The sequence below is a fragment of the Oculina patagonica genome, chromosome 12 (assembly GCF_052425735.1).
Source record: "Oculina patagonica isolate OP01 chromosome 12, crgOcupat, whole genome shotgun sequence".
Taxonomy (NCBI): Eukaryota; Metazoa; Cnidaria; class Anthozoa; order Scleractinia; family Oculinidae; genus Oculina; species Oculina patagonica.
Window position 1 is genome coordinate 875,495 of NC_135769.1, and position 60,948 is coordinate 936,442.

At 37.4% G+C, this 60,948-nt stretch overlaps 3 protein-coding genes and 1 pseudogene across 10 annotated transcripts in view; 1 reads left to right on the top strand and 3 right to left on the bottom strand.

Annotated features, from left to right (window-relative positions):
- LOC144632670 (uncharacterized) overlaps nucleotides 1-79 on the bottom strand; it is an 11,777-nt gene extending 11,698 nt beyond the window's left edge. Inside the window, exon 1 of one of the 2 annotated variants that reach the window (XM_078491355.1) lies at nucleotides 8-79. The gene's annotated coding sequence lies outside the window, so the exon portion shown is untranslated. The remainder of the gene's footprint in view (nucleotides 1-7) is intronic. The other variant, XM_078491356.1, reaches the window with a different exon arrangement.
- Nucleotides 80-2,354: 2,275 nt separating this feature from the next.
- LOC144632672 (uncharacterized) lies at nucleotides 2,355-12,133 on the bottom strand (annotated as a pseudogene). Its single transcript, XR_013566930.1, has 8 exons — nucleotides 11,983-12,133; nucleotides 9,751-9,807; nucleotides 8,737-8,979; nucleotides 6,716-6,840; nucleotides 6,013-6,186; nucleotides 5,482-5,529; nucleotides 4,089-5,243; nucleotides 2,355-4,054 (listed from the first exon to the last, which is right to left on the bottom strand). The product of XR_013566930.1 is annotated as an uncharacterized LOC144632672 (transcript).
- Nucleotides 12,134-19,022: 6,889 nt separating this feature from the next.
- Nucleotides 19,023-34,266, top strand: LOC144633093 (uncharacterized). Of its 3 annotated transcripts, none has more exons than XM_078491876.1 (7): nucleotides 19,023-19,112; nucleotides 25,454-25,494; nucleotides 28,207-28,238; nucleotides 28,596-28,994; nucleotides 29,507-29,607; nucleotides 30,047-30,214; nucleotides 30,453-34,266. In XM_078491876.1, the coding sequence occupies exons 2-7, from the start codon at nucleotides 25,463-25,465 to the stop codon at nucleotides 33,435-33,437; spliced, it is 3,717 nt and encodes a 1,238-aa protein (XP_078348002.1). In that variant the 5' UTR covers nucleotides 19,023-19,112; nucleotides 25,454-25,462; the 3' UTR covers nucleotides 33,438-34,266. The 3 variants fall into 3 exon arrangements, with proteins under 3 accessions (XP_078348002.1, XP_078348003.1, XP_078348001.1); XM_078491877.1 differs by lacking the exon at nucleotides 19,023-19,112 and adding an exon at nucleotides 21,973-22,002; XM_078491875.1 differs by lacking the exon at nucleotides 19,023-19,112 and adding an exon at nucleotides 23,162-23,341.
- Nucleotides 34,267-35,321: 1,055 nt separating this feature from the next.
- LOC144633095 (uncharacterized) lies at nucleotides 35,322-54,875 on the bottom strand. 4 transcript variants are annotated; one of them, XM_078491879.1, is made up of 10 exons: nucleotides 54,688-54,875; nucleotides 53,328-53,379; nucleotides 46,087-46,133; nucleotides 45,345-45,373; nucleotides 44,776-45,021; nucleotides 43,495-43,610; nucleotides 40,731-40,895; nucleotides 40,398-40,445; nucleotides 40,019-40,069; nucleotides 35,322-39,730 (listed from the first exon to the last, which is right to left on the bottom strand). In XM_078491879.1, exons 3-10 carry the CDS (start codon nucleotides 46,116-46,118, stop codon nucleotides 37,286-37,288), a joined length of 3,132 nt encoding a protein of 1,043 aa, XP_078348005.1. In that variant the 5' UTR covers nucleotides 46,119-46,133; nucleotides 53,328-53,379; nucleotides 54,688-54,875; the 3' UTR covers nucleotides 35,322-37,285. The 4 variants fall into 4 exon arrangements, with proteins under 4 accessions (XP_078348005.1, XP_078348008.1, XP_078348006.1 ...); XM_078491882.1 differs by lacking the exon at nucleotides 53,328-53,379; XM_078491880.1 differs by lacking the exons at nucleotides 53,328-53,379; nucleotides 54,688-54,875 and adding an exon at nucleotides 50,980-51,092.
- Between the last annotated feature and the right edge of the window lie 6,073 nt (nucleotides 54,876-60,948).

Genomic DNA, 60,948 nt, shown 5'->3' on the forward strand with positions numbered 1-60,948 from the left:
CACCAACCTTTCTGTCCTTCGCTGTTTTCGTTACTAACTTCAGAAGTTAATTTACTGCACAAAGGTTTTCAAGCTCTTTTCATTTACTTTGTTCATAGACTAAATATTTCACACGCTAGCCGGTGGAACTATTATCTCGCGCGCATAAATTACAGGTTGGTTTTCTAGTTCACTGGACCGCGTGGGAATGGGCGGGAGCTTTACTGAAACATCGTCAACGGGTTTACTATTGTTTCATGTTTTCTGGTTCTGTCTCCTTTTTACACAACATTATTCGATTTAGACAGATTTTAAGACTGCTGCTTAGACAGTTAACCTCAGCACTGTGTAATAAGTTAAGTTTTGTTTATAATTGTTGCGGGGGAATCATTATGAAACGATTAACTGGTAATTAATCAAGGATATACAACCAAGCAAAAGTTCAGTCACACATGTGTAATTAAATTTCAGTGAAGTTATGGAGTTTCACGGTCCTCGCCGTTTAAAGAATTACTTTATAAAATGCTTAATTTTCGAACAAATGGATATCGCTTTTTTAAACTGGATTAGTGACAGAATCGTGTTAAGTACCGGTACTGTTGATCGAAGATTCGGTAGCTGTGAAATAACAACATTTCACTAAAAACCCACAACAAATGTAGTTTTGTCCTGTAGCTTTCCATAAATTCTCTCTTTGCTCTCGGGAGTGGTGGGAATTTGTTATAAAGCATTTTGATCGACGGGGTTTATTACAGAAGAGGCCAGAGTTTATTTAAATGGAAGGAAAATTTTTCAGCCGAGGTAAAGGCAAGATGAGAACGAAACGTTTCGTTGGTCAATATTACCTGCTTACAACTTGTCTCACACGAATAGTGGACTTATGACGTTTGATATTCACTTGGATGCTAACTTGAAGTTTATTTTTAACATGGAAGAAAAACTTACTGAATTCTAAGTGGTTGAGAATCAGAGGGATGTAGAATACCATTTTCTAATCTGTCTGTTCAAATAAAGATCCAATTTATATTTAAGGCTTTAAAAACTTTCCCTCGCTATCTTTGTTACCAAAAGAACCCATAAGTTATTAAGTGTTGTCGTTCCTGAATATCCTTTCGTGATATATGATAACACCGTGTCATTTAGTTCTACATTGCTCAAGGAGAAATGATAGGTGTTAATCTTGGCAGAAATATATCAAAGGGGTTAATTAATCAACAGAGGAACTCGTGTTAGAGATTGATTAATATATGCTCATATTTCTACCAAAAAAATAACAATTTCTTTCCTCGCGTGCTAACACATCGCTAAAACTAATCCTAGCAGTATGAGGAAAGTTTATAATTACTGACCATCCTTAAATCCTATTGTTTTCTCTCTGCAATATGTCGACGATTGCAGCCATGATGAACCAATACATCAGTGTGCTAGCGACTGAAATCGTCGATGTAATGCAGAAAGAGAAAAATAGGGTTTCAGGAAGGTCAATAATTATAATAGATAATTACTGAGGTTCACAGCATTATTGGGTATAAATAGTGAACCTGGTTTTATGGCGCAACTCCCACGAGTCTTCTGTAGCTCACTTAGTGGTAGCGTTTTGAGAACTTGGAGTTTTGTCCGAATGGCTTGTGCCACTGATTGTTTAACAATATATTTTTCGCTATTATGCATTTCAGTTGATGAGTCTCAGAACATATGTTGATACGACCATGGTTACTATGCACCAATCAAAGAGAAATACGAGATAAGCGAGTATTTTTGTTTTGTTATATGTCAACATGCTCGCAACAGTTGACGTTTTTACCATGGTTACGGTACGTCATCAGTCGAGGGGGAAATACTTAAGGAGACCTTCGTAACCAAGCACTCGCGTTCCAGGGTCGGAATCGATTGTTCAAAGGATGCATAACGCCATCCTTCGGATTAATCACTATTCAATGAAAAAGTATTGACAAGCAAACTACGCTATCCATTGGATACCCTGTGGATAGCGTTATCCATCCTTTAAACATCTGAGGCCAGAAGAACGCGTTTTTTTTTTTTTTTTTTGTTGTTGTTTTTTTTTTTTGGGGGGGGGGGGGGGGGGGGTACTTTTACTTTCAGGGGTATTCAAATACTTGGATTATGCATAGAGTATCTTAAATAAGCTTTATTCCCATTCTGACCACGTTATGGTAAAGATAAGTTACATGTGAAAAATTAAATGGTTTCTTTTGCTTAGTAAGATCCAACTGTCACACGGACAATTGATTACATTATAAATAGCATTTGCGCAGAAATCGATATAAATCTACGTCTTGATTTTGTTGCAAATATATATTTTATATCTTTTATTAAAAAAGAACAGTTAAAAAGTAATGAGAAAGAAAAAGGTTAAGCATCGATCTTTATTGTTAAGTGTCAATGGTTAGGATTTTCATCTGCTAAACATAAATATGATTTATAGCTACAATAATTTACATCATTGGATGAGATAAATATAAAAATAGTACAAAATATGCTATAAAACAAGTAAGAAATGATTTTTTCGTGTGAATTAAACTTAATAGAAAGACTCTCAACTCAGAAAGTAAAATTAATAACAAAAATAAACATATGATTTATAAGAAACGTATGGTCATCAGTTCCTTACATATACGATTGCGTAGTGAAATGGTCGTCCCTTAGAAGTTCAATTTTGTCGAAATCATTAATTTCATCTCTTCTCAAATCTCGTAGAAACAAATACCGAGTCATGGGATGGGTTAACTTCAACCTTTTAAATATTTGGTGCTGTCTGGTTAATTTCCGATTTCAAAGTGTCACTCTTAACAGTCTTAACAGCCACCACCACTTTTGTTATATTCAACCCGGTATGATAAAACGATCAATTGTACTAAGTGTGGTGCGTATGCATGTTTTCATTTTTTGACATGAATGACTATAGTTTCCGGTTATAAAGGTGTGATTACTTTATGCAACATCACCATTTACGTCAACGCTGAATCAATGTTACATTTTTCAGCGAGGATTGGCACAAACGTTCCTCTGGATTGGCCCAACGACACAACAATGGGTCAATGATATCCCTAACTCAGAAGACAAAAAAACCTTGCAGATTAATATCACTTAATGAAAGCAAAGCTTTTCAGAAATGGTGTAGATCAGTTTCATCAGAAGAACAATGGGCTTGATACATACTATGAGGTCAGTGAAATTGTACATGGATCACTAAAAGGACCTGCTCGTTCTTGGTCGTCTACCGCACGTACGGCAAAATGATACTTATTGCCAGAAGAGAACTGGGACAGCGTACAAGCCATAGGAAGTGGCAGCGCTTTCACAATACCTATCTTTTTCCACATTATTGGTGGAGTAGTACTCTCTGCACCATCCTGACAAGCAAACAATTCATAATTGTCAATTTTTGCCACTGTCTCGTCAAGTGACATGTTCCAAGAAAGAACAATACCGTCCTGGACCACTACAATAGATGCTATGGGTTTTGGAGGCGTCCTTAACTGCTCTTGAGGCTGGCCGTTTCTTACAGCATAAGTACCCGATTGGTTTGCAGTACCACGCGGACCTTGTCCTGCAGATGGCTCAGGACGACGCCCCAATGGCGAAGCAGTTGAAGAGATCCCAGGAGATTGAACTGGAGGATAGGGTTGACCTCTTGAAATACCAGGAGGCGCTGGAGCAATTTGTTGAAATTGTGTTGTTCTATGAGACGAAGGAACATGCGCCGCCTGGATTGGAACCCTTTGTTGCTGTTGCTGTTGTTGTTGTTGCTGCTGCTGCTGCTGCTGTTGTTGTTGTTGTTGTTGTTGTTGTTGTTGTTGTTGTTGTTGTTGTTGTTGTTGCTGTTGCTGTTGCTGTTGCTGTTGCTGTTGCTGTTGTGATAACTGGAACTCTCGGACGACGTATACCGTACCATTAGGTTCAGCAGGCTGACCATTGGCATGTGCTGGTTGCACTTGATGGCGAAGGTGAGTTGACATGACTCTTGGGCCATATTCAGGTCTGGCTTGTCTTGGTCCAGCTGAAGGGTAAAAGACCCTCTCCACTAATTGTCCTTGCGAGTGTCCTGGTTGTTGTTGGTTGTTGTCGTTGTTGCTGTTGTTGTATATGGACAGGCGCCTTATCGTTTCCATGAAAAGGATGGGGTTGACGATAAACAGCGGGCTGAATGTTTGAAGAGCCTTGACCCAGCTGTGTCCCCTGCACCTGATTGGATGGACTTCCTGTTGGCTGGGCAGCAGATTGCACGTTTGAAGGACCTTGATTAAAACGTTGCCCCATAAGCTGGCCGGATGGAGTTCTGGTCGAATTGAAGACTGGTTGAAGGTTTGAAGAACCTTGATTAAAATGTGGCCGTTGTATCTGGTTGGATGGGTGTCGGGTTGGATTGACAGCAGGTTGAATGTTAGAAGAACCTTGATTTAAGTGTGCCCTTGGTAGCTGGTTAGATGGACTTGTAGTGTACACTGGTTGATTCCCTTTTGAAGGTCCAGATATTGGAACAGGTGCTCTAAGACGTTTCCGTTGGTTGTCAATAGCACTATGGGGCTTCTGTATCTTAAAGTTATGCATAACATAATTGCTGTTACTGGAAACAACATGAAGACTATCAGAAATCGATCGCGACGTGTCAAATCTTTTCCGTTTGTTTGGTGGATAAAATGAGACATTTGGAGGACCACGCCTTACCGAAGGATACGAGTGTGGCGGAACATCGTCAGCTTGAGTAGGTTGTGCCATTTGAATTTCATTATTGGGCTGTTGTTGTGCAGGAAGCCACTGTGGCTGTGGTGACAATTTGTCCTTGGGTTTGGCCTGGTATATTTTGAGAAGAAGCTTGTCCATCTTGACCAGTGGGTCTAAGAGATGGCCGCCTGTGAGTTTGAGGATTAGGAGACTTCTCAGCGCTTACTGGTGGTTGAGAGGTATGCCCCTCCAATGGACGTGGAGCTCCAATAGGAAACTCAGGCGAATGTCTATGAGCTGATTCGCTCCCCCTCACCTGTAGCTCTTGTGTGTCTGAAGTCTTTCCTTGACCTTGGGAAAGTAAATGCATAGGTTGTCTCCATTTCATTTTGCTCCAACGGCGTTCTGGTACCGTGTGCAGTAGCTACTGTAGCCTGCCTTGTTGTGACCTCTTCGAGACCGTTGTAGTGCAGTCTTGGGCCAGTCTGTTGGGGCTGGTTGGAAGAAGCGGGCTTCTCAGGAAATGAAGTTTCCGTCATTTGTTTGTCAATCTGAGAAGGTTGTGGCCTTTCTTGTACCTAAAATAAGGGCAACCAAAAATAAAAAGCTCATTTACTACCACATTAGACGCGGGCCTGACATAATTCACCCGAACCCGAAGATAAAAACATACCTGAAGACCTTTTGTAAGAAAGTGAAATATTACAAGTTAATTTTTGGAGGAAAACAGCATAGGAGGCACTGCCATTAAAATGGAGAATATCAACAATTCGTAAATGCACAACAACAAAAAAATAGAGGTAAGCAAGACTGTACCAAATTAACGTCAACTTGGGTTCCACTTGAAATCATCTGCTCCTTTTGCTGTTGAGAGAAGACGTATTTGAGAACGTTTAGCAAAATCTGACTGTATTTTTTTTAATAAAAAAAAGCGTTTATCTAAGAGCAGCGAAGTCATGTCAAGGGATTTCTTTCATTTTAACGCTACGAAAAAGTCAAACACTGCTGATTCTTTTACAAGAGTTGATCGCTCCGTTTGAACGGAAAATAAAAAAAACGACTATTTGCATTTCTAATTCTTATACACCATTGTTACATGGATTTTTTTCAACTGCATATTTTCTCATGTGTTTTTTTAATCTCGTGTTAAGGCAGAGGGCCACTAGTTTACCAGTCTTTGGCTGTTAAGTGTTTATCCCTCTTTAGAAAAGCTATCATCATCATCGTGATCGTCATCATCATCGTCGTCGTCGTCGTCGTCGTCGTCGTCGTTGTTGTTGTTATTATTATTATTGTTATTATTATAATTATTTATTATCGTACATGTTTTTGTTGTTGATGGCATACCTTTTCATGTTTTGAAGAAATTTCCTTTAAAGTTAGCTGCAGTCGTTTCGCGTCCTTCTGCAATGTTTCCTTTTCCATTTCCAACGTAAGGACCTGTTTTTTCAACGCTTCCACATCTCCCAATAGCCTTTTTTCTATTTCTAACGTTCGCTTAACGATCACCTCTTTGAGCATCTGTTAGAAAACAACAAACATAACGCCACTTTTCTTAATGTGTTTCTATGATTGCGGTTTTCTCTGCACATCGCAAGGGCACATCTAGTGCACAGCAAGCACTTCTTTTATTTTTACCCGGTTACTATCCCTCAGCATCAGCTTTAAATATCTGTATGCATTTATCCATTTTGGAGTAAACGAAATGATAGGTTACCTTTTACATGAAAGATCGTGTGTTTTTATAAGGAGTGGCATGGTAAACGCTAAGCATGCGTACGCAGGAAAGTATCCGATAGCATGCAGCTCAAGTGCAAGAAAAGAAGAGCACGAAAAAAAATAGACAGTCAGCTGGAGCCACAATGTGATTGTAAGAGGAACAAACAAAAAAAGGAAAAATGAAAACGTTTTGGACTGAGAGGAGAGAAAGCGTTGTTTACATAACAAAACAGAATCACAATTTGCTAGATATCAAATTGCTGTTGTTTTAATTAATTCGTTGTGATTCAGTGCAATAAAACATTTCATATGAACATTCGTGAGATTGCACCTGGCGAAATACGTCCATATCCATCTTTATTTCACTCTCTTTTATTACTTCTTTGTTCATTGGCGTCGCCACCTCAATTTCTGTCTCATCAGTTTTGGGCAACACACATGATATCCCATTGGTACCTGGAATGAAGTTTAAACAAAATTTATTTTTAGCACAAAGGTGAGCGTTGGGGTTATCCTACAGAGTGCATGCGCACGTAGCCACAAATTTTGATGATGCCTCTAACCTGTAAACCCTTTAGCAAGGGGTAAAATGTTAACAACAGCAGCCAAGAATTTCTAGGGTCAGGTACTAGGGTTAGGTTTAAAAACATTTAAAGATGCAACCGAAAAAAGAGCAATTCTTCCGTGCTTGCCTTCAAGCTGCTGTATACACCTGATTAAAGAAACGTTGACCCATGAAAACTAAGTGTTTACTGGGACATCGGAAAAAAGTAATCGTCGTCTGTGACAGAATGAGCATAATAATAGGACAGGTTGCATAAATTGTGCTCTTAAAGCTCTCAATGAAAAAAAAAATGATTATAAATAAATTGAATATAGCTAAGGTTACCAATACTATCTTGTCGTTTATTCTTTTCACAGGGTCAACCTTTTTTTTTTTCAATTTGGTGTATACTTGACTAGTTATTAGCACGTTATTAAAATGAAACCTTTCTTACACCAAGAATACGCGGAGTTTGACAAGTGCCGAGGGCAATGTCATTGCGAGTTCCCGACGCTTTGCGACGGTAGTTAGGGGTATCCTTTGACAAGACTAAAATATTCATGATTCTATTTTCTTGATATTTGAAAGTTTCCTTTCTTTAGATAGCCCATTCAACTTTTATATTTGTATTTGTAATTTTCATTGACCATTATTTTAAAAGATATTTTTAAACTGTCTATTTTCACACGTGTATTTTTATCTCGTTTTTGGCAGAGGGCCACTAGTTTTCCCATCTTTAGATAGATAGTTTAATTGATATTTTTACATGACAGTCTAAAACTGAATTGCGTAAAAATTATCTTTAGCTGTAAAATATTTATCGTTCTTTAAATAGAGTTATTAGTTCTATTATTTCTTACGGTGTGATTAAAACTTGGGGAATGAAGAAAAAGATTAAAGACGATCCGCCCGTGGGAACTGATAATGTATCGATTTATAAACTGGACGCTTTATATTTGTTTTGTTCGTACAGATAGGAATTAGACTTTAATTAGTCCATTAATTGAATTCGTGCCAGAAGGCGGACGATGGTATGGTATGGTATGGTATGGTATGGTATGGTATGGTATGGTATGGTATGGTATGGTATGGTATGGTATGGTATGGTATGGTATGGTATGGTATGGTATGGTATGGTATGGTATTTATTTCAAGTCGTAGACGGTGGGAGTGGTTGCCCAACCTCCCAAGCCAGGGGCTCTTGTTAAAAACGCACGACTATTTACAATAAGAGCATAACTACTTACATTACTATAACATTAGTATTATTAAAAACAAACAATGAAAATAAATGCTAATATAAATCTAGAATTAAAATAAAAACTATTCTTAAGTGCAAGTAATCCTAATATTGAAAATTTGAGCTTGTACTAGAAGTATAAAAATAGTATATGTACAAATATAAAAATAACTTCACAAGACAAAGAATCACTTCACAAGACTATTCTTGTTCATTCTTGAGCCTGGGTTGATTTAAAAAAATTGTCATCACAAGGTCTGAAAATTGAAGAAAACGAAGCTTTCGACCATATTTCACATAAAAAGACTGTAAGATACGGTCGAAAGCTTCGTTTACTTAAATTATCAGACCATGTGAAAAAAATTATTATTATCGTTATTTAAAAGCTGTTGTTAAAAAGGTAGCCTGCGAGAGCAAACTCGAGCCGAAAAAAGGATGCTATAAAAAGGGACGAAACAAAATGAATGCATTACAAAGGTAGATAGTTAAAGGTTTAAGCTTTGAATTTTTTTGGAGGTGCTGACCTCATGTGTTCTAATAGTTGTAATGTTATACACATATATATTACCTGTGGAGCTTTCGGTGGCAGAATTCGTCTCGCTTTCCTCATTCTGCTTCACGTTTGTTTCCAATTCTTCCTTGCTTGTCTCTCCGTTCTGTTCAGACGCGCAGTTCGTTTGAGTCACCTTTTTTGTCTTTGCAACAGAGGCCGCAAGTCGCCTCAAACGGCCAATCACTTCTGCAGTCACGTTCATTTTATTCCACAACACCGGACTGATCACGTGATTTTACGAAAGTAAACATACATCATCTGCAATGGTTCAGAACAATAAATTAAAACGAGAAAATGTAAATTTGTATTTGTTAAAAAGTACTGAAACATTTTTCATACAATGTCCTGTCGCTGGCGTGGGATGTCTATTATTATTTTTTTTTGGTTTACTCAGTAAGCAGATAGCGTGCAACATCAGTGGTATAAATGTTTGTTTCTACCCCAAAACTTGAACCCAACTAGCGAACGTTCCTCTGCTCTCTTAAAGTAACCAGAGAAACGGATGAGTCTTTTCCAGGCGAACCTCGGTTGTGAAGCCAGGTGCAAAAAAAACACTTAAACCGAACCAATCACTGTCCTTGCACTGATTTCAGCCCTTTGTCAAACGACGCACGTAATATTTTTACCCGTTTGTAAACCGGTTAAACCAAAACCAACCACTTCGCAAACAAGTTTTTATGACAACAGGCAAACTCTTGTTATCTAAATATGCAAATTACCTGCTCGTAGTATTTTCAAGGCAAACTTAGAAAATGAAAATTTAGTCTTACTCTCAGTCACAATAAGTTTAAATTTTGAAAATATGTTTAATTACAGAAGGGTTATGGTATGTCTTACTGATATTTATTTTCTGTAATGTTTGGTTGTTCGTGTCCGCTCCGAAATAAATATGGCGTCAGAAGCACGAAGTAGGTGATATTAAATGACTGTCCTATTTAACCTGGCTATATTTGGTTCAACAGGCAATCCACCTAGTCGACTTTTTTTACATAATTTTTTAATTAGAAAACCACTATTATTACAAGTTACCTTGCATTAGGCCTTCTAAAGTTGCGCTGGCTTCTGGATGCATCCATCACCAGTGAACTGTGAAAATGAATCTTTTGTTAGTGACAAAGAATGATAACATTCAGCATTATGAGAAATTGTTAACATACTTTTCATTTCAGTCGAAGAGCCAGATCGAACGGCAATCCACTGTATCGACCGAGAATTTCTCAATTAACCTGTAATGTGCCAAAGCTGCCACGTATGCTCTTACGAAAGCGGAAGCCAGACGGAGCAACCAAAACAAATGATTTGAATAAAATTTGCAAATTAATAACCCTACTCATTGTCAGAAGTTTCTGCGGTAAAAAATAGACAGCTGAATCCCAGCTGTCTCATAATAAAATGAAACTCAAAACCGCCGGCAATATATAAAATATAAGGAAGAAATATACAGGCTATACAAGGAAAAAACAAACTATCTGAATTTTCCGGTTGACGATTTTTTTCCTGTACAGAAGATTATTCTTTTCTCCAATTACAGCCATTTTTAGACTAGAAACGTCGGTATGGAACTTTGGCAAGTGATAAAGCCTGCCTTTATTACATCTTGTAGACTTCTGTTCGCATGTATAAGACAACCACAAGGTGGGAACACGAATTGCTTTAGTATGCCTTGAACGATTACATCGACACGCGAATCTGGACTGCACCTCAACTCAGGAACGCATATATAACCAGACACACTGAACATTAGGAAACATTCATTGCTCAAGTTCTTTCAGACGAATTGGGGTATCCAGTACAGAAACAGCCCATTTTACCGTAGCGTGCACTGGACTAATGAATCTTACTCTTACAACAAATTACATTTGTTGCCTTTCATTTATATTACGTCTATGCACGTTATGTAAAAGTTTATAACTATATCTAAAGTAGATACGTTTGTGAAAAGTTATCCTTGTTCAAACTGACAGCAACTTTTTTAAGGGAGCTGTTCATAAATAGCTGAAAACCTCATTTAAATAGGTTACCGGTATTAGTCAATATGAAATATCTACAAATTCACTGAGTTGTGACCAGCATTGACATTCGTGCAGGTTCAAATATTGGAAACCAGTTGAAAACTAAGCACAGAGTCTTTATAAATACACATGTAACAAATCGCGACATACCTTCTGATCAATTTCAAAACCAAAATTAAAAGCTGAGCTTTAAAGAACTTTAGTTGCGCCCACTGAACGACGGTATATTAAGAATGGAATGGAGACAGAGTGGAACGGATAAACGTGTATGTTAATTTGATTAATAAGTTAATTTATTCAAAACTGTCGGTACTTTGTTGACTAATTTGGCTTTTACGCCGACAATACAATATCAACTTACCATAAAACAATAATTCTTTTTTTTCCAGTTCAATGTTGCTTGTTCAAATTAGCATGGCCTTGGGAATTAGAAAAATACCTAATGTATATGACGATTTATCCCATGGTTGATTGAATCTTCGATTTTCTAATCTTTGTTTTCAAATTACAGGGTTATTCAAGTAGTTAAATTTATTACGAAACTGCTGTCGTTGTAACAATACGAAACTGCTGTCGTTGTAACAAATATGGCTGTTGCCGAAATGAACGTTAAGACGTCATTGAGGCTAAAATGAAGAGGCAACGTCTGTATAGAGCTTATTGAAAGCATGGCAACGGACATAGCTAGTACATATGAAATAACACAAAGAACGACTGGATACACAAAGTTTTGTAAGGTTACCAACACATGACACAAATGACAAGTAGGGCAAACGCAGCAAGCAAGATGCAAGGGACTGCAGTTGAGATGATATTTCAAGGAAAAGAGTAGAACATTGAGAAAGCAAAATTTATAAATATACAACATGGACAAGTAAAAGAAAGGCATGAATTTTAAAACGCGATAATTTAAGAAACGCACATCCAAGATTCAAACACAGCAAGCAAGATGCAGTCGATGCAAGGGGCTGTGGATAAGATGATACATCAAGGAAAAGAGAAGAGCCTACAAATACACAACATGGACATGTAAAAGAAAGGCATGAATTTTAGAACTTAATTAAGAAACACGCATCAACGTTCAAGCACAGCAAGCACGAGATGCAGTCGATGCAAGGTGCTGTGGATAAGATTATACATCAAGGAAAAGAGTAGAGCCTTGAGCAAGCAAAATTTACAAATTAAAGAAGGCATATATGAATGTTAAAACATAATCAAGAAACCCACATCAAAGGCTCATTGAAGTTACCTAGGGTCGTCATTCCACTCCGATAAATAGTCACGTACATGCAATTAGAATCGAGTTTGTTGATTCGTAACCGCATTAAAATGTCTGTGTCGATTGTGTGCAGCTTTGCACGGATGATCATGTGACAGACGGCAGAACTGATTGAACCAAATATAGTTCTATCCTAAATATTTGAAACCAACGATGCGTAAAATAAGGGCAGATGAATGATTCACACTGTAATTAAGAACTATGTGAATTCCCAAACAATTTACATAACAATGGCATCTGCCAAAGATAACGATTGCACTAATGTCGGGCGCCAGGTTGGCGCCTGCGAAGAATGTCACTCCCTTGGGACATCCGGTCGCTGTTATCAACAATGCAAAATAGACACACCAAAGGGCGATATTTCTTTGATCATCTATAAAAGGATAAAACTAAAACAAAGACCGAAGAAATGTCAGCAGCTGTCTCTGGCTTGAAAAGGCACGGCAACCGGACAGTTAGATTGTTTGTAACTTGAGTGATTTTAGGATTTTTAGTTATTCTGAACATGTTAAAGGAGCCAATTTATAATTATCTGATGAGATTAAAAGAATTTCGATTTGATATTCAAAAAGGTGCAGCATCCTTCGGCTTCGTGGTAATATAATCAAACTGCCGTAACGCCGCGTGGCGGCAGACCAAGTGTCTGTATACAGTCGGTGAATCTGATATGGATCGTCGTCTCTGTTGGACCAAGTGAACGAGCTGTCTGTAAATAGAGATAAATATGTATTTACAGCCCTCTATTTATCCTATTTGAGATCATATAATATTTCTCCCTCTCGGCCATGCGAACTGTCCGTATACAGAGTCCATCTTTATTAAGGTTTACATAAGAAGAGGCTCCACTCCACACAACCCAGGCAGAGTTCCCTTCGATCTTCCTAGAAAAAGGTCGAAGGGTCCTCTGCTCGCAGGGTACTTCACATAGAATCTTTCCTAAAAAATGTGGATCTTCCATAGTAGTTTGCCGTGTCACTCAGAAATGCACATTGTGTGAGGATGGAGCAATATTTTTAACCAAAGTCACACCCGCATTATGATAAAAACTCTGGAGGACGCCCTGGATTGCTCTACATAGAACACTCTTCCCGAACTGCCTATATACACTAAGGCAAGCTAGAGAACGTGCAATGTAACACGGACAGTTACGCCGGGAAAGGAGAGGGAGGGGGGAGAGAAGAGGAGGGAGAAAAGGCGAGCATGAGGGTGAGTTATCGAGATTCAACTTAAGCAGTAACTATTCTTAGTTTACAGGGCGGTCTCACAGGCGTGACGCTAAGACTGTACTTGATATGTATACGAACCATCTTCTAGGACCTTCTAACTCGTTTTGGAAGTTACTGATTTGCTAAACAAGCTCAGAATAATTAATCAAAACGTTCATCTTTCATTTATCCGCACTACGATTGGATTACCGTTTACGTGCAGCTGGGCAAGAAAAACAAAGTGCTTGTACCAACCTTATACGTAGTCATTATTTTTATTTTCATTATGCACTGAAATCCCGATTTCTCGAACATTTAAGGAGAACGAAAATTGGTTCGAGAAATCGGTGGTAAAGTTGCAGTGTTTGACTGAGGGAAGGGAAATGACTTTTAGTTCGAGTTATCAGGAGACTCGAGAAATTGAGGATTCCGAAAAATTGTGATTCTGCAGTACTGTATAACCTTATGCCCTACAGTTACTGTTCGCTTGGTCAAGCAGAGAGCGAAACCCACACCAGCAAGTACACAAGGGTCGTCTGCATCTTCGGTAACTGTATGTTGTATTGTAGACCTAGGTACTGCGTCTAACATAAACGTCGTACGGCATTACCGCTGCACTACAGCGAATATCTGTCACATCAGGCAATACGTTAGCTAGTTTTAACTGCAGTGGAGCATATCTATTCGGTACAAACCTTTTTCAATTCCCGCTTCGTGTTTGGTGAAACGAAGCCTAGTTTTACGTCACGTCGCTGTTTTCAGGCAAAGGGAATAACCATTCGAATTCAACGATTTGCTGATGCGGACAAGACCGGGGCAACACTTTACACTTGATAACTTAGGTCGGAATTGAGTACAGATATTTCCAGATAAGGTTATAAATTTACTTATCAGATTACAATCAGGTCGCACTTGAAATTAAGCAACCGCAAAATTCCATGACGCATTTCCGGTTATTGTTTTTCAACTTGTCGCAGTTTAGTTTAGAACGAGCACGGGTGAAATAGGGATATTTAAATTTTTAAGCAGTATCAAATATCTAGCGCAGTGTAAACATTTTACGACAAAATCTGCCATTTTAAACAGATAGGTAATATCTCAATTGCTGTTTGGGAAAATGTACTGGGAATCACGCAATCCACGGATAACTTTTCCATATTTTCCCGCGAACCTATGACTCTGGGACAACATTGCATAAAATTCTATCAGCGCATTATATTTTTTAGACATCCACATACCATGGATATCTAAGATATCAAACATTACGGCAATTATTTGCCCGCATCGTTATCCCGTGCACATTGTTTCCCTTTGTTTAGATTGGCAGCCGATCCAGTGTCGGGGTGAAAATATTAGAAAGGTGCTTGATCTCTCTGATGGAAGACTTCAATTCAGGACAAGCAGTCACTGCACTTGGGATCAGTGCACGAGGTCGGCAGGTAGAGGCAGACCCGGCTTGCCTTTTTTTCCGCTTCTATAAAATGCTGACACCGCCCGACGAAGGAAGGAACAGAGCGAGCGAACGAACGAACGAACGAACGAACGAACGAACGAACGAACGAACGAACGAACGAACGAACGAACGAACGTTCGAACGAACGAAGGGAACTGACGAAAGGACGGAAGTTTCCATCGAAAAATGCAACAAATATAAAATAATGATCACCACTAACTATACTTTTGATAATGGCTTGTCGTAAGTTCTTGCTTATATCTCCATTTAAGAGGGTTTTTTTTCAGATGTTGTTATTATTTTATACAGTACTGCTCTCTCAACTTATAACAAAAAAGTCTTTCAAAGCTGTTTGCCAGCTGGATAATTTGCATCAATAGTTTTTGTCATTTTTTGTTAGTTTAGACGTCCAGACAAGCATCAAAAGAAAGTAATTTCGTTTTCCTTGACAGCTGAAATGACGGTTATGAAAAGTGTTTTGTTACATTGAAGATGAATTTTATCAACAATGACACGAGCATGGGAGAAAGAAGAATTCGAGTCCCCGACGGGAATCGAACCCATGGCCTCCCAGATACCGGTTGGGCGCTCTAACCAACTGAGCTACGCGTTACGAAAGACTCGTTGTGAGCTGGGCCATTTACTATTTATGGCCGCGTCCTGCCGGTCTCCGGGCCGGGGGCGCCCGCTGGGGGCCCCGGGTCCTTTATTTTTTTATCTTTATTATTTACTATCTTAAAAGATTTTTTTTTTCAGAGTTGTTATTATTTTATGCAGTACTTTTTTCTTTACTTATAACAAGAAAGTCTTTTGGATTGACAACTGGATAATTTGCATCAATAGTTTTTGACAATTTTATTTTAGTTTAGGCGTCCAGACAAGCATCCAAAGAGGGGAATTTCGTTTTCCTTTGTCACAGTTGAAATGTCAGTTATGAAAAGTGTTCTGTTACGTTCTCGTCATTTAATGGACGTGCAATTATCTTGACAGACCGTATGGCTAACATAACAAGCTCCGTCAACCAATCATTTCACAATTGTTTAAGCCTGATGACGTTATGCCAGTTGTGAGCATAAATTAATTTTGAAACATTCACGAGATGTAGAGTTGAATCCTTACTTCAGTGAACGGAAAAGCAGCTCAGCGCTTACAACCAAGGTGAATATTATTTCTTGTTTAGGTTTTCAATATGAATTTTTTTGCATTAATATTTCTTTAGTTAGTATTTATAAGTGCGTCGCTCTTATACACATGCAAAATAACTACCAAGATTCGCTGATATTTTTACTATAAATTCTCTTTTTATCATACTTGTATTTTTTTACTACTGACAGTACCTCTTTTAAAACGTGAAGAAACACGGGAGTCAATTTGAAGATACGAAATATTTAAATCTATATACTCAATGCGAGATAGAATTCTTTCAAGCTTTCAAATGCCGCCTAGTACTATCAAGTTACATAACAGCGATATATTTCTAACTATTTTTCGCACTCGTATCTACGACCATGCCTCTAAGTTATTTTCCTAGCGTTTTATTCACAGTAGTTCAGATTTCAATTCATCTTTTCATTGACGAATATATTAAAGAGACTCCTTCTGCAAGTCGTATAATTTAACACGTATTCCACAATAAAACTTTACCGTTTCGTTTTTATTACTTTTATTTTCGACAAATCATCCAATTCATAAATACGTGGAAAGAAACCGAAAAATTAGCCAACAATTTTCAAAACAGTTTGCTGGATATCAATTCAAAACGTGCCGGAATCGGCTTAGCTTGTTCGAGTCAATTTTCATAATTTTCACCTGTCCCGTGAAGACGAAAACTAAAGCGACGCTAAAACAGTGAATTAGCATTTACTACTGGGTTAACATTTATGACGCCAATCATTTCGACGCTTTCAAAAACTATTTTGCTACTAAAAAAACATTGCTCTCTCAAAATCGCAAGTCGATAAGGTTGATAACCAGTTGATTCTAAATGCAAAACAAGAACTTCGATGAATTCTAAAATGGTCTCCACCATTCCCAACGACCAAAGAGAAAACCAAAAAAGTTAGTATTTATGACGGGAATACAGATGGCCACATGCTTTCTTTTAACGGATAGAAAAGTCATTCATGTCACTTGGTAAGTAGGTATGGCATTTCAACAAAGCGTCCAGTGTGCAATCATCAAACGTCAACTTTAAAGATGAATTCCAGTCCGTACTGCGCAATCTCGGCTGCAATGTTTATGTGAGCCCACATGAAGGGAATGTTTACAAGCAAAACTAAAAATTCCGCGACAAACTTACCTTTTTCTTCATTATTAACGCCAGATATCCTTGCAGAACAAATAATAACGAGTAGAAGAACCTTGACGCTATTTCAAACCGACGTTTTAGCTCATCGGAACTTCTTGAACGAAACGAACTGTAATGGCGGACTAAAAAACGTCATGTATGCTGTCACCGAAGTGTAACGTTTCAACGAATTCAAAACAAAAACGTAAACAAACCCCGAGTCTGCGCAGTACGGACTGGAAATCATCTTTAAGCTCGGCTAGCATTTTTCAATTCTCGAACAATATCATGCCTAAAAATGTTAACTTCCATACCGAATACAAGGACTGTAACTGTGTAACACGTTTTTCTAACAGTCAAAATTATGCTTTCCGATATAATTTAACCGTTTAGGAAGGTTGAAGACATCAACTAAACGTGACTCTAGCAATTAATTATAAAGGTTTTTAAGCTTGGTAATATTGAAATTTAATGCATGGTAGATCGACTCAAAGTAAATCTAAGGTAAAGTTATAAGAACTTTAGAAAACAATATTTTCATTTTTTATCTTATGCATCTAAGGTGTATCGTGTTATCGCAATCAACGTCTTGACTTCTCCTCAAGTCCGGCTTATGTTGATGTTGTTTGTTTTGTTTTTACTTTCCTTGACATACAAAAGCTGGTTCTGAAAAGGTTTCCTCTAACAGCTGGCTCTTAAATAAAACTTCGAGTGAACAGATAAAGGAGCGGATGACGATTAACAAACCGAACGAACAAAAGAACGAACAAACAAACAAAAGAACAAACGAGCGAACGAACAAACTAAAGAGCGAACGAACGAACGAACGAACGAACAAGCTAATGAACCAACGAGCGAGCGTGCAAAAGAACGAACGAACGAACTAACTAACGAGCCAACAAGCGAACGCACGGATGAACTGGCTGACGGACGAACGAACGAACGAACGAACGAACGAACGAACGAACGAACGAACGAACGAACGAACGAACGAACGAACGAACGAACGAACGAAGAAGCCGGAGCAAATGACCAAACAACAAAAACGCGCAAACAACAAAAGAACGAACAAACGACAAATAGACAAGCGAAAGAATGAAGGGCGTTTAATATTTTCTCTCGATTTGATAAAAAACAATTCCATATATATTTTCTCCTGCTGTCCATTACAAAAATAATAAAGGCAGTAAAACTAGAAACATATTCATTGCAGAACGATTTTCATACGTAATTTGCACTTTAAACTAAGTTTTGTGGATGCATGCAAGGATATAGTTTACCGATATAATGTTCGATTTAAACGGATGGTGAGTACATAAAGAGAAATATTAGTTGTGATATGGTCAGGTTAAAAGAAAGAAAATGGCTGACGTGTTTATAATAATAGGGGATGGCAATGTAAATGGCTTTTTGTAAACAGGAAATAGTTAATAAATATTTTCATGTTTGCTACGTTTAAAAGTCACACAGATCAAAAACAGTTTAAGCCTGAGCAAAGTACATCACGTGTTAATGACGTAAACCTGTCATGTTCTATCACGCACGTGCTAATGACGTAAGCCTGCCATCTTATCACGTGCAAGGAAGCCTTAGTTGAATCCATGATACCGCTTTTTAATTCCCATTGGTCAATGCCTTGACACTAATTAACGTAATTAAAACGTACTCAATGACACCGCCATTCTGTACCGCCATTACCACTGTTACAGGCAACCGACGACAATCGACCTACTTTCACTGTCAGAAACGTCTTATGTAATTCACGAGCAGATCGATTTAGCTCTTGCTTGTCAGAGTAAGCACGTGCTAATGACGTAAGCCTGCCAGGTTATCACGTGAAAGTAAGCCGTAGTTGAATCAAGGTAAGCACGTGCTAATGACGTAAGCGTGCCATCTTATCACGTGCAAGGAAGCCATAGTTGAATCCATGATACCGCTTTTTAATTCCCATTGGTCCATGCCTTGGTGCGTATTTAAGTCACAAATTAACTTATTAACGGCATTCAGTCCTTAAATGCAGTGATTGTGATACCGCCATTTTCTACCGACATTACATTTTTACAGGCAGCCTCCGCCGATCGACCCATCTTCACTGTCAGAAACGCCTTACGTAAATCAGTAGCAGATCAATTTGTTAGCTCTTGCTTTGGTCAAGGTAAGAAGAAATAGTTGCCTTTGAGGTAAATCTTACTGATTCATTTTATTATCAGTTTTTGGCCTTAAGCCAACAAATAGGAAGTTGAGGATTTCTTTATCCAACTGGTCGTATGAAAAAAGGTTGGTGTCTGAACAAGGCACGGCCAAGGGGAATATTCCGATTACTTAAAATCCAAGTGAATATGACCACATTAATTTGGCATTGCAAATACACTCAAGAAATAAGACATGAGTAGTCTTCCATAGAAATATGCACTTAACTTAACGAATGGTACGTAATACAATGAATGCTCCACAGTCATCATATAAGCTCGCCTGACTATGGTCCTAAAAACCATTCTGGTAAAACTGATGTGAATTATTTACTGTTTAAGCCAGTGTGGATAAGTGTGGTTGAAGATTGTTGTAGACGTTACAAAATAAAACAATATTAGATCGTGCGCCCTTTGGAGACATGGTGGCGGTGTTTTGCAACTGATTGAAGTAAAAGCATAAAGCCGATTTATGATTTTACGATTTTTTAACTGTTCCTTTTTCTATGGTCTATCAGGGTCTATGTAAGCAGAAATAGTTGCCTTTAAAGTAACCATTATATTATTTCCTCATTTCGCGGCCTTTTACCAAAATACAGTGTAGGAATTTGAGGATTGCTTTGTCAAACCGCTTGAATGAAAAAGGGGTTTGTCTTTGTATAAGGGACGGCATGGAAAATTTTCGGAATATTTACTACCAAGTAAATAGACCCACAGTGATTTCACATTCCCAATGCACTTATTTTTCTCCTTATTATTTCTAGACAGTGAAAAATGAGTAGTTCTAGGATCGCTGAAGAAGTTATGCAATAAATTAACAAATGTAATGAAATACAAAGAATGCTTTTTCGTCAAATAAGCTCGTCCGACTATGGTCCAAAAAACCATCCTCGAAACACTGTTGTGAATTTACTGTTCGAAATAAAAAGTCTGGATAGGTGTGGTTTGAAATTATTGTTAACGTTAAGAGATAAAAAAATATTACATTTAGCAGCAGTATCAAAGAAAATGCCTATCACTTTCACAAAAGAGAAAGAGCAACAAAAGAAAAATATTTGAGATACGTGAAAATGCATAGAAATGACTAATGTGTCCATGACCTGACAAAGCTTTTCATGTGTTTCTCTGATTAAAGGGATATTTGAAAACCCGTTATGTAACAACAAGTTCCAAAAATTTAAACAACAAAATTTGGGATAACTGTATCTCTATCTCTGCTTTATTTAATTTTAAAAACACGTATAAAGCAATGAAGGTTGAGCAAAAAGCAACACTTACTAATGACGTCATTCAAAACTGTTTTTATGTGTCGGAAAACCTCAACTGAATTGTGGCGCGGTCTTTTTAATTAGCGGCGACGTTCCCATTGGCCCATGTCAACACGTAGCATTTGGCGGCGACTAGCATACTCCCTTCTAATTATTGTGATATTCTAATTGCGCCAATGTCACTAGATGAGGATCCACTTTAAGCGTAAAAAAACTCTGGTCGAATTGGTTGTAGAACTATTGCATTCTGTTCATTTACTAAGGTATGATTGCTTATTCCAGCAAAAAATTGTTACGTTAACATTAGTGAAAAAATAATAGTTCGTTTAGATTCCATATTTGATACATCTTCAGGAGAAACTTAAAGAGGGAGGAAAATCGTTTAGGAAACTAGCTACTAATGACAAATTTCGGGAATAATTCTGCAATGACTAATAGCAGTCCTTGAACATTCATTTGAACAATTTTTTTTGAAGAAGTTTATTGCAACAAAAACTAAGGGAATATTGATTTAAATTTAAAGACCTAGCAAAACGAGGAAACATGTTTCTCTAATTGTTTTCTCGTTTTGCCATGGTTCCGGCCATGCCGCGCAGAAACACGGTGTAGCAGAAGCAATTTTTTTCTTCTTGGAAACAAGAATTGACGCTGGATGCAATGCTTCCCGTGTGGCAAGACTGTAAAACATTGGGGAAACATGCGCGCGCTACGAATGTTTCTGGAAACATGTTTCCTCGTTTTGCCAGGCCCAAAGTGTAAAATGTGTTTTTGAAAGCCAAGATAAATCGGTGTTGAAAAAAAAAGCTTGGCTGCTAATTCGACAAAACACAACGCGAAAACTTTAGGCAGTTGATGCTTAGAAGTCGAAAATAAATATCAAGAACAACTGAAAAAAATATCAAGTCCCCTCTTCTCGAAATAGTCGGAGCAAGTAGGATGAATTGTTTTGAGTTTTATGTGTTTTTTTTTATTTTGCTCGCCAACGAAATGGAATTTTTTGCTCTTGCAGTTGTAATTTATAAAAGGTGGAAATGAAGCGGAATTGTAGTTGAATTGGTTATAATGAATTCGAAGCTAATTTAATGCGAGTTCGAGTTGTAAAACACATTCAGATATATATTCAGAAATAATGTCAACAATTGTCAAAGATAAATTAACCATTTCGTTATTTGCAGAGTGCAATGTATAAATTTTTACTCTTTTCTCCGGCCATCGTAACCTTTCTTTGGTGTGGTGTTTTTTTGCAAAACATTATCTTCACAAATATATAACTAAGGAAAAATCGTCAGCAAGAGGATATTTACTTGATGTGTTCTCGAACTCTCGATTCAAACAAAAATTAAACCAGCTTAAAAAATCAATCGATTCACACAATTCATTAATTTTTGGCTGAAAATTATTTTCATCGGCAAAGGCGGACGTCATCAAAACAGCAAATTATGTCATTCTGCCTGTCAATCAATAGTCGACAGCTGGTCCCGGTAAAAAGCCCTATGACGTCATCACTGTTTGGTATTAGCATTAATTGAAGTGAGCGTCGCAAATGGTTTCAAGTTTTGACGTGGTTCAGGGAAAATGAAAACGTTCGGTAAGTCATGTGCTTTTTGTGTTCGGAGCAGTTTAACTTTTTTCTTAACATCTGACACCAAATGTGAGCAGTTGACTACAATTGACTTGTACCTTAACTGCTGCGACAGATTTGTTTGAATCCACTATGGTTAGGTGTGCGAATTTTCCTGATAGGGCATTTGATGCTACTGCTGTTCGCTTAACGAAAACAGAAATTAACTCCAATCCTGTCGTTCGTAAGTAAATCTTTAATTATGAGTCTGTTCCTTCTTTTACGATCACCTATGACAACTACGTCGTGACGGTTCAATAAAATGGAATTCCCCACATTGTGCATGGCCGTCCAACCCTCGGTTCGTATTACTTATTTTTTCGACTGCAAATCTTCAGAACGTTTGGCTCCTAATGAACAACTCGTTGTGTTATTGGCTTCGTTCTGACGTAAGCGATGGTAGATGCCGGAAATTAGTGTTGAACAGTCAAATTAATTAACTAAGTTTCTCGCTTACCGGGAGATTGACCAGTTATCCTATTCGCCGCTGTGAATCATTGAACCGTTACCAGTTTTGCTGTTTTAACAGTTATTATCAATTTTCACTGGCATAAAGACGGCTTTTGTATTTGTCCTAACACGAGAGAAAATCGAGTTTTCACCTATTTGTTTAATTTTCGCTCTTTTTCGATTGGCGTTGAGTTATGTTCTTTATCGATTTGGGATAAAATATTTTACTTTCTTGCCTTTTTACGAAATCTACTTCACGAATACACAAGTAAAAAAATGCTTAAACTGTTCAAAATGGAATCCCGCATAGAAGTCATAAGTTGCATTGTAAGCCATGGTTTAATTTGTAAGATGAAAATATGGCTTTCAAACAAGAAAAACCGGTTGTTTTTGCTGAGATTGTCAAAACAATCGATGGCAGGTGGTCCTTTATACAACTGACCGAATAAGTTAAACATAGTTCCATTAAAACGTTCGCAAATTTTCATGGGACGTGACATGCCAGCTTGATAGCTACAGAAGGAACAAATTTTGTGTATTTTTATCAAAAATACTAGGTTAAAAAAATATATGTTGAGACGGACTGTTGCGATGAAAAATATGCTGCTTATTATTCGATAGAATTGGCGCCACTGTGTCAATAAGCGATTGAACGTCAAAGCGCAGACTAGATCGAAAAAAGGCGCGAGACACGTTTTGTGATCGTTGCTCAGTTTAGGAGAAGAACTGTGTATCATCATCAAGATTATACTGCCCATTATACGATATGATTGATGGAATTGCTAGTAGCTGGAGCCATGTGCTGGACGTTTCCTTCAGTTTCGCTTTATCTACATTGGAAGTCGGACTGTTGAAGGTAAACCGTTATATCTTTTTCTGAAAATAATAAGTTGCACGCAATTGCAAATCAATACCAAAAATTTAGCAAAATTCAATACCATTTTTTTAATATACAGCTAAAGCGTAGTACTGAATCGGCCGAATTTGTTACTTCATCATACAAATTAACATGTTACAGAAAGGAAATTTGCATGTATTCTGAACTGAAATTAGCAATCTCTTAATTCTTTCTTTTGCTAATAGTTTTAGTATAAACTTCATGTATTCCAGGCCTTTGCTATACAGCAACTTTAAGAGTATATAAGGGAAGTTTGCATTTTACATTGGCAAATGTAAAACTTGTATTCGTCGTCTAATAATTTCGACAACACACAGCAGTCTTTAATTCCTTTTATCACTGAACATCTGCTTGTTGCAATTGACATTATCGGCAAATTCTTTTTGACATGTTTGATATTAGAGATTGCTGTTTTTAAATTGGTCGCTCAATAAAAGCGTCTTTTGACAGCAGCTTACGAAAACAAAATTTTAAAAGAGTAGATGTCGGGTAATAACATGCTGTGTGAATATATAACACTAAAACAGATGCTGTAACTGAGTCACAAGTATTGCGATCGCATTCATTACTATTATTTCTTGATTGGCGTCACACAAATATTTCATTGAAAAAGAAAAAAACCCTATCATCAAAAGCTATTGGTTTTTTTGCATTTCTTGTTCTTGTTTGTTGTTGTTTTTAACCGAGAAGCGCTCTCTAATGGCAAACGCTCGGCACTGCTCTGAAGGTGCGTCACCTAGTCGGTAGTTCATGGGAAAAAATAAAAACGCCAAAAATGTTTGTAATCCAGCTTTCCCTTTTGAAGAATGGTAAATACTAAAATACACAGCCCAACAGTTTTTCATCTCTTTTTTTCCTCGTCCAATAGGCACATGAAGCCGGCGTCTACATGGTTATTATTAAAATTGAAAAATGTTTCCCTTTGTGATGCCGTGTGTTTGTAATCTCATGATCAGTCCTACTTAAACACACATTAACTGACATGAGCGAGGGCGGACAGGCTCTTGTCTGAGCCAGCCGGAAAATCAATTTGTTTTCTCCACTCGTCTGAGTTTTATGGCGGCGGACACGAAATACTTGAGCTCCCACAAGCCTCACTGTGCACGATCTAGCGATCTAAATCTCTCTTTCTTATCAGTGCTGTGTTTGATTGAGCACGGTACAAAATAACTGTTTTAAATTCACAATCTTTATTTTGTATAGGGACTTATTATAACGATCTTCGAATAAGCCAAGCATCTTGTGTCAATCGAATTTCGCCTGCCAGTCAAAACCGTTTTCAATTTGTATGTTAATTTCAAAGTCACAGCTGAAATCCCTAGCCTTGACAAACAGCCGGTATCTACTTTTAAAAAGTACATAATGCCTTTGACAAAAAGGTTTTGAAACTTACGGATGATATGAAAAACATTTAAAGACGCCCAACGCGTGAGATTTGATTATGTAAGAACACGCACGTTTAGACTATGTGTTTTATATGTATTATTTGTACAGTTATATAAGTGCTGGTCACGTAAATCCCATAATAATGGTGTAATTGTAAATTATACTTTAATCTCAGTCAATTTATAGTCAGAGTCGATCTGATCTTGTAACAGACCAGTAGCAGGGACGAAACGAACTGACGGATCATAGGAAAGTAGATAGGGATAGAGATTTTGACGGATGGAGTCAAGGAATGGCTATTACACAAATTACTTTTTACCCCCATGTCCTTGCAGTTGGACAACAAATTTGTTAAGATCTGTCTGGTCGATTCAGGTTTTTATTTTCATTATTTTTGTTAAATTTCTGAACTAGATCAGAAAGTAAAATATAAAAAATATAAACTGTTTGATTAAAAGTATGAAAGAGGACAAACTAAACAATAAGTAACAAAATTGAAATAATATGTCGTAATTTTTGTTTCAAAATAATTTACAAAAAATCTCACAGCTATATTAATAAACCGGTTTTGAAAAAAAACTAATCGATGTAGTGGATGTGCTGTAGATTGTTGTAAGAGGGGAGAGATTGATAAACCCTTAAATATAAATCTTCCGCGATTTTAATTGTAGTTTCTATTTTCAGAATTAAAAGATGGAAGATTTCGAAATTCTTCCAAAACGCAGGTGAGTAAAGCATTATAAAAACAATAATATATGCAGGCATTACAGTCAACTCGTCACAATGAGTTCATTCTCGTTACGAAAAAATGTTTATTTTTTGCTATATTTTTTATATTTGTGATAGCGGAACCTAAAACCGTGCAAAGGGTTTTTCTCCTTACACATCAATTGTGATTAATTACTTCACTGCCAAAAAAATGTGAATGTGAACGTATTAAATTTGTCGTGAATTACCAAATTTATTCATCGAAAAATACACGTTTTCAACAAGAAAAAAAAAGCAAACGTGATGCTAATTTTGTTCAATATTGTTGGTCATTTAGCAAAGCGAAATTTGACTGTATGAGCGTTAACGGACAAGTTTTTTTATTGGCTTTACTTGCGGAGAATATCAAAATAGACAAAATATTTAAGGGACTGTGCCACAGTTCTGTTTAGTCTATTATATTTAGTTTTGCCAAATACTCGCTTTAAAAACTTAATGTAAGCAAAAAAATTAACTCTGTGGATCTAAATGACAAACCCATAGCTTTACTGCAAACTATGTCTCCCTGGCGTTATAATTAAAAATTTCGAACAAACAACAACAACATAACTTACGGTAAACATTTAAGCTTATACAGCTTATGGGGCCTTGTTTCGTACTAGCTAAGACTACCTGTGTATTAATAACACGATTAACTTTGAAAACTGTTTAGCTTAACAGTTTCTCAAAACCCCATATCACCGGGCCATTTCAGTTTCCACCCGCGTGCGGACAAAAAATGAGTATTTTGCAAATGTGTAAAATACGTTGATATATTTAACGTTTTAAACAGGTTTGAGCTACATAAATCAAATTTTAACCAAATGTACATTAAAAACTCATGATAGAACAACAATAAAAACTCATCCTTCCTCGGAAGCACGTGAAAAGTTCATTGGTCTGAGCTTTTACACTCGTCCAAATAATCTTCATTCCATCGTCAAATTCATCGCCAGAAATATCTTCCTCGATGTCAGAATTGTTCCACGATCTCTCTGGAGCTTCGTTAATGTTAATTCTGCTCATTGCTTGCAAGTTTCAAGCGAAAAAAGAAAGAAACAACCACATAATTCACCGAAGAATCACTTGTCGCAAATCCAAGATGGCGGATAGCATGTGTTTTGGTAGCCTGAATTTCAGACATCCCTCTGTGCTCGCCTGCTTGCCAGAAGGGACGTCTGAACACATTTGAGCCTAATGCCGTCCGGTGACGTCACTACACTTTGGTTTTAATTCATGCGGAAAAGTTTCTGTCGAGGCCATGAAATTGTGAAAGAAAAATCGCTTCAATAAAGGATTACAGGGTATAAAATTGTTTTAATAGTAAACTATTGAAAACTTGAGACAAATGAATGAGATTTTAATCTGCAGGCTATATTCTTTTACGGAACCGATTTAATCTGAACTGATTTGATTTAAGCTTATCTAGCGATCAAAATATAATATGTTACGCAGCGAACAAATACAACACACTCGTGAGTACTTAAATGAATCAATTTAGACGGTTACTGAGGCATCAAGAAACGGAATTCAATACAAAAATATCCTACTTGACTGTGGGCACTGAGTTCAGAAATCACTGGCTCATCGAGGCTGCAGGACATAGGCGTCGAGCGGCTTTGTTGACAAAACAAGAATACATATATAAATTTGGCAAAACACTGCATGTCGAAGCGACGAATGCCGCCAACTTAAAACCTACCGATTTCCATTACTCAGGCAATCGCGGAGGGATGTCTGAAATTCAGGCTAGTGTTTTGGGAAATGAGAAAGAAGGTTGTAGGCTTTCTGGCCATGTATCTGTCACCAAATGTACACGTCTTTACCAGGCCCCTATGAGTATTTTCAAATGCGGTTAAATTGTTTTTGCACTATGCGTTAGTATGCATACAAGTACTTTAACTGAGGACGTACTGAGTACGTCCTCCTAGCATATGAGAAAACCGATACAGGACGTACGGAGTACGTCCTCCTAGCAGCGAAGGGGTTAATCTTCTTTAATTCATTCATCCATTTGTATCTTTTTTGTATTCGCTGTGTTACTGAAATGTTCCTTCATTGTTTTAAGTGGTTATTTTCTATATTTCACTCAATTTGTTGGCTATTTTCTTATGTCTAAATTTGGCTAATGACGTCAACACATTTCCTTTTTAAAATTCTACGCACGTAGAGCCGGTAAAATTAACGCCCGTTAACGCGCGTTAATCTACATAGCAGGAACGTCCACCTTTAGCTAAAAGCAATACTTTACACTACAAGGTAATGCTTAATGAAATTTTTTTGGACAAACAGGTTTTTAAAAGTCTCTCACCTTTCGTAGTATTGATCATATAAGAATTCAGTTCTTGAGATCAGTTTAACTTACCAAAAGTCAAACTGAGACACAATGTTTGGCACTGTGCATCAATTTGTAATAGACTCAGATGCTAGGGCCGGAAATTCTCGGGTCAAAATAAAGAAGAATTGTTCCTTCACTACAGGTTACTGACATGACTTTGAATGGAGAAGTTTAAAATGCGTAGCGAAAGTACTAGTAGCCAAGGAGTGCCATAACAACCGAAAAGTTACAATGATGTTTAAAACCGGGGATTATTAACAACAATAGTAAAATAACCAACAACAGTAGACAAACTAAGGCCGATTCTTCTAAAGATTCGCCATCGTAACGAAGCTCTTTTCTTTTGTAACAGGAAACTTGATTCCCTAGTAGAACAAACAAATGGTAAGTTAATCAGGTTTTATTTGTGCGTGCTCCGTGTCCTCTTGATTTTTTTTGTAATAAAACGTTTTAAGGGACGGACCATTTTTTTCTTGGAGGGGGTGATGAAAAATTTTCCTCTGCAAACTTTTTTTTTTAGTTTATGCACCTCTGCAAACTTTTTTTTTCGAAATTCTTACTATTTTTTTTTATACATATCGTGTTTGCAAACAATTTATTTTGTCTTTCCAGGCGCTGCAAACAATTTTTTTCAATATTTTTCATCCCCCCCCCCCTCCAAAAAAATAATGGTCCGTCCCTAAGTCAAATAAGGTGTGGATTATTTAGTTCATAATCCGCTCGCATAATATTTCTTTAAAGGCTATAACGTAAAGAATGCTACTACCTCGGATAACGCAAACAACGTACAAAAAACGAAGAGCTTGAACAAGATAGAACACCACAAAGAAATAAAATGGAACTTCAAGCTAGTCCGCCCTGAAGTCCTCAAATGCTGTCGACGCATCGTCGAAGGTTTGAATGGCGGTGGACCAGCAGGTAAAAGAAGCAACGAGTACGGAGCTGCAGAGACGCAGCAAAATGGCCTGATTCCTTCGAGGGAGAAGGAAAAGGAATGCGCTTTCGCACCTAAGAGAAAACTGGAACCAGAATGTGTTAAACAGAGTGAAGACAAGGAAACAACTCCAGCATCAGGCGCATTGCCAACGAAATGTTCCGCAGTCGTGACGATTCCTCGCGAGAATTCAGGATCTTCCAAAGGTAAGAATGACAGAAAAAAATGGATGGATGGTTTTAATAAAAAAAAACAGCTTCTTACTGTAAACCAAACGTGAGAGCCGTGTTGCCGAATATTGCCCAGATGTCATGGTATGGAAGGAAGGTTTTAAAAGTGATCTTCGTACGAAAATCATCCGAAGAGTTTCGATCATGTATCAAAAGTTCCCGAATATTTCTAAAATATCATCTGTATGTAGCTGTAACGAGTAGCGGCGGCAAGCAATCTTGTAAAATGTATTTAAAAAAAAAACAATAAAAGTTCGGTTTGGTTCAGTTGGACACCTCCAAAGATGACCAAATAAAGACCCAAAGATATTTCAAAACCAGGCACTAATTTATCACTTTTGGAATGGACAAGTGAAATGAGTATGGATATTGGTCTTCTAAACAATCCCAACCGAGAGACAGCCAATCAGAAGATAAGATTAAGTTTGTCCTTGAGAATTTCTTGACATAAAATAACTGTTCACTGTTTTAATTTTATTCCTCTTTAGAAAAGAGCAGTGGATATACTGTAAAAAACCAAGCACCAACCCAGCAACATCTGCTTGAGCGTTTGATTCCAAGTTCTCTGAGCAAAGAAAAAGTGCGCGAAGTAAGTCTTAAAGATTTCAAGTAACTTAAATATTATTAATTAGTCATTTGAGTTTAAAGTTTGCAAATGATAATAGTAATGTCCTTGTTCATGTAGCAACCTTATTTTCAGGCAATAACTTACGGTTAGAAAGTAAGAAGGAAAACTGTAGAGCTCAATTTGGGCAAATTGTTTCGGATCAATTTTGGTTTCTGGGAAACTCCTCCCCCCCCCCTCCCCTCCCCTATTTTTTTCCCCAAGGGTTAATTTTAGGTTTATTTTTGGGTTGGGGGGGGGGGGGAGGACAACCAAAAAAAAAAAAAATTGTTTCTTGGCAGTTTCCGTCAAATAGCTGGTCCATGTAATCAGTTCAGTATTTAGGAAATCAATACTCCATGTCGGGGGAAGTATTTTGCTGTAACGTACAACCAACACTTTTCATTTAAATATTCTACACTAGGAAATTAGAAAAATAATGAAAGAGCACACAAGAGAGGCAATGGACAGAGCTGAAAGCTTGAAGTCCCGTATTTCCACGCTAGAAAATGAAAACCGCTGGTTACAACACAAAGTGACGATCTTGTACAGCGCTCTCAAGAAAGCACTCGCTCGTCGGAAGGAAAAGAAGGTCAGAAAAATGATTTACCTAGCATTTGTATTCAAAGTTACACTATAGAAATGTAAAGTTGATTGCCAATGGGAAGTTGAGGCCACTGCGCTACATACAACATTTTGCAGTTTTTAAAATAGCTTGCTAACAATGGTTATGTTTATTTAGTTTACAAGTCCATCGTAATCCGATTCAGGTGTGTAAGCCTTTAACATAAACTTTACTAAGCACAATATTCTCTTTGTCTTTTATATAGGGTCTTCAAACAGCAGCTAACAAAACACAAGTTAAGCCAAACGAGGCTGGTTGCCTGGAAACACTGCTGCAGCCACAACCAGTCCCTGAAGCAGCCATTCAAGAAAAAGCGAAAGATGGAGCATTCCAAGCTTTTCAAAAAACCATTGCCACTGCCAACAGCGATTCCTTGCGCTCTGGTAGTGAAACACTTGATAACACAAGTGTGAAGGGTACACCATCTTCAGCTGCGAGATTTGGGCATCAAATACGAGCACCGCATAATACCACAACACCCTCAGTAGAGAAGAAAATCACCAATAGTCAAACCACAAGATCAGTTGGCACAGGTTCGCAAAGTCCAAACGTATCCCTTGGCAACGAGGAAACACCTTCCTATGTTCATCTGCCAAACCACTTTCCAACGTTGTCCAACACTCCCCAGGCATTCGGTTCATCGAAGAAAACAAATTTATTCAATGGAAATTACTCTTCAGCTTCTGATACCCAACACAAGGTGACTACTTTATCTTCCAATGGTAACACATCAAAAGTTACACCAAGTCCAGTTTCATTACTTTGTCAAGTTTTGGATGAAATCCTAGCAACATCCTCAAACGATTTTCCAGATCAGTTTACTTTAAACAAGCAGTGTGGACCCGAGGCCCCTAAAGTATCCAAAACCTTCCACGAGCCTCTTCCACGTTCCGCCATAGAAATACCATTGCCTGGAACAATCCCCGATGGAAGCGAAGGGTTCTTGCATAAACAGTCCTCTCCTCCTGTGAAACGAAAGATACCTATGAACGCAAACACGCTAAGTGAAAAACCTCATCAAGGGGACACAAAGACGTTATTAGACCAGCACGGAGCAAAACACCTATCTCCAATTACACCTGATCAGAGGGCATCTGAGACAGAAAGCAAGCATAGAGTATTCTTAGGAAATTCTTCCAACTTGAAGACTGATGGACAAAAGAAGACATCACCTCTTATCAATGACGAGATGTCTCACTTCAAATGCCACACAGAAACTCATTTACCGGATTCTCATTTACAATCCAATGTATTTTTGCCTGCCGCATCCTCCAGTCCTGTTAGCTCTATTTCACAATTGGTTAAATCTATTCCTGTAACGTCGTCCGGAAGCCCTTCCGTTTTGGGAATTTCTGGCCAATCAGTAAGCTTACTGGATGGCATTGATATGCTAGCTCAAGCTGCAGGACTTGGAAATACAACTGCTGAACCGATCCTTCGTCCAGAGAGGTCCAGTAAAACCCACACCCCATCGCTTGGCAGAACAACACCTGACGAGAGCATCAAGATTCACAACCAGGATCTAAGCCAAGAAAGTCTCAAAAACGACGCGGTCGGCAAGGTTAACACATCAGACAAGATTACTCCAGAAGCTTATTGCACGAAATCCCAATCCATCCCGCTTCCAGAAATTTTTATTTCTCTGCCTGATGAACCCCAAAAGCATAAACTTGCCCTCAAGCAAGATGTTTCTACCAACGGATCTCTAAAAGTTGATTACACAAGTGTGCTTTCGAAACATGTGGATGGGCACCATAATTGGGTTAAAGCCAAAGAAAAACAATTTGACAAAAAGGAATTGTTGAAACCTCATACAAACGTCAAAGATCTTCCATTCCAGCAAGAAGAACGACCGACCTCGCGCACGCAGGAAGATAACAGTGCTCTGGTGACAAAAGGTTTCTCAAATTGCGATCCTAGATTAGCTGCGGCTTCTCCAAACAAAATACAAACGGTGACTTATCACGCCAAACCAGAGGAAGGTCACAATTTGCCTTCAACTCCCAGATTTTACAATAATCGAGATAGCCAAGACCATACACTAAGACAACCCGAAACCTCTACCTACGTTCGAACCCATGTTGTTTCCAAGCCTAGGTACCTTCCCTATCCACCAATAAGACCTAAAGTACAGCAGACCCCTTTCATTCCAGTGAGTTCTAATATCCAATATGTTCCCAAGATGAACGATCGACAATCACCAAAGGCAGGAATGCCACGACTGATACCACCGCTTAATGCTAATGCACAATCCTCCCGGAATTCTCAATGCTCACTGTCACCAAGGTGGTTGCAGGTCGAGGAAAAGTCCGCAAAGAGAAGCAACGAAGAATTGCTTTACCAGCTACCAAGATTGTCAGGTTCTCCTAATCATGAAACGTCTCCAAGCAAAGTCAGGCTCACTTCCTCTAGCTCTGCCAACACCAATACGTCACCGAGTTATAACAAAGAAAGTCTTCTGCTACAACTTCTCCCTTCCGATCGAGCAACATACATTCCACATTATTCTGCTTCAAAAAATTGTGGCGGCTCCTCTAGAGCAACGCAAGGCTTTAGTAATGTCCAAACAATGAATGCAGTCAATCTTCCCAGTATGAGCTCTGAAACAAGCAAAAGGTATGTTTATCTACCGCCAAAAAGACTTGTTCAGAATAGCATGCAGAATCCAAGAGAATCACCGATATGCAGTAGCGGTCAAACAGAGAGTGGAGGTATAGATTTACCTGGTAAACCACCTTTGTCAGTTGGAGAAAGCCATAGAGAAAGATCTTCGCAAACGCGTGCGTGCTCCTCCAGCAGTGTATCTCTTCACACAAATTCCGCCCTTACCCCACAAATAGAGCTATCATATTCATGTCAACAATACCTCACTCAACTGAGAAAGTCTCCTCTCCCATTTACACACGAGAATTCCATTTACACAACTGCTAAATTAATACCGCAGTCAGAAAGTAGAGCAATCGATCGAAACAACAACTCAAGGCAAACTTCGTACAGTTCGACTAAACGGCAGGCCCGTCAACAAGAGGGTTATGATACAAAGCAAGTGAATCCTCAAGCACCAAGCACACAAAGCAAAAAGGAAAGCAGCTATCTCTCACAGCACCAAAGACCTAGTCGAGTCCTTTATCATCACAAAAAAATTCACCAATCCGCAACAACAACAACAACAACAACAAGTACATCTTAGTGAAGAGCGGCCAAACTCTAACCATGTTAACACTGAAATTACTCAGCAGATGCCTCAATAAACTGTATTAGAGCTGTCAGAAAAGCTTCATCAACCTAGTGCGGCTGTGAACGGTGAACCACGGAAGAAGAAATTAATTCAGCCAAACGAAAAAAGGACTTAAAATAATGACTATTTATTTTGGGCTGTGTGGGGGCGTGAAGCTATTAATAAGCTATTTTTTATTTTATTTATTTGCCACATTCAAAGAAGAATACAAACAAATAATTGAAGTAATTTACAAAGAAAAAGTTTCGTGGGCAGAGTTTATTTTATGCCTTGTTTCGGCCTCTTTAAAGTTATAAAATTATAAAAATGTTGTGAACTAACGAGGTAGCATTTTACTTAAATCTAGCATTAACTTCCTAATTCAGGTTTCATGTTTCAGTGAGTAAAAGAAGGCTGTTTATCAGTGCTATGGATTTCACAATGGGAATCTGTAGATGTCACTTTTAAATATTCCTTCCGAAAATGAAACAATGCTGCGAATTTTTGCTTTTTGGAGAAAAACGAAAACCAATTAAACAATACGTTTCTCTTGTCCAAAGCAAAGTATGGTATCAAGATGAAAATTTCCACGACAATTCATGTTACTTTGTCGAAAGGTAACATATTTGAGAGACCAATACGTAGTTTAAGGCTTAGAATCTCGACGATGCCTGTGCAAGCCAAATGACTTGGAGCCATTTTACGGCTGATGAAACGAAAGAAGAAAAAAAAGGTAGTTAATGTCGCAGGGATAGCAAAAACTTTGCTTTGGTCCAAGGTAATAAATTAATTTTTATATTTATCATTAACTTCCTAATTCACGGGTTCGAATCCCGTTGAAGCCCTGAATTTTTTTCAGGCTTCTTTATTCCAATTGCTTAAATTGGAAATTCACTGCGACGATCATTTATCACTTTCATGACTTATAACGTTGTTCAAAAACATGCTTTATACCTTTTTCATACTTTTTATTGGCCATTAATTTTTGCGACAAAGTCATTATCGAAATGACGATTTTAACTTAAGGTGCCGATCCAAGCTTCAAATTTATAACTTGCCTGTGGCAGTGTAGGCTTAAATCAATAATTGTAATTTTTAAAATAGCAATTTCGTAATTGTTATCTTAACGTAATTTCCACAATTAGCTGGACTCGGGTGGATCCGTCCCGAGTTCCCTTGCCCTTTTATAGACCTTACATAATACATATACCCTTGATAGAAATTGGTAGCCCTTTCACATACCTACTGTAGGGATACTGCAACTCTTTTCTAAACTTTCCACTTGGACAACCAGTTAAAATACAGTAATAATAGTCTATTTAGTGGGTCTGTTGGAAATATTCTGAAAAGCTCTATTAAATACCTTAAGACAACTCATGACATCCCTACCCTTTTATATTTCTGAAAAAGGTGCCGCTTCGGTCTTCACCGCGGTCAAACGTCTCAGGCAGGTTTTCTTTCCATTTCGCCGTTTTTTGTTCAAATGGAAGTGTTATTACGAGCAAGGATAGAAAAAATAGTTGCCGAGTAAAAGCATAATCCCACTTCCTCAGATAAACCAGTGTTTTTACTTTTTAAATGTTTCGCATCCGAACCCGTGCTTTGACAAATGGCGCCGACAAGTCCGCATATCGCTATTTTCAAACACGTAGAACTTTTTTAGTGAAGCTCCAAAAACTTAGTAAACCCTTAGGATACCGGTTATGTATCGAACTTTGAACTGTGAAAATTAAAACCTTATCTTTGCAGTACTTTTCTTATTTTTTGCATATTTCTGTCGTTTGACCGCTGTGGACTCTCGGTCGGTCGGTCGGAGCCTCCCAGTATAGTCCACTATCTATTGGGAGAATCCTCCGGGACTCAGACAATCAAATAAAGTTATTGATCCATTCAAGTAAAGCCGGTTTCTATTAACATTTCTTAATTGAACGATGACTTCCATAATTGTGAAATGGTGTCAAGACATTAGCTACATATAGCTAAAAATATAATTTTATTGCTTTTGATATATTACAACCATTTGAAATAAATGTTTTCAAACTAGTTAGTCGCTTCTGTTTTTTGTGCAAAAATTGTCTTGAAGGGAATTCAATGCAAAATCGAAAGAATATATTTTTTTAATAATTGTAAGGTATTATGTTATAAGGAAACTTGAAAGGACCAATAATCGCCTTGTTTATACCAAACCCAGTGCCCTGGCCAAGCATATACACTGATCGGTAGCGCTGAAGAAGCCAAACCCTGTTCATAAAAATGAACTTTTAGCCGAGCCAACTTGGTGAACTTGCGAGTCCTATTGCGCAAGTGTTAAGGCAGGTTGTTATTTCAAAACCTGCGCCTTTCAGCTAGGATTACTAAACACTGGACCTTTTCGTTTAACTGAAGATATTTGAACGGGACGTAAGATAATGTGGTGTTATTTCCAAGCATAATTTCCTAAAATGGTTAAATACTGAGGCTGTACGCTTCAATAATTAATCAAAAACGTAATATAGTTAATGACGTTACTTAACGTCCATGGGATTGCAGAGCCCTACCTATGTCGATTCACATCGGGGATTATCTGAATCCGATGTGTGACATCACTATAGTATTGTGTGATGTTTTTAACAAACAGCTTTTTGTAGCAAGACATGTCGCTGAATGGCGAAATATGTTTATATAGTTTCGATAGTTATATTAAACGTTCTTTTTTCATGATGAATTCTTAATTCCACGACCTCGTAGTGTGCAAGAGAGGGGATGAATAAATGGGATGTGGAACCGAGCTATCTCTTTCTCGTGGCATAATTAATCACAAACGACAGACAGGGCAACCCCAATTTTCGAAACCTTTGATCTGTCGAACCTCCCAATAACTCGAACCAAAAGTCGTTTCCATTCCCTCAGTGGAGCACTGCAATTATACCCCCTTTTTTCGAACCCATTTTCGTTTCCATTAGAGGTTCCAAACCTCGGCATTTAACTGTACCTTCAGTTAAACAATAGTTTATTTTCAGGGCTGACGCCGAAGAGCATTATTCCCAATTTTGCGAGCATTGTTTACCCTTTACTAGCCCTCACACGCAATAATACATATATTAAGAACTCTGAGTCATATTGTTTGTTTACTTAGCACCCCTTCGATTAACCGACCCTTGTTTTTTTAATACGTCAAACATCTTATTAAATATTTTACGAGGGGTTGGCAAGGCAACAAACCTGTTAAGAACATGGTTTTCGGTCTCTGCTTGCGCTTTTTCCAGTTAGGTATTTTGCATGTTTTTTTCATTAGCATACTGCATTGCCGGAAACAAATGTGGCAAAGGGAAAAGGTTTTACAATTGTAAAACTCTTCTATAACGTTACGTTTGTCCTCGGATCGCAATTCTTCCTTATCCGAAGAAATCAACCTCACCCGCTGTCTCTTCCCCCTTTTAAGACTTTTCATGTGTTCCGAAACTAAAAAGATTCAGTATATTCATAATTATAATTGGACGTTTGGCTTAGTTTGATAAGTTCTCTCTTTCCATGAATATGACCTTGTTTTAATTCCGATCCAGAGTCACGTTTGGCTTTTGTTGAATCAATATTGTTGCTTCGCGAGGGTCAATTATCGCCATGATTTTTCCGCACTCGACAACCGCATCCCTTTTTGCCTGCTGCCAACCGTGCATGTTGCCTTACTCCAGGATTTCCACCAACAATGTGACAAATGGTAATGCATTTATCGATGGTGAAACACGCGAAGTGTCGAAATTAGTTTGTCATTGACTCCACTGTAAGATATCGATATTCATGTTCCGTCCCTGCTTATGCCAGGTAGATTATTACAGATTAATTTATCGTTGTTTATACGGTGGTCGCCCTCTTTGTTTGCTGTGGTGCAGATGAGATTGCTGATTTTTATGTTGGTTCACTTGACTCATAGGACAATGCTCAAGATGCAACCCGTTCTGCGGATTGTAATGCGCACCATTCGGTATAAATCCATTTGTCGTGTACTGTGCATCTGCAGGTGAATGACCATTTGAGAAATACGACTGGCTTTGCAAAATGTTATCATCAAAACTCGAAAGAAGTTCTCCTGTAGTGGCATCTGGGTAAATACCAGCACTGTCGTACGTTCCCATTCTACTGTGATCGTCATTCTTCCAGTTGTCACCTGGTTGGAGGGTCCAAACTCTCTTTGACTGATTTTGAAATATTTCTATTTCCTGTTGAGCTTCAAGGCTATCATAATAAGTCAGATGCCTTTCAAACAAACTTTCTTGCCCTATATCGAAAGAGGCTTCAAATGTTTGTTGTTTCATAACAGATCCTGCGTTGGGGGGTTCTGAGTCAGTTAAGTAACTAACAAATGTTTGAAGGTCGCTATCTTGAGAGGGTGTGAATAGCGGAGGGGTGGATCCCGGGAAATGCATGGCCCTCACGTTATAATCTTTGCGTTTCTTTTGGACCGTTGGATCTTTGTGACGCCACTGTTGAGTGTTTCTGGTTACTTCGGTTGAGTTACGTCCGTTTTTAGGTGGTCTTGAATCATTTCTGCCTCCGTTAAATCGTTCAGGAGAAGGAACTGAACTACTTACATGCAGTGAATTTGAAAAGGATGTCATAGCCTGCACAGTGGCCACAGGAGGTTTTTTCTTTTGCGGAGTCTTTTCATGAGACAGTTTCGACACACGTGACTGAAAGTCTATTTGTGACTTTGATTGATGTGCATTACCAGAATTCTGTCGAATCAAGGTATTTGTACGGATGTTTTTGGTTGATGATTCATTGGAAGATACTGCATTTTGGCGAAATTCATTGCGTTTATCGACGGCCTGTGAGATGTTGGAAGATGTGGTTTTCAGAGGAGCAGGATGTATGCCAGACTTTTCGTGTTCCAAGGATCCATTTAATGGTGCAGCTAAAGAATGTAAAATATGTCCACCAGCCGTCGAAACTCGAGATGAAGTGTTGCCAGAAGATGTACTCAATGGAGATGAACTTTGGACACACCCCTGAAGGGACGAACGACTAGAGGGTATATTGATTGGAGTGGGTTTTACGGTGTCGTTAGCTCTCACAAAGTCACCTTTCAGTGACGAAGAAGAGACACCAGACAGATGTTCATGCTTATTTAGGTTGCTTTCCCGTTGGGACGGAAGACTTGACGGCGCGTTCGTGACTTGAGATTCTTTTGTTGGCTTGTTGTTGCTAAGTAACCTTTGGATACTGAATGGGCCACTATCTGATCCGGGTCTTACGGGGTCATCAACCGTTAAGTACACTTTCATCGAAGACGAATGACCAGAAGGGACATTTTGCAGATTATCTTTAGGATTACAATATTCATTTTCTCTTATCTGTGGGACGGTGCTCGTTATGTCAGGTTTTGAGCATTTATTTGGCGGTGAAGCGTTTGAGATCAAACAAGTTTTATCACCCAAAGCACCTGGTAACTTCTGAGGGCCTTTAGGAAGCTGACTTACTAACTTTGCTCTTTCAGTTTCAACTTCAGAAACAGATGGTGCAGAAGTATTTGTTGTAACCACGGAATAAGATGACCTGTAAAAGGCTTCGTTGTGTACCCGTTTTGTGGATTTGGGAAACAATACTTCGTCGTTCTTGGTTGAGGTCTCTTTTGAAACCATTGTGCCAAAGGATGGGTTACAATAAGCAGATATTAAGCTTGTTCTTTCTGCTATTGGAGTTTTGGCAGTTTGGCTGGAGACTTTGTCTGTGCTTGTGTGACGGCTTACACTTTCCGTGGGTTTGGAAGCCCATAATTCGTCCTTCTGAGCTGTGATTTTCTTTGAGGCCACTGATCCAAAGGGTACTTCACAATAAGAAGATGATGAGCTTGTTTTCTCTTCAATCTGCAACCCAGAAGCTTGACTGAAAACGCTGTCTATCCTTGGGTGATTGTTTGCCTGGTCGGTGGATTTGGAAATCCATCTTTCGTCTTCCTGGGTTATTATATTTCTGGAGGATACGTTTTGATAAGCAGATATGGTACGTTTTGGTATTCCTTCTATTTGAGAAGTTGAGGCTTGCGGATTGGAACCGCTTTCCATCATTTTTTGGCCAGGAAGGCTTTTGTCGTTGGAATTCTGATGGAAGTGGTCTCTAACAGATGTTTCGTTGACTTCGTTAGAAACATTGCTTGAACCAGAGATTTCTCGGTTGGCCGGCAGGTACACAAACTGACTTTTCCCAGATCCATCCTGGTGAAAGCTCGGTAAAGTAAGGAATCTTGGAATAGCTGCATCTTTACGATTCGGTAACACAGGCCTGAAAATCTAACAAGGAATAGGAAAATAGGGACGATAAATGGTTTTAGCTGTTTAAAATTTCTTTTAAGTAGCATTGTTGTTTTCTTAAGACTAAAATGGAAATATGACTCCATCAGTTTATACTGTGATAAGATCAAACGAGAACGTGTTTTGGCGAGAATTAAGGATTTCTAAGCTTTCTCACTTTGTCAAAAAGAAAATTAAAGTTTATGTTTTATCTGCAAAAGATAGTATAATAATCATTTTTAAAATGTTTAAAAACCAACTTCAGTATTTAAACACAATACCACTTACGACTCTCATATTGACTTGAGTTCCACGTGACACTTTCAGATCATTCTTCTCCTGAAGGTGAAAAATACAGCGAAGTTCAATATCGATCTATAGAATGGCAGTTCAGTTCAGTTCAGTTAAGCAAAAATAACGAACACAATCCGAATAAAGATATCTATTCTTATCTAACTTACTTAAATAGCTGATCACAAACCAGCGCTCCTAGTAAATAAAAGCGTAGGTACAGACAACGATTAAGGACATTAAGCAGAGTAAAGAAGATACTCCCTGGCCATGGGTAGACCTATGTCCCATGCCATCCCCGAAAAAGGTAAACTAAATAGGCACTGAGGGATCGAGACCAAAAAACAATAACCATGTACTGAAAAAGTAAGCTTACCAAAGCCATGTTGACTTGTGTTTCACGTGACATCATCTTCGCAGTTTTCTATGGGAAAAGGAAAGGTGTAAAACATGCATCCCTAATACTTAGATTGCATTGGTAGAGCGGGTGTTCAGTCATCCGCGATAATAGTTCCTTTTTTGTACTTTTTGTGCGAGCTTTTTGGAAAAAACAGTAATCATTAGTATGTCGTGTTCTAGTTTAGAAAGATCGTACTTGTGGACTTGTCGGTGTAAAGAAATTAAACCTTCCTTGAGTCACTTCCACTTCAAAAGAATTTTGTTAAATAAACTGTTATTATTTTGAGTTAAGTTAGCTTGAATTGTGCACCTTCTTCATAACATCCCGAAGTGTTTTATCCAGACTGCACGCATACTGTCGAAGTTCCTTGTTTTCTCTCTCCAGTTGACCCATTTTGCTTCTCACTTTAAACATGTGTTTCGACAAAACCTTCTGAATTGCTTCTGCACGTGTTTGGAGCTCCTTTCTTAATGCCTAGAAGGTGTCAATGCGTTAGTAGTTATTTTGCTTATCTTTTAATGAGGACAACAGACACTTAAATACCTTTCAAGTTTCTTTCAATTGGATAATTCTTATGGATATTATACCATTATTTTTTAGATAATTTTATAGATGGTTTTTATTGCATGACCGTGCAGAGGTTTTAGTGTTGTTGTTGTTTTCTCAATGATAATAGTGACCATCAGATTGGACTACGAGTACGAGATTTAGTACGAGTGCGAGTTTTCAAACCAAATTCTTCCGCCTCATATTATCACTTATCACATCAATCTTATCCCAAACGTTATGTGTTAGTTAGTAACAGAAAAGAGTTATAGTTTGGGGACACAACTGTCTCGAAAATCCAGAGTCGTACTTGCACTCTATCTTGTACTCGTAGTCAAATCTGAAGGTCACTAATTTGTATCTAAGTACATTATGACATTCAGCTCACATAAGAATGTAACCTTTTAAAAACTATTTTAACTTTTTAACGCATAATATTGATAGAGGAATTAGAGCACTTTTTCTACTATGAATTGAATTGCACAAGTTTTTATTTCTCTTAAATATTTTTAATTCTACTGATGCAGTGGTTTTTTAGCAGTCTATAACGATTATTTTTACGTCATAATTAATAGATTTTAACTTATTCTTTTTATGATGTATTTATTTTTTATTGTTATTATTTTTCTTTTTAGGACCTTTGTAATATGTCGAGGGCCACTGTAATTCGTTTATTATTATTATTATTATTATTATTTGTTCGCTTCAGCCAAAAGAGCGACAGACAACAGACAAATCAAAACAGGAACTTAACGCTGGTGTTGAGTGACAAGGACATTTCCAACAATTTCCAATCTCCTTATTTCTCCTGGCAATGTCACTAACTTCATCTTCAAGTCGACATGTTACGACAGTAACAGAAACCATCATGTAATTGAAGAATGTGTGGTGATTTACCAAAAGTTTCTGGCAAATGTATAACTATCGGAAGCAAGAAGAACTAAAAGGAGTAAAAGACACTTTTCGTTTGGTGTATGGAGTAAACTGTCATACTGGAGAAGAAGTAATGGGATTTGTGTTTGTTTGCTTAAAAGGAATAAATTAAATATAAGACCGGACTAGTTAGAGCAGTTTTCAATTGAGTGTCGTAAAACCAAAACCAAAGTAATTACTCTGGCCAATCACAAAGGACCCAGACAACCTAGTGAACCAATCAAAACTCGAAGCAAATACATGTAGCTGGCACGAAGCGCGGGAAAACGTGCGCGAGCGAGTCACGATTGGTTTTGGTTTTAGTTCTGATTGGCTGAGAAAGTGGCGCGAGATTTTTAAGCCAATCACTAAGCATAAAAATGCAAAACCAAAGCAAACGCAATTACACTCAAGTGAAAACTGCTCTAATGCAAATTGGGGCAATTTCTTACATCCTGTAACTTGCTCTTATTCGACACGTAATCCCATACTTCCCACCACCAGTCATATTTTTCGAACTCATACTTTCCTAAGACTGTTAAAAATTGGAAAAATCTCCCCAGTGTAATTAAGAATAGCTCTACAATCGCCAATTTAAGAATCTCATTAATAAGTATTATCTAGTTAACAAATAGATTCCATTTTGCCGTGCGTCTGTTCAGTTATAGATCACAGATGACGTCAAAATGTGGTATGAACAGAGAAGTGGCCCACGAGGCGCTAGCCGAGTGGGTCACTGATGTTCATACCACATTTTGACGTCTTCTGTGATCTATAACTGAACAGACCCACGGCAAAATGGAATCTATTTGTTTTATATAATAACACAAGACTTCAGCACACTTCAGTGTGAGCAATGCCGCCGTAAAGATGAGCTAAGTTGTTTTGATTTAACTATTAAGTTTTCGTTAACACGAAGCACTGTTATAATCCGATTAATTAAATAAAAAGAAAAATGGTCAATTGAAAGTCAATGAAACCTCTAACCTTTATTCCGATTTGGAAAGTTGTTCAAATCTGTAAACATAACCGAAGCGTTCAACCACAATTCGTTTGTTTCCCGTGGCGTCGTCCAATTGCACAACATCGGTCAAACTTTCATAAAGATTTCGGATAATTTCTCGAATAATTCACTGTCTTCTTCAAGCTTGTTTCGCCCAGTTAAAGGCTTCGAAAGGTGAACGATGCTTGGCGTATTGTTTCTCACTGGACATTTGTAATTAAGCTGAACTTTTTGCTTTGTTGTGGCCCCGCAAGTTTGAAAAACTTTGCCGACAACTCTGATCTGGACTATGAACTCTAATCACGCGCGCGAGTCACACCACCGCGTGACGTCATCCATGTGTCTGTACTCTGATAGATCATAAGTAAGAACCAATCAAAACGCGCGTAGAATTCAGGTTATTATATAAATAAGCTTAGTCTATATCAGCCGCCATAAATTTTTCAACGTTTTTTTTTTTGGGGGGGGGGGGCTTTGCCCTGTTTCCGCTTCTGTCGCACGGTTTTTTGTTTCTTTTTTTTTCTTGCTATTAAATTTTTTTTTTTCCGTAAATGTAAATTTGTGTGACAAAGAAAATAAACTTAACTTAACTAAACTAAAAACTTCACTCACCTGACCGAGACTTGTGGGGTTTATGTCTTCCAGTTCGTTTAGTTCTTCTGGGAGCATGCGCGGAGCCTGGTAAGTAGTACTTTCAGCTAGAGGAGCCCGTGAGCCGGATGCCATGACTATGAATTGGAGAGAGAAAATCAGTATCATCAAATGAATGAAAGACAGCCGAAAAACGTCTATTACGTACACATACACACGATTAAAAGTTGATAAACTTTAAGCGGAGAACTCTTGTTTTCTATGGTCGGAGTGTGGTCGATCTATTCTTATTGATGTTCATTATTGTATGTGAACTAAGTTCTTGTTTTCTTTCATTTGAAATATAATTGTGCGTTTTTGCATGTAGTTACAATTTTAATTCGTATTGTTCAATTTTATTTCTTTCTGCAAAAATAGATGAATATTTCTGTTACTTCCTTAAATCATTTAATTAATTATTCCATGTAAACTTCAACTGTGCTTAATGGTATATTTCATGACTTAAAATATTTTTTTCTATTGTCTATTAACAGGAATCGGTAAATCTTTTTGGTCCTCTCATCGTTGACTATTTAGTAATTTAACTGAAAGTCCGAGTTTTCAATAAGCCATTAGTCAACGAGGCACAGCCTAGTTGACCAATCGCTCATGAAAAACGAGGGCGAATAATCTAATTGTTTTAGTAGACACTCTAAAGGATTACAAATCAAAACCACTAATTTAATGTATTTTAAGCACAACAATTAGGAATAACTTTCCCTTTTAAGAGCAACGCGCGCGCGATCGTGTTCAATCAGCGAATAGAAAACAGTGAATGAACCAAGAGTGAATGGTGTAATTGTTTTAAAAATATCTAATAGCGGAGCTCCCAGCGGCCCGAGCAAAGCCCCATACCCATAGAAAATTAACAGACCCATGCTTTTGGTTTTTCATGGTCATCATGGCTAGCGGCATAGCTCGCGGGCGCGTGCGACGACGACGACGAAGTTGCCCCAACATGGCGGCCATACTCCAGAAATCGGTTTAAGGTTATGGTTAACGCCAGCTTACATCTTTGATATTGGACATTATGTCATGGTCAATTGACAGCTGTCAAAACAAGGTATCCGCTGACCAGTATCACTTGACCATATCGCGGGCTCACATATAGAACTCATCGAGGACGAATGTTTTTTTTAAGTTAGCCGCTGACCAAATAATGGTATACATTGGATCGCGGGCTCAAGTGCTCTATTTTTTTAAAATTGGTCAGTACATTGGGAGCTCCGCTTTTAGGCTTGGCTAAATCTATTTAATATTTACCCACGGTTACGGTAGCTCCGTTATTCACTTCATTTCTGTGACTTTTGTTGTAATGAGTGTGATCCCGTCCGATGGTCTGTTTTGGAGTAAAGCCGCTTACACTTTCTGAAGATCTTCTGTTGTGGTTGTTTGTTTGGCCCGTAAGTCCCGCTTGGTTTGTAGATTTTAGCAAGTTGCGAAGACAACTTTGATCACTTTGTTGAGCTTCAAAACCATCTGGAAATTGATTTGATGTTGTGTACATGCCTAGTAAAAACAAAAATGAAAATATGTATGCACCTTAGGAATTAATATGCTTTGTTTGAAATTCACCCTAAGAAACGGTGCCAAAAAGCCTCAAAATACACGTACATCAATTTATCTTCTGACAAGATTAATATGTGTACAAATATAAACTCCTATTTGGCTTTTTTTTTCTTTTTTCTCTTTAATATGATAACGTTATTACAATTAAATAAGAAAAACGAAAAAAAGCAAAAACGAATTAATGAGCTTAATCCTCCTAAGCTATGCACAGGTTTGTCGCTGAACAGGAATAGCTCCAGTTATTTCATAGTCAAGTAACATACCAGCTGGTTGAGGCGATTCATAGATTTTCCTGAAAAAAAAAAGACAAAAGTCTTAGAAAACTAAAAGGAATGGATAAGAAAACAAACGCGAGTCTAAAAATAATCGAGGAAACCTTTTGTCACCCTTTAGAAGAGTCCTTCTAAAAATAAAACGCAGCTATTAAAAAGGAGTAAGATTAATTTAAATACCACACATTCCCAGAGGATTTATTAAAATGATTAAAACCTTACACTAAAAATAACCCACGGAAATAACTCTTTCCCTTTTTTCAGTTTTATAACCAATGATCATTCAGATCGTCATTAGATCGGGGATTCGACCAGGTTGAACGAAATAACGATTTGGATTGAATAAAAATTATTGACAATGTATATAACAAACACCAAAGAGGGGGATTTGAATTCTGTTGTACTTGAGACATTGAACAGTCCATTGCATATTAATAATTAATATCTGGTTCCAATCAACATTATTTAACCTAAATCTTGTCTTTTATTTTCTACAAAAATGTTCGAGACACGATTGAAAGCAAAATTAAATTTTCAGACGACATTAATAACGCGGCTTTGTGATAGCAGTATTGTCTTCTCTAAAGAATAATGGAATATAATTATCCCCGAACTAGTCGTCGTTGTGAAGACGAAATATCGCATCAGAATCGAATTTGCTTATAACACTTTAAATGTTTTTTTTTTTTTGAAAAAAATACCTATAACGTATCGATAGTAAGCAAAGACTTACCGTCGCTTTGGATGCCTCTCAGGTTCGTCCATTTCAACAATCAAACTCTGAAAAAAAAATTCATTCATTGACACGCGGCGCTAGTCGAACGAATAATATATTTTAACACACAAGTGCACATGTATAGTTTCAATATCGTGAAGTTGCTGGACGGGATGCAAGTCCATCGCAGTACCTTTACATCTTAACAATGCTGCCTCTATCTATGCATATAGACTTAGGAAATAGGAAGTGTTCGTGTTTCAAGCGCTCACATCTTAGAGTGCGAAGGTAAAGAACAAAAGCATATATTATTACTATGAAACAATGCCGACAACAGAAACTTCTGCTTGATCATGGTTGGTTTTGAAACAATGCTGACAGAAACTTGTGCTTGATCATGGTTGGTTTTTATTTAACACCATCAATTAAAGTGTGTGAGCTTCTGAAACGAATCGGTTGCCATGAAAACCTGGTGATAAGACGGTCACGTTAAAATTAAAATCAGTTAAACTGAAACACAGTACATTGTAAACGTTCCGTTTTAATTCAGATACATAGAAATTTCGTATTTGATATTTTGCTGCCGATGTTACGAGCAGTTCTTGAGTGGTAACGCAGTTGCTACGTAACCAATGCAACTGCTGCTAATTCATACCGCCTGTAGAGAACAGTTTTTACATGTTTTATTTATTTGTTCTTTGTTTTAAACCTTTATCTCTAAAATGTTTCAAAAGGCAAACATTTTAGAAGGACGGTATGCTTAACTCCATTACATATTCTCTTCAGTTTCAGTTATCCACTGACTTTAAAAGATAATGAAATTTCCTCGGGGTTTTTCAGTTTTACATTAAAATTATCCAATTTCAAAACAAAAAAGGTTCAGCGTATTAACATAACAGGAATAAACAAAACGTGGAGGAATATTTTGCACTATTTTTATAATAAAGGTAAAATAACTGAAGAACATAGTATAAGAACATAAACGTCTTCTTCGTTATGGTGTAATTTTCAAACAAGTCTAATTTGTAAACGGTTGTCAGTTTTAATATTTATTTGCAATCTTTAGAAGAAATTGAAAGAAAGATATTTTGACTAGTTCTCTTTGTTTTTGTAACAGCGGGGAAATTAAGGCATATCGCGTGTCAGACAGATAATCTGAATTTTTATCTTTTAAATTTTAAAAATTCAAACGTTTCGGAAAGACGGTTTGCTTTTTTCCAAACTCTGAAATAAAAATTCATTCATTGACACATGCGGCGCTAGTCGAACGAATAATATAGTGTTACACTTTAATATACAATCTTCGTTCACTGTCCAAAATCCACGCGCGCAATTGGTTAAAATAGATCACGTGATTTTGCTTTACCTGTCGTCAGCAAACTCAGACAGTGCAGTATTGACAATAATGCACGAAAATCGTGCATTATTGAAGGTGTCTTCAGCTTCAAAGCTTGTAGAAGTGGAAGAAAATTATATTCCTCAAATTATCAACGATCCAATACCAAACAAAATCGAAGAGGATAACAACTTGAAGCGCTTTCATGTTCAAAGGTAAACTGCAGCTCAATAAATACATTTTTGTGTGCGATTGGCTTGCTTGTAGTTGCTTGATTGTGAAAGCCATCGACTTGCATTGAACAAGCTTCTCGCTGACTGTATTTATGAACGACCACAGCTGATGAACGATTTTATGAACCATTTTAAGTTTTATTTCTGTACGGCTAATTTGTGATTTTTATATTATTGATGTAATCCCGTGTAATTATGTACTACTACACTTCTTATTTTTAAACATTAAGTTTGTTGTTTGAAGTTCGTTAAGTCGATGATCGCTTGCAGTTCGATGCAGTGTACTCAGATTGTATATTAAAAGGGTTAGAGTCTGTTCGTTCGTGTTTTGTTGACAAATACACGCACTTGCTGGCCTCACAATGAACTCAAAATTTTCAATACTGCACTCGGCTACGCCTCGTGCAGTATTGAAAATTTCTCGTTCATTGTGCGGCCAGCGCGTGCGTGTATTTGTCAACAAAACACTCACAACAGTCTCTAACCCATAAATAGTGTTACAACACTTCCCATTACTTAATGTTTTTCGGTTTATCCACTGAAATTAAATTAAAAGATAATAAAATATTCCACTGTTTTTCATCTTTTCATTTAAATTGATCCTAACATATTTATTCTTGTAATTATTTTAGTTTTGGAAGTAGGCTTAAGATGAGAACGGGTGCAATAACATGAATACCATGATCACTCCTTTGCCGTTAATGCAATAATAATAACTGCAAAGCTATTGATCCTCTGGCTTTTTAAAAAACCTTTCCAACAGCTTTGTTACAAAACTGTCAGGAACTGGCGTTTTAGGAAACATTACTTGAGATGCAGAAGCAAACAAATCGAATAAGAGAGTCTTTAAAGCACTGTTTTGGTTCTGCCAGCCACAACCAATCTCCTCTTCCACCCTACCACACGCCCACATTTCATGTTGTTTTCCACTCCTTTTTTTCCAAGTGAAAAAAAATTTGCACGCAGAAAAATTAAAGAAGAAATAAAACCTCGTGGTTGACATTCAAGGTGATTTGATTTTCAGTGGTGATTTAATTTGACAGGTAAAAGAAAATAATATTAATATCTGAACAAAAAACTTTCATTTATATTATAACTGAAAATACATTTAAGTAAAAATAAAACATTATCCACGTAGCATTTGATATGTAATTTTGGAGAATGAATAAGAAATTTAATTTTTGTTTTAAAACCGTTTGGACAAACGATGCTGACACTTGACAGAGAAGAGAGATAACTAGCTTATTTACCTCTCTTGCAGGTGTTAGTGATATTTAGAACGCTACGTCACTGATCTTGAAAACCTACCCTTATTTATTAGGTTCCTCGTCAACCAATTATTTTTAGGAAACTGGCAAAACGGACAAACGATTGGGAAACGACCGGTGAGGATGAAGCAAGTTAACGAGATAAAAGTTTAAAGGGACACCTTGGTTGTTATGGTTACGGTGTAGAGTCAGAAATCAACATACAGATTGGAACAAGAATCATCGTATGTTTCTTAAAAAGCTATATATAACGGTAAATAAAACTACCAATTTGAACATATGAACAGCATGATTTAAAGTATTTTTTGCAAGCTGACAAATTGTGACACGTACTTTTAATATTTGCATAATATAACTATTTTATTAAGCCACTTTACCCTTCTTTCTTTCGTGTAAATATTTTGACTATCGCATATCTTGAAAATCCAAAGTGTTGAAATCCCTTTTTAGCTGGTTAAAAAGCTAATATTTTCCGTTCTGTAGTAATTTTGAAAGTTTATGACAAAAAGTGTACTTTACTGGCATGTAACTCAAACTGATTACAAATATTAACATTAACTTTTTTACTGAAAGGAGCCGAACAAGAACAGTGATGAGTAAGCTTTAAAGTCTTCTTGAAATTAATCTTTCTTGAGTCGTGATTAGGAATTTTAATTTTTGGTTTGAAAACCTCGCTGAGAACAACGAATAACATATTCTTTTGTGCTTGCCCTTCGTAATCGTTTGATGAGAAATTAATTCTTTCACCAGGCAAACCTGTTCGTCTTGGTGCAGCTAAGCAACGGAGATCTCACTCGCATTTGCGCTAAGTTGATGAATTTCAAACTTAGCATTTAAAAAGGAATTTTAACACAAGCTAACAATGGAGGCTTTATGAACGTTAGAATAAAATATGCTCACCGCTTGTTTACTCAAACAATAGAGGAAAAATTGAGAAATAATAATGTAACATTTTGGCTTCTGTTTTAAACTAAGTGATAATGTTAAAAGCAAAATTTGAATCTTATTGTTATCTGCGCATTGTAAATAAAACGTTTGTGTTTATGAATTTTCGTGAGTCGTGGAGCGTTGAAGGATGGACGGTTGCACTAGTGTTTTCTTCTACTCTCATTGAACGTGAGCCAAATAAGGGAAAACTCACGACGACTTTTAAGAAAAATTGAGCGCGTTCAATTCGATGAGAGCGCGCGAGAGGCGGCAAAGGACGCCGAAAGCGCATAAGTGTTGGGCGTTACGAGAAGGCATTCGCTAAGGGCGAAATAAAACGACGAAATTCTGCCAAAAAATTGACATTGACTTCCGGTCAAACTTTGAACATTTGAAAATCCTTATAAGGTAAAAATCAGTTGATACTGCTTACTTCACAGTAGTTTAGCACTTGATGGAAGCTTGGTTTTGAAATTATCGCCTTCACGCTGACCACGCCGCCAAGTCAATAAAATAGTAAAGCCAAGCGAAAAACTCTCAAAGCCTACTCACTTTGATCAATAGCCGACATATTCTTTTTTTAGTCTAAGCACAGGGAAGCTGGTCGCAATTTTTTTTTTTTTTTCACTGAGAATAACATACAAACCGAAGTGCCGTCAAAAGCTTAACGAATAACACCGAGTAACCATTTTTAATTAATTTCAAAGCTTCACTGAACAAACCAAATAAAATTGGATTTATTTTGATCTTTCTGTTAACTAATATTATTACGCCACACAAATGAGAGGTGAATAAGAACATTGTAAACTAATACTCGCTCAGTTAGTAACACACTGAACTAAAAACAAAATGGATGTCTGCATGTTAATTCACTGAGCGTACCTTAAATATAAAATCCTCCGATTTGCTTAAGCAAATATAAACGCGGCTTTTCCCTGACTGCCAATTCGCCGATAGTTTGACTTGTGTGCCAATGTAGCCAAAACCTCAGCTTTAAAGTACCAACAAGGTAGATACGCAATTTGTTAACCGTATTTGGCGACTGCTCAAAGTTCACTTGCTTTGTTTCCTGAGAATTGCTCAATATGTAGTATTGTTTTAGGTTTAAACTCAAACCATGTAAAGAACTGTATTTTTTAGTACCAACCTCTCCTCTGTCCTAAGTTGTTCAGTACGAGCTTTTGTTGATGGTGTTAACCGAGCGGTTCAGTTTAACAGTTTGACTGCGTACGATTTCCTTGTGACTGTAAACTGACTGAGCCGACGCAAAGAAGATTGTGATCTAATGCAAGTTTTAAGAGACATATAGGTTGCTAAGGGACGAGCACAAATAGAAAAATACAGATAACTCAATACCTACATACACTTAGATTAGAAAACAAAACTTAATTTACGAATCCTAGGTCTGCTGATACCATATTTAAAGCTTACACTAACACTTGTACATAGTCTGTAAAAAAATGTTTGTTATAACTGTAGACAGACATTTCCACTACAAAAAATGCCCTGATGTTCCTAAAACTTCCTTAGCTACGAAACTACAGAAACTAAATTGAAATATGATAGTTTATTCTGTATGAAAAACTCGTAAAAAAGAGGAAAAGGAATTTCGGATCTTATTTCATTTCATAGTGAAATTTGCTTCGCATTGGGTATCAATATATCAGCAATGAATTGATATCATTGAACATGACTAACAAAAATCCCATGTTCAATAAGTTGCACTGGTATAAAGAATGAGTATCGAATGAGTATTTACATTTCTATGGAAAGGCACTCAAAAAGATATAAGCACTCATAAAAAATGAAATAAATTTATAACTTGAACGACTCACGTGAAAAAGTAATATATTATTGAGCTGAAAGACAGACAAAAGACTTAAGCTGTTTTCTCCCTCCGTACTGCCAAGCAACGCGTTCTTCCTTCAAAACTTGCATATAAATTTTGACTAACAGGGTGAATACTAATTGAATACACTACTTTTAAATACAACGTTAGAACGAGTAAACCCTGAGATGGAAATTACTTTTTGCTCAAATCGCTGTGGTTTATTTTTATTATTACTTTTTTTTTTATCTTAACGAACAGATGTTAATTCATAGATCTTGAGGAAACATCATTCATTATTACAAGATAGTATTTGCCTGTTTCGTGATATTGTTTCTTGGTGATTGCTTGCTTTTCAATCCTTTATGAGATGACACATTGTAAATGATCATAAATCACTCCGAAACGCGAATTCGAAAAACGCAACTTAAAAATGATGTTTATTTAAAATACAGTCGCTTTCACATTCAACCCGCTAGCGGGAGCACGTGACGAGGCAGCGATATGCACTTATTCTGTATGGTATTGAATATATAAACACATTTTGTAGGCAAGATAGGTTTCATTTATTTATAAAATTCAACTTATTTTTACTATTCTGGTGACGGAGTTCTTGGCGGATCGGCAGAAACTGTTTTCTAAGATAGAGAGCGGAAATATATTTTAAATACAATTTCCGGAAACATTTCCATATATATTAAAACTATATTCTGAGGGCGTCGGCAAATATTTGTAATATATCTCAATTACATAAGTATGACTGTCGCTCAACTTGATGTTACGTTTATTTTTTGATACTATTTCGATATAACCTTGTCGCTGAAGAACGGGACTATTTTCTCAAAAATTTACTGGCTGGTGTCAGCGCTATAACTAAAACACAAAGATTAAATGACAGTGCTTGCCACGGTACTGGGAGTTGATAAACGGTTTCAAGTGTTGAGTGTCCCACCCACAAGATCTATCTTCTAGCTTTCCCCTAAGATTATGCTGTTGAAAAGTAGGATTTTTTAAGACTGTAAGAGCCAAACGTCTCTCGCCTGCTACATGAATGACTAACTGATATCACCCAGACATCAATTCACAGCGGGAAAATAAATTTTGTATGTATTATTTGCAAAAAAAGCTTGGAAAATGTCAGCACAATGAAAAGAGGACAAGTAACTTTGCCATCCTGGCTATTGAAATACGGCCAAACGAAACTCGAAAACTTTGGATCATGGCTAATTGTCATAATGCTTTTCTTCGTGGTTACTTTTTCTTACAAATTAAAGGGGCTATGACACGGTATTCTGAGAATTTTTTTGTGATTCACAAACGGAAAAAAGGAAACCTCACAAACGTTTATTAAGGTAAAAATGAAACACTCAAGAGGTAAAAATATAACAAAAGAAACAATGATCGTTCATTGGTACGATCGAGAGGCAGAATGACAAACTTGAAAAATTTGGGTTAAAGTTTTCAAGACGCCACTTTACAATAAAGTGCCATCACTAGTTTTAACAACCTTGACATAAACAGAACAATCCATCCTCCTAGGTTAACGTCAACGAGCAAAATAAACTGAATGGTACGTTTGAAGGCTTCCCATCTGCTTCTCTAATGAGAAATTCTTAAACAAACTTAACGTAATAAATAAATAAATAAATAAATAAATAAATACATACCCTAATTGACCACTCCCCCAACAGGGCTTTTCAGGGTCAACGTTAACAAACACTGAAACAAAATATTGTAAATATTAACATGGTTAAAAATTCCAACTGACTGGAGGCAGACCAACGTCTTGCCAACTAAGAAGTATGTGTTCTACATCGCTTGGCGAACACACGATATCAACGACAATACAAAGAATACCCCTCTTATTTCATCATGCAAATGTTATGATTGTCAAATTTTCATTCGTACAAGAAACATGAAAACCTAATAAGATCATAGTTTTAATGCAAACTGTTATTTTATATTACTTAACCATTTTTAATTTAAGATAGTGGGAAAGTGGCCGTCATTTTTTTACGACAATTGACATATCACTTCATAAGGCTAAAAGAAACCGTGTTCTTTTAAGGTGCTGGGATCTAAATTGGTCAATATGTACAGTTTCAATGAAAAAAATAAAATTGGTGACGAGCTATTTACTTCGTTTGTGCCGCAGAAGGATACGGGCTGAAAGGGCGGGATTTTCTTTTTGCATGTTAAATAGCCTTAAATTTAAGCCTTTGTGTATCTGAATGTTAATTTTTGCAGCCGTTAGTACAAAAACAGTCTCGTTGAGATCATCACTCGTTATTTGCAGGTTTTAAATTGTTTGGAACTGAACCCTAAAGACCTATACTGCACTGAATTTAAACTTGTTATGTAAAGACTTTTGATGATTGTCGGGAAAACTATAAAATAAAATTTTATTGCTAGAAAAATACACCTGTCAATATCTAAATATTTTCTTTTTCCGGGAAAACACTCATTTTCTCGTTTTAGTGCCAAGTAAACTTGAGTTGTTATGCTTTCGTGCTAGACCAAACAAATTCGATTTTAATTTATTCCAACATCACTCCATGTTTAATTTGAAAACCACCCCACATCGTGTTCTAATTTCTAATATGACTTCACTTCAGCTTGTTATTTTAGTATGGCTGTACAATTTCTGAAACGCAGTTTAGTTATTTAAGCTTTTGCTCAAACAGGTATGGCAAATGGAAATCAAACAAAGATGCTCGCAGCCACTTTAGCATCCAGTACTTGTCTGTCTCACCGATGCTTTAGCTTGTCTGCTGTTACTGTCACAGCCAGCTTATTAAAACAAATTGCAAAGACGCAGAAGGCCGATAATTGTATAAGCACGACTAGAACAATTACTGTTGTCTGTTTCGAGCAACCCTAAACGCACTTGGTGAATAAACGGTGACATTCTCAAGCACGTAAAATAGCTTTTGGCTACCCTTGGGATTTTTGGTGGGAAAGTCCATTCAATACCTTACGATGTCCCTTTCTTCAAACGAAAATTGAAAAATTATATCACTTACTTACCGTTTTACGTGTTATTAGCTGTGACTTACGCTGTATTTATTTGTGCAGTGGCGAACTGAGTGGGTGCTGAGCGATCGGTAATAATACAGGTGAAGTCAGTTTTAACGAGATGGGAGTTTCAGGGGACAGTTCGGTAACTATAGCTACCTTGATTAAAACGGAAAGTAATTCCACCTTATTCCGAGCGTTCTAAAATTAAAAATCGTCAACTTAAAGTAACCAGTGCTGAATGTTCAGCAAACGACTGTGGAAATTTAAGGGTGTTTTTATAAAAAATGATGATATAATAATTATTTAAATTTCAAAATATTTTTTTTTATCCCTTACTAGGTAGTTGCCTTAAAAAAACGTCGTGTTAAAAGCTTTTATTTTGAATTGGTATGAATAATTTTTCTTTTCAGGCAAGCTAGCTGGTTTACAAACACGCGACGCAAATGAAGAAACACGATATCGCAAATGGCAAATAAATTTCAACCTGTCAAGAATCCTGAACGGGTGGGAAGCTAAACAGCTGTTTTTTTACTCGAGTATGGCGCCCATATGTCTTCTATATTGAAAGGCACATAACAAAACAGTATATTACCTTAATTCTACTTGAACTTCACGTGCACTTGTAGTCTTTTTGAAGAGGATTTTTTAAGAAGGTCTAGAGTGGTTGTGAACGAACTCCCAGGTGCAATATCTGCCCACTTCTTACTTTGTGAAGCTAGGCAACGCAGCCCCCATTCAGGTTTGTCAGTTAAATTATAAATTTCGAACTTACACGTTTTGAAAGGTTTTTTATTCCTGTAAACAATGGAGCCTTTTAAACGTTTGAAAGTGCACTCTTCACGCGTCTTATTCTTAAGTCATATTTTGGGTTTTGTTCTTAAAAATAAGAGGTAATCACCTTAAGAGGCAAATCTGTTTCGAACACTGGTTAAAATAACATCGCTGTAGAAATGTCTTGATTCACTAATTTGCATTTTAAGGTCATTGCCCTGAAATAGAACTGAACACAATTTTTAAACCAAACTTGGCCTACTGGTTTATTACTTTAAGGGAACTTAAATTTTGAAATAAAAAAGGGGGGTCACCAGATTCGTTTAGGAGCAGGAAGACCTTGTATATTCCATATAATTCCTTTAAAATTCCTCTGCAAATACTAGCAAAGTACACGTTTTTAACGATAATTTATTTTTCAAACACATGAATTGATCTGTTTTCATTTTACAGAAAGATTTTGATCGCTACACCTAAAATATGAGAAAAAATTGATAGGTCAGCAGGCTCGTTTAGGAGAAAGTGACAATTAACTTCTCTCGCGGACTAAGCTGCATAGAAAAAAGCCGCCATTTTGTTGATGTGTGTGCGCGCGCGCGCGCTAATTACGCGTAAAATTCTGCGCAGTAAGGATGCGCAATGCAATACAGGGCAATGACCTTAAAAATTGTGCGCGTGACAAAATTTCGACGCTGGTGTCACATGATGGACTTGAATTATAATTCAAAGCACGTATGGTTTAGAATGTTTATAGACCGCGAGAATTCAACTGATGTTTCATAGTGCCAACACTTAACATGTTTAATATCCTTATCAAGAGAGTGAGTGCTAAGAGTTTTAGCTACAGTTATTCGAACATGAAAGTTAAAAAATAAATTTGAATAGTGCTAAGTTCCACACTCGTTGCCGCAGTTGTGAGCAAGTCACATGACTTTATCACCTAAAAGACGTTAACCAGTCCCTGGATAAATTTCCCATTTTGAAAAGTTAATTCCGCTAAAGGCCTGCTGGCCTGGCTATTTGAGTTTAAAAAACACAACTGAGCTCCCTGGCTTTTAGGATTTTGTATTCCAAACGTTATACATGTGCAGTTACCGTCGCTCAAAGGACAGTTTCAAAGTGTCGAAATTCACATAGTAGTGTGGAGGATTTGGAGTATAAACTGCTCAACATGCTTAAAATTCATAAAAAATGTTGTGGTTATTCATCGTGGTAGAGTACAATAATAAAGTATTATTTCGTTTGTCTCACGACGTAGTCACGTGTGATGGAGATCGCAACGTTTCGACTGCATACTGCTAGTCTTCATCAGGCGATAAGGTCGACTGGTTTTTGTTACTTCCTGTTGTCTAAAACAATGCAGTCATCAATTCTCGTTCCGTCATTGGAAACGAACTTCAGTACACGACCGTAGCCAGACTTATGACATAGACGAGACAAAAGATGCGAACGGTGAAGGCTTGAGCCGCCTTGGGGGCTTGGGGGCATTCTCTCCCAGAAAATGTTTAAATCTAGAAGATCCAAAACACTATTTTTAGCATTTTATATCAGGTATTTCTTCAAAACAATCAACCTCGTTCAAATGGGGACTATTTCCCAACTAAACGTATTTTGTGAATACATGATAAGTGGTGACTTGGATTAAAGTGAAAATAAGTGGAGAAGTGGTCGCAAGTCAAATACTCGGAAAAAAGATTTTCCGAGTTCCCCAACGGGTTCGTCATGGGTTCGACTCCCGTTGGGGAACTCGGAAAATCTTTTTTCCGAGTATTTGACTTGCTACCACTTCTCCACTTATTTTTAAACGTATTTTGTTTCTAATTTTTTAGTTAAAATCTAGACAAGTCAAGTGCCTCGTCTTTCCTCTTGCTAGCTACGGCCCCACAGTCGATCTCTCTAATATTTTAATTTAATGACTTTTATGCTTAAGGAAAATACCACGTGGACTTTAATGGTAGGAGGGGAAGGGGCGGAGGTTACTTATTTACATTCAGGGCTACACTTCAACCATCGCCTTTGTTTTTGTTTTATTTTGTTTTTGGAAACGGCTTATAAAATAGGAGAGAATTTATGTCAGCTGAAACATATCCCAAAACTATCCTGACTGGTGATTGGCATTTTCTGACCGTCGCTGGCGCTCCGATCACTCCGGAAAGCCTGTTCGCAGGCTAGTAATTCAAAAGAAAACCGTACCACGTGCAGACCGGTGTGGGCGAATCAACAAGTCAACTAGCGCGAACAATTCAGAATACTCGCTGCCGAGACATTTTATAAAATTTCTAACAGAACGAAGCTCAATTAAGACTATGATTAAATACTTATTGGTGCTCGGTCATTTGGCACAGACCTCGCTGCGCTCGGTTCGTACGCCATGGCCTTGAGCAAAATATTATCTCGTCGGGTCCACCCACTAAGAAATCATTTTTTTTTATTATTATTCCCCGCCGGTCGAGGTCAAAAGTTGTATTTTAAAATTGGCAAGAGCGTGACACGCGAAGCGTGACAAACTCTATCGATAAGGACATGCATGAGTGAACTCGTTCAGAACGTTTCGATTTCTGTGTCACATTAGCAGGAGGGCATTTTGCGGGCGCATGCGTGCAACCGCTGTACAAAGACCGCGTGATCTTGGGAATAAAAATGGCGCGGAAGATTCAAACTTTGTTTTTTGTACTGTTTATCGTCACATAATTTAATATAGACGTAAATTTCGCTAAAAAAAAGTGTTTTGTGTGTACCAAGGCTCTTATAAAGCAGATTTTCTGGCCTGCTTCGGGATCGTTGTTGAAAATAATGGGAAAATATGTGGGACAGGTAGGAAAGCCTTCACCGACAGAAATCAAACAGGCCGTAAAAAGAGGAAAACATTTATTCGTGTGCTGGAGTGTGATATATTAAGATCAAAACTTCATATCAAATCAATTGCTGTAATACAAGCAGAGTGCGAGCAATATTATAGCTTGTCGGGAGATTTTTTGCCTAAAGGGACAGCCACCAAAGAAAAGGGTTTTCCCTGAGGGGAAAGACATGTTTGGGTGTTCTGCACATGATAATGCAGCTCATTGATGACTCTAAAGCAAGGCCAACTTGCCCTCGACTGGCAAACAGGGTTTCCTGGACACATTTAGGCGACACAGAATCACATTTAGGCGACACATAAGTAAAACAGTCGTTATAACAGAACGAACATCAATCTTAAAGAAACAAACGTTGAAATGAAAATTTGAAAATAACATTGTTTATAGTTAAAAATTATTTCTTAAGACATTTTATGCAGCAGTTATTAGAACGTTTCTGAAAAATATATATATCGCTTGTTTGTTTCATGCTATTTTTTGACTGGTGATCAAGGCTAGATTTTGTTAAAGGAGCCAAAAATGTACTAATTAACATAGTAAAATGTAAACAAATAGTCTACCAGCAAAGAATTACCATAACACTTTAAAATTAAGACCGATCTCAGTAATTCTTTTCTTGTTCAACGGAATAATTGTGGTACATCGAAATGTGAAGTTATTTTGACCAATGCTTAAGTTTAAGGAAATAATCACAAACGATAGTTTCTCTGTTAGAATAAACCAGCGAGAACGTACGTTAAAGAATGCTAAAAATTACCACAATAGACCATTTTTTAACGCTACCTTCGCAGCATTAGACGATAGTTCAAGTACTTCAGGCTCCATCTATCATCGGTAGACGCTGGAGATCAAGGTTAGATTTTGAGATTTTTGCATCGTAAGAACGATGAAATTGCAGTTTTATGAAAAATCTGAACAAAATCATGACCACTCGCTCAAACCCGGGATACTTGATTATAACATCGTATAGTTAAAACTGCTGTTTTATATTTTAGTACTAAGTAGCCGTAGCGCTTTGTCCGTTTAGATCTCCCAGCTATTAAAAACATGGGCAAGGTATTACGGTTCTCGACATTCGGTCGCCATTTTGTCCACGCGCAATGTTTAATACACATAGCCAAAGTCGATCAGATAAACGGCACGCCGACACCAAAGTATGCTGGTTGTTGTCAGAAGATAAAGCAAGGACTCTTAGTATCGTATACAGCAAATAAAACTTAAAACACCTTTTATTTTGAGCTGAAAATTAGGCCATAAATTGTGAAAAATATGTAAACAATCGATAGCAGAACTTCTCTGTCGTGCGCACTAGCCCATATCGACGCATGCGCACGCAAAATGCCCTCCTGCTTGTCACATTGGAGGTCTGGTACCGAGATTAAGAATGGTAAGCTTTATTATACATTGTAAGTCAAAAATTAAAAAAAAAAAAAAAAAGAAAGAAAAGAAAACTGACCGTACGGTAGAGGGATTGAACTTGTATATTTTCTTCCAATATTTCTTCGAGCACGGCCTGACTTCATCATTTCCTGATGAAGTCAGGCCGTGCCTGATGGAATATTGGAAGATAATATTCAAGTTCAATCCCTCTACCGTATAGCCTCCCACGCAGTCGTTCTTAGTGGGGAGGAGTGAAACACGATCGCCCCTAAGAACGACTGCGTGGGAGGCTATCTACCGTAGGTACGGTCAGCCTTTCGGTTTCTTTTTTTTTTTTAATTTGTTCGTATTTATACAATTTGCTAATCAGGTCCACCAAGATCCGGTTCTTTGTATTGTCCGTTGGCCCTCTCTCAAGTTAAAAGTGTTCACTGTAAGTCATGTAAGTTTTTTTTTGACAATATGCATGATTACTGTAATATGTTTTTCATTTTGAAGGAAGATTAAAAATGTTCCGTGGGTTCCATCAAAGTTTTCCAACCTAAGACACTGTAGATTCCACCCTCTCCCCCGCCCCTCTGACTCTTGGATTTGACTGTCATTTTAAAATCGTTTTTAAGTAGCCGGCGAAAATCATTGATGTACCATATTATACATATTAGGCGCGTTTGACCGAAAAAAAAAACACGAGACTGACGTCAGTAGTAATGTACTACACTCTGAGGCAAAAATTTTTGCCACAGAGATTTAGTACATACTACTTCCAGTGCTGAATTTTTGCGCTTGATCTAAAACTGAATTTTTGCGCTGGATTACAAGCGGAGCGTTTCATAGTATTTTATTTATAAAATGCATGAAACTTATGATCAAATATAATAAAATATTATATTTGCTCCTTATCTTAACAACTGAATTTTTGCGCTGGATTACAAGCGGAGCGTTTCATAGTATTTTATTTATAAAATGCATGAAACTTATGATCAAATATAATAAAATATTATATTTGCTCCTTATCTTAACAACTGACACAAGGCTGAAAAACCAACCCTAACTCAACCCTAGGTTCAAAATAAAAAAAACTTCTTATACTCTTTTTCAAAATTTTGGATACAGTGCTTTTAAACAAGCCGAGTTTTTATGCTGTTGTTATTATCATGGTAAATCTCTTGTACTGAATATCTGTTGTGAATTATCTTCTAAAACGATTATGATTTTTGTTATTTTTGAATTCATTTTTTTCTTTTTCAAGGTCGGATAATAC

Coding starts and splice junctions, on each gene's coding strand:
- LOC144633093 (XM_078491876.1), top strand. CDS start 25,463: ATGGAAGATTTCGAAATTCTTCCAAAACGCAG. Junction 25,495..28,206: donor GAAATTCTTCCAAAACGCAG/GTGAGTAAAGCA, acceptor CTTTTGTAACAG/GAAACTTGATTCCCTAGTAG. Junction 29,608..30,046: donor GCAAAGAAAAAGTGCGCGAA/GTAAGTCTTAAA, acceptor ATTCTACACTAG/GAAATTAGAAAAATAATGAA.
- LOC144633095 (XM_078491878.1), bottom strand. CDS start 46,253: ATGGACTTGCATCCCGTCCAGCAACTTCACGATATTGAAACTATACAT. Junction 45,022..45,344: donor TGAATCGCCTCAACCAGCTG/GTATGTTACTTG, acceptor TGTTTTTACTAG/GCATGTACACAACATCAAAT. Junction 43,611..44,775: donor CGGAGCTACCGTAACCGTGG/GTAAATATTAAA, acceptor TCCAATTCATAG/TCATGGCATCCGGCTCACGG.